Below are 64,264 nucleotides of genomic sequence, written 5' to 3' on the forward strand. Positions count from 1 at the left end.
TCTTAAACTCTGACCTCTCTACAGGCAAACCATACTCAAATCATCCTTTCTTTGTGGTATAATACTTCAAGAATAAAACTATATAACCAATATAGAAAAGGGAAAAAAAAAAAAAAAAAGGATACAACTCTTACTAAGAGTCTTCTCATTTCACATTTCATCCAGCACAAAATATTTTGTCAAGGTCAGAGAGAAACAATAGAATCCTACTCATCCAAAATACAGCTGCAGAAAGTTTTCAAAGTCTGTTGCTTTCACCATGTAATCCTTCCCTTTGCACATTCCTCGCACTCAGCTGCATCCCATTGACACCGATTACATTCACAGCTCAGCACACATTGCTACCTTGATTTTTCCCCATAAGACAAACCTGAGAGAAATGAAGATTCTTTTAACAACAGAAACACATCTTGACATGCAGGTACAACTGTAGTAACAGTCCTTGTAATCTGGAAGGGGAAACTTAAAATATCAAAGAGCTAGTTTGTGAAATACATAGCAAAAAGAATGACTTTTTTTTTATTGGCTGCAATTAACAGGTAAAAGCTCATGTTTTTAGGCTGCAAATAGTATCTAAATTTAACAATTGTAAGATACTCTAAAATACACATTAATTGACAGCTTCTGCAATAGAAAATTTATACCCTGAATACCTAAAGACATACTATAATTTGTTGCACAAATAGGTAACAGACACAGATGTAAATTTCCTAAGCAAATAAGGAACTGCATTAATTTCAAGTTACGCAAATATTTTAGGCTATTGAAATCAAGACCTTATCTTCCTAGGGTAATACATCAAAGGTAAGGATAGCTTGGAACAGAAACTGGGGAGAGGTGGCAGCCAATTCAACAACCTAACCTCAAGACAATTCTTCTTCCAGTTATAAGAGTGCAACATGAAGGCAATCCTTGTCCATTAAATATCACAGCTTTCCTATGTGTTTTAACCTGGTCAGGTAACCAGTAAATGTATCAGCTCAGTCTGCAGACTGTTTTGGACTCTTATGTGTATTTATTTAGGAAGGCCTATTCTTTACTGAAGGAATAATATGAATTTTAGAAATCACACATTCTTTCTGGATTCCGAGAAGCTCCTGTGCATGATTTTCTACACCTAGTTGTTTGCTCTCACATGCAAGTTCACCATCAAGTTAAAGGAGTTTTACTACCATATTTTTCAGGACAGCATTTACAAGATCTGCAACACTGACTTATAGATTCCCAATTCTGATTTGGCTTTCAGGCAAAAAAGAAATTATGAAATTAAGTGCTAAATATGCAACAGCCAATGAAGATAAACCCTTTGATATCAGTAGCAATAGGTACAGCTAACAGATTAGCATCCCATTAGCACATGTAATCAAAATATGATCTACACAAAATTTGAAATACCATTCAGTCCTGCAATCTTACGGCAATTCCTCTCTAGGTCCAAGATGAACACTGAAGTAAGAATATAAAAAGCCTGTTTACTCCTAAAAATCACATGAATTTCTGTGAGCAGAAGCGTTACCATAGCAGAGTTCAGAACTGACATTTCGATTGACTTTTAGCCTTAATTTGATTTATATTTGATAATGGCATTTAAGTACATGTACATAAAAATTTAAAGATATAATCTATTCAAGTTTCTTTCCTCCCACCTCAAACTACATTGCCAGACATATATACTGCAGAGAAGTTACACGTAGCGGGAAATTGCAGACTTTGATGGCTAAAGGTAATATGGATGTTCATATAAAAGGTAAGATTAAAGGTAAACTAATTTTATCAACTCTCTAGCATTATAGCTGCTGCACCTGTTGAAGTGCAGAAAGCAATAATCTAAATATTTGTCATGAGAACTGCTCAAATTAGCAAACTTTTACAGGTTCATGCTTACTGGGCCTCTTTCCACTCCGGCCCCAGAAAACAGTGATTGATATATCCAGTTTCTGTGTGCACACAGTACTGGTTGCACATACCTGCATATTCATATTCCACCCTGCCCCCCACTTGATGCCCACAAACCCCTTAGAAAAGAATTTATTAAAGGAAAAAAAATTAACTAAATATAATTATTTTCTTGTGCATTTAACTAGACAGAGAACCCACATAATTTCAAATCAATGCATAACTGTAAATTTAAGGTCAGTACTAATACTCCCTGTTTTCCTCAAAGAGTAATTAAAATTTACACAAGAGAAAACTTGTTCACAATGAGAACAATCAGCCATTGGATTAATCTCCCCAGGGAAGTTGTGGACTCCTCAGTATCGGACAGTTTTAAATTTAGCTGAACAAGGTGCCAGGTCATCTTGTCTAGACAGTGCTCTTGCCAAGAAAGGTTGGACCAGATGATCCTTGGGGTCCCCTTCTGACCTGCTATTCTAAATTTGACTATATAAATATAAACCTCTACATATAAGAGGTTTTCAGCAATCAGACAAAATGTATCTAATAGAATCACAATAACAACTCATTCGTTAAAGTATTCCCGTCACAATGGATTTGCAGCACGTTCCTTGTACTGGTTCCTAACAATGCTCATTAAACTCCCTCTTAAAATATTAATACTGGAAAAGAATCATTGTAATATTTTATAAAGATTTGCAAAACATCTGATCAGCCCTTAAAGAAAACTCACACAAGAAATTCCCTCTGAAAAGCACTAAGTGCATACATTCCTTCTGTTTCAAGGAAGCAACATAAAAACCTTGTGCTGTTTATTCAAATGAAGTCACACATTATGGGCTTAATTCTCCCTCCCCCTGCCCAAACAATTGATGTTTTATCATCTCTGCAATGTCTGATCTCTCTCCAAGTCAGACAGGAGATCAGAAGATTTAACCTGTGTTATCCTTGTAAAATTGCATATAAAATACAGTACAGAACAAGTATCTGTGAATCCCATTTAAGCTGTGCTTAACCAAGTACAAATATTTACTGTAAAGCGTAATAGACTATTAGGAAAATGAAGATCTCCATATCTCTTTGTTGTTCACATCTAGTGATAACAAAGATATCAAATTCTGGAAGTCTACCAAACAGTTACGTTTCATTATGAACACGTATGATTTAAGTACCGCCAATAAATTCTACATATTTAGTTATAGTTGACATTTACGATGTTACTTGAAGAATAATGAATGCCCCAACTTGAAATATGCGCATGGCTTTAAGAAGGGAGTTGAATGTCAAAGGAAGCTTTTAGTAACATGCATGTGAACAAATATCTTCTATCATCTAGAAAGGTTAATGAAATCACATTTTCTGAGATTTCTGTACTTCAGACTAATGTAACAGAAAAAGGGAGCATTTACTGTCCCAAAGGAAACAGAAAAAGTAAACTGTTATACAATATTCCCTACGTATCTTAACTGCAAGTACAATATTTTAATGTGTCTTTCATTGTATGCATTAGATAATCTACAACTCATTAAATGGGTTATTTCTGAGGCCTTTTACAGCATATTTGCATTTTAACCTTTTAATACTGCTGTATTAATTCTACTGTGTAAACACAGGGGGGAAAAAATGCTCCAAAACTTCTCCACCATTTCAGATTCACCTCGTATTTCCTTAGATCTAATTCACAATCAATCGTAAGAAGTGCAGTACAGAATACATGTCAAAGCAAAATTAGAAAATTTCATTTAGCACCCATGAATTTCAGCCACGACAGTAATAGAAGGGATTGTGCAGCAACAATCACTTCCCAGAAACTGCTCACTTGCACGTTTATTAAATACACTCCCCTTATTCTCCCTCCTACAACGGGCTGATAATCCACTTGCAGCAGCCTCGGGCCAGTTCCAACACAACTCGATGTTCCTGCAGTTGACGTGCAAGAGCCCAAATAAAAACAAACTCCCCCACACGCACGGGGGTTTACGCTACAAAAAAACAAGACTCATTGAAAAGTTTTCCGGGAGGTAGAAACCAACAGAGTTCCATTCAAGAAAAGTGAGCGTTTCGGGCATCCCTCCAGACCCTACTGAACAGCTCTCTCTTCTGTAAAAAGAGGTTTCTTAAATCGCATCAACGCAAAACTAACGTTAACTTAGGTGGGGGGAAGAAGAGAGGGTGAGAGGGAGACAGAGGAACAAGCGATAGAGGAACAAGCGAGAGGCAGAAGGACAGCTGCCACTCAAACAGCGCCAACATTTGATAAATAATATCCCTCAAAACCTGGTCTGTCTTTAGCACTTGGCAATCATTTTGTCCGAAGAAAGCGGGAAGGACCAGCAGTGCCGAGCAGTTAGAAAGCTGTGGTTTCTTTCTCTCGTAAAATCTGCCAGAAGCGGAGGAGGTGGGGGGCTTTGGAAAAGAAACCATCACAATAACAAGGTAACTGATAGCTGAAAATGTCTGGTTTGAGGTTTTGTTCTAATCAATAAGAACTACTGTTTAATATTTAGGATCACATAAAAATCGAGCGAGCCCTCTGTCCTACAGCAAATACATTATTATGATTTAGCTCCCACTCAGAAATAAAGGAGTATATTGATTGTGCAGAACCCAGCTGAGAAACCCGCTAAGGGACTAACGTTTCCCTCCATTCCTCCAGCAGGAGTTTGCCAGGAAGCAGACATCCAGCACAGACATACACAGCGGTTAGGAAAAGCGAGTGGCGCTCATTCCTCGGAAAGTTTCTCTCTCAAGTTTCGGAGAAACCTACCTGCTCTCTGGAAATGCAAGGCAACGAGGGTCTCCTAAACATTTTGCAGCTGCCGTAGTAGCTGGCCGAAGTTTCCCCTAAGGACACGCAACTAGATCTCCTCCTGGGTCTGATCACAGGCACTTTTTCCTCCACGCTGGGGAGCCGTGGGTGGCGATGATGCTGGTGGTGCGCTCCTCGGCTGTGAGCCGAGAAGATGCCGTGCTCCCCGCCACAGAGTGCCAGGAGGCAGCCTGCCACCCCGGCCGTGCCGGCCAGCAGCGGTCTGAGGGCTGGGGGGAGCGAGGGGAGGCTGGCGAGCGGCACCAGCCACACCAGGCTGGAGAAGACCAAGACGAGGAGGCTCCGGTGCAACTTCGGAGAGCTCTGCAGCAGGGTCAGCGCTGCTACGGAGCCCAGCACCGTCAGGAGCCTTCCTAGGAACATCTGCGGCTCCTCTTCGTGCCCCTCCTCGGGCAGCAGCCACTGCAGCGCCACGAAGTCCCCCGAGTAGCAGCACACGGGCAGCGCCAGCAGCCACCAGCGGGGAGTGCCGCCGCCGAGCTCCCCGCGCCGGCCGCCGACCAGGTAGCAGGTGAGGAAGAAGAAGGCACAGGCGATGCTGAAGAGGGGGCTGAGGCAGCGGGACAGGCACAGCAAGGCGTGCAGCGTCCGCGGGCTCTGCCAGCGGCTCCCGTCCTGCCGCTCCCGGGCGCTGCCCTGGCCGGGAAAGGCCAGGAGCGAGAGGACAGCGGCGGCCAGGACGCCCAGGGCGAGCCGAGCCCGGGAGGAGGAGGCGGTGGGGAAGAGCAGCAGGGAGAGGAGGCTCTTCGGGGGGTCCTGGCGCAGGGGGGTCGCGCAGCTCTTCACGTATCCGTTCCGCAGGCTCTCCGCGGGGGCCGCCCCGCCGCCGTCCGGCTGCGGGCAGGGCTGCGGGGCTCTGCCGGGGCCGTGGGGGGAGGCGGCCGCCGCGGCAGCTTCTCGCTCTTCCCTCATGGTGGTCGGGGACGCGGGAGGGGGGAGGTCGGGGGAGAGGCGCGGGTCGCGCTAGCTGTGTCCCGGCCGCGCCTCCCGCATCCCTTCTCAGGAGGAGGGCGCCGGACTGAGCCGCCGCTCGTCCCCCGCGGGCAGCGGCGTCCGCAGCATGGTGGGTGAGGACCGGGGAAAAAAAAGGAAAAAAAAAAAAAAAAAACCAAAAGAGAGAAAAGGTAAAAGTCTCGCTCTCCCGTCCGCGTTCCCCAAGCGGATCCGGCGGCCGGGACTCGCTGCCGCCTCCCAGCGCTCAGCGGCCGGCGGCGCAGCCCGGTGGGGGTGGGAGTGAGGCGGGAACAGCCCCCGCAACCCGCCCCCCTTTCTGCCCTCCCTCTCTCTCTCTCTCTCCCGCCTTCCTTCCCTCCCTTCCCCGGGCCCTGCGAACAGCACTTCCCGCGATCTCTTTTAAAGCATAAACATATATACATATCGATCTCTATCCCCTCGCCAGCTCGGGCGACGGCACACCGCCCTCGCCAGGCGCTCCCGCCTGGAAGCGGGAAGGGACGGCTAGGAAAGCGGTGGAGGGGCAGGAACGCTGAGCTGGCGCGACTTTGTGTTTTATCTTGTCCTTTTCCTTTGAGATGCCGCGGAAAAGTTGCTCGTACGGATTGTAAAGCACACGCAGAATATCGAAGTGTTTCCTCTGAGGACCATCCCTTTTTCTTTTTTTTTTTCTTTTTTTTTTTTTTTTTTTTTTTTTTTTTTTTTTTTTTTTTTTTTTTTTTTTTTTTTTTTTTTTTTTTTTTTTTTTTTTTTTTTTTTTTTTTTTTTTTTTTTTTTTTTTTTTTTAAGCATTCATGAAGTATGGATTAGAGTAATTATCTGCACTCTTTTTTTCAGTCTTTGTTAGCTATGTTGCAGATTAGACTGCGTTGCGCGACCAGGTTTATTTGCACAGCTAATCCCCTTGGAATGGATCAAAATAATCATTTTGGAACAGACTGCTTGGAAGCGTTTAGACTGCTGTAAGGGAAAATACTAACGGGATTTTTGAGTAACGCCTTTGCTCATTCATTCTGTTTATTTCTGAAAAACTATTTACCACTTTGGAAATTTATTATGACCGTGTATCTTTACCTTGTTACTTGAAATAAACGTCTTTTGAGCTATGTTTCCACATAATATTGTGCTTCTTTACTGGAACTGGTTCAGAAAACAGTTCAGGTAGGTCAGTGACTGCACTTTTTGTTTGTTCATTGAAACAAGGAACTTTTGATATGATTTGGTGTCATGCTTGTGATTCACTTCTTTTGGGCAGCCTCCGAGTAGCAGCTGGTTTGGGGAAGCTGTGGGGCGGCAGGAAGTGCTGCTGCAGGACACGGGCCTGAAAGTCGAGCATGATTATTGATAGAAAGTGCAATATGCAGTGGCAAATAAAGTAACTTTTGTACCCAAGAAGATGGAAATAAGTACTGATTTGTTTTTCAAAAGGCAAATCAAACTGGTGGAATTTCAGTACTGCAGTACACCTTCTTCTGTTAGAAATACTCCGAGATGTCCGAAAAAGAATACAATTTTGTTCCAGCTTGATACAATTGACACAGATTCCGTACCATCCCACTGATACTAAGAAGTTTTTGAAAAGGGCAAAATGTGAAGTACCTTTGGGAACTATATCCATACATTTACTTGTATTTGTATATTAATGATCTCAACTGGACCACAATCAAGTGTATGTGTAAATGCTTTCCAGGCTGAGGTGTATCTTCTATTATGCATATCCTTTATTTTTCAATTCCTTTGAATTTAGCTGTAAGTAAATGCATTCCAGAAATAATTAGCTGGTGTGGTCTTCACTGAAACGTATTTGAGGATATCTGTCTGCAGCAGTGGGCACTAGCAAGTGCCTAAGGAAGACTACAGAGATGGGATGTCATATGATCCCTCAATAGCACAAATGCAATCATCTGTGGCTTTAGCACTTTCTGAATCAGAAGCGGTGTCTTATTCTTAACAATTCTCGGCAGGTAGGTTTTCATTCCACAAATTTGCCTGGTCTTTTTTTTTTTTTCTCCCCCTAAATCCTCATAGGTTTTTAGCATCTGCAGAGTAGTGCAAGAAAAAAATCCTATTCTTAATTTATATTCTTTTCATTTTGATAGAAACAGTAACAGTTCAGCCACTTTCTCTCTTCAATTCATTATTTTCTGTCTTTTCTCAGTCTTGTATTTATTTCCTAAGCTGAAAAGTTTTGGTGTACTTGATTTTTTTCATATTAGTACTTTTTTTTTTTTTTTTTTTTTTTTTTTTTTTTTTTTTTTTTTTTTTTTTTTTTTTTTTTTTTTTTTTTTTTTTTTTTTTTTTTTTTTTTTTTTTTTTTTTTTTTTTTTTTTTTTTTTTTTTTTTTTTTTTTTTTTTTTTTTTTTTTTTTTTTTTTTTTTTTTTTTTTGAGTACTACTATATGCTTTTGGAGAAGAGGAAACCAGGAGTTACACCCAGTATTCAAGACATAAGCAGGGTCGAAATAATTATTTTTATGCCATTATCCAGTTCTTTGCTTATAATTCCTGTCACTCGTTTGTTTTGCTTTACTAGGGAAGTGAGAAAGCAGATAAACTAAGTATTGTAGAAAGTTGTTCTGTTGAACATTGAACATTGTTTTCAGAACATCAACTATTTAGATCCCAGGGTCTATTTTCTGATTGTTTATATCTACATCTATTATAAAATTTTATAGGTAAAATTAGGAATTTTTCTGTGTTTACATTACAGTTATCTACAGTAAATTTCACCTGCCTTTGAACTCAGGATTGTGAGGCTTTAAGTAGATTCCCTCAGCCATCTCTTGCTTTACTACCCTCAGTAACTTTGTATTAACAGCACACTTCACCACCTCACTATTTCTTTTCAGATCATCTGTCATGAATTAATTGTTTTTTATTTACTGGAATGTGTGTGCAAAAACACCCTGAAGAAACGTATACACCAAAAAACAAACAAAAGAAATATTATGCCTCGAGAAAACCCATACAAGTGTGGTCCACTTAGGGAAATCGAAAGTCTTAACCAAACTCGAGTGAATTTTTGGAGAAACACCAGCGTTGTGCCTTCTCTTTCTCGGTTTGTATTGTGGCAAACACTGTGGCTGCTCTGTACAAACACGTGCTGCAGCCAGCAGCTGGAGCTGCTGGGATCGTTCACGTTTATCGGTGTGCAGTGTGCTCTCCTTTAAATGCAGGCTGTGGTATCATCTGCTGAGGTGTTTCTATGTCTGCAGTGCTGAAGGCCTAGAGAAAACTGTGGTGGCTTGTAGGCAACCAGATGTAGTGGGAACGAGTGACTGAAGGATATACCAAGATGCAGTTACAAAGGGAATTATAAATGCTCAGGTGAAAGAGGCTTCTTGTGCGAGCGTATTCACGATGTCAGTAAGGTGTTTGTCATGTCTAAGGCTGGGAAAGAGAGATCCTAGTTGCCTTCCACATAGAGCAAACTTAAGTCGCAGCATTTTGATCATTGTTTGGCAGTAAGGACCAAGTTACTACAAATTATATCTTTAGTTTGTCAAAAACAGGCCGGCCCATGGCAAAGAAAACTGGAAAGGAGTAAGGAAAAGTAACTTCTTTCCTGTATGGTAAGGTGTTTCTAGTGGATGTAGTGCTTGTCAGTTTAAAAAGCATGGGTACTAGCACTGAAAAGATGGAGCTGCTGTGATAGCCCACAGTTAGATGAGTTTTCCCGCAGAAAAATATCGCTGCAGTGATCTTTGACAAACTATCAGTGAGTAGCAGAAATATTATATCAAGCTAATGAAACACTAACTCTCCTTAGAAACGACAAGGACACAAGGGTTTTCCATTGCCCATAGTTTTGTTTTTATGGAGAGAAACAGCAGCTTGTTAGCTACTGGTATTGTATCTAGGTGCTTCTACTATTATATTTTTTAAATATAAGGGATCAGCCTCCCTCTTGGAACAAGCTAGGTCTCTTCAGCACTGGACCAACACCTGCATCTCCAGTTAAGAACAAAATGATGTGGACCTCTACAGCTGAAATGTGTTTTGATCATACCCAGGCTTGCTTTAGAATTTAAAATTTACAACTTACAAACAGAATTTAATGATGTGGATGTGATCTCAGTAGTCAGGCCACATTTAATGTGCATATTCCTTCATGTAAAATTAATGGTCTGATGCTTCTTATTGGCTTTATGGGAAGTTTTAATGGAATTGCATAACTTTTTTAAACACATTTTTATGCAATATATGATGTCTAAAGTTTTAAAAATGTTTGAGAAGTTGTTCAGAAATTACACATTTAAATAAATTAAGATGTCTTTGGCTATTTTTTTCCCTGAATTTGGATGTTTATTTCCCAATAAAAATAAAGATGATGGCCTATCAAGTTCAACAAATAAGTGTCAAAGTTCTGGCTTTAAGATATTTGAGAATTGTGTAATTATATATGATACTTAATTTTTTACATGAGCTAATTTGGAGAATAGTGGTATAGTTTGGGGGAGGGGTGAAAATAAAAATTCAGTAATTCATCAAATGTTGTCAGATTTCATTTTTTCACAGCTAATTATTCAAGTACAATTTGTCATCCTATATTATAAGCAAAACTGAAGGTTAATAATAAAACAGAAGAGAAGAGACTTTCTTCTTATATAGCATCTCTATAAACAGTTTATTTTATGCTGAATCATGTTTTATCATAAAAGCTACACCTTCAGTGAAATAGCATTAAACTTCAGAATACATAGTAATATTTCAGTGGCAATTCAGTCCTTAACTTGCTAATTGAAATTTCTGTCTTGAATTGAAATAGAGGCATTTTATAGACTCTACTTATTAATAGAGCTAAAGATTAAAATCTAACTAGGTTAAATCTAACCATGGTTTGGTTTTTCAGAGGAGTCTTAATGCATGAGCATTAGATACTTAAATATATTCTGGAAAAAAAAAATAAAGACCAAAATTAATCCAAGTCAAGTCATTTACTGGGAAGGAGAGGGGAGAGAAAAATGAGCTGAATCATTTAGTCAGCTTCTCTCATTTCCAGGTCTTTCAGATACCCATTTTATTGACCCTAAATCATTAAGACAGGTCCTTGTTAATAAACATTCATTTAAATTCTGTTAAATTGCTAAAATTACATTATATTGTCAGCAGGCATAAAATAACCCAGTAAAGAAATTGTGCTGAGTTATACCTCTTCAGTGTCTGGCCTGTTTCAGCACATGTTTGAATATAATATCAACACTTGTGTTTAGCTGTATTATTCCATTCAGTTTTGTCTATGAAGCTCTTATAGGCCTTAATGCATTCAGAAATTCATCACACTTAATTATTTCTTAGGTTAAGTGTTGTAAAAGCTTGGACTCTGAAGAAAATAGTCACTAATTGTTCTGTTCATAGTTAAATAAAACTGAAAACTTTGACTTGAAGTATCAGGGTTCAGACATCTGAATAATAGCGGAAATATGTACAATATCTTATCTCCTGAATAAAAAAAGAAGTCTGGACTCTTAAGACTTCTTATCTTTGGTGATGTTTGGAGATGAATTTTGTTTTATCATTCAGAGTAATGATGGTCTAACAAGGCAGTCTATGTAAGCGAATGTCCAGACCAAAACATCTAATTTCCTCACTACAAAGAAGATAAAATGTAGCATAACCTTGTAACTGGTGACTTAGTAACTATTTCTGCTGGAGATTAAAGATGAGATTAAAAAAATGGCAAAATTATGCAATTAAGCTGATTAGCTCTTTAATGTGGAAGTGTTTCATCATTCTAACCACAGAAGGAATTTATCCGAGTGGAAAAGTAGACAGGAATAAATTTTGGTAGGAGCCAGAAATTGTCTGCATTTTATATGATAAATTTATTTGGTTTGTGTCTTTCCTCTAAACCTAAGCACAGCACCAGCATTTCTCAGGTAATTTTATTTTTATTACTTGTTAAGAACAAGTTGTTCATCATACATCACCTGAGCCATTTATGTTTTTCAGGAAGCCATGACATGCAGTGAAAGTGTTCCAGTTTCAAACAGCTTGCCTCAATAATCTTTCCTACTTAAGTCTATTTTGTAGCTAAAAGTTACTTTTTTTCCTCATATAGTGCAATGGTATTGTTTAGCATTTGTAATCAATACTGTGTACAATTGCACTAATTTATCAGCCTGTCTTTAGCATCTTAGCTTATTGCCATTCTTTCATGAAGTTGTGTCAGGGCAGGTTTAGGTTGGATATTAGACAAAGTCCTACACCCAGAGGGTGGTTGGGCACTGGAACAGGCTCCCCCGGGAAGCGGTCACAGCACCAAGCCTGACAGTTCAAGAAGCATTTGGACAAAGCTCTCAGGCACATGGTGTGACTCTTGGGGCTGTCCTCTGCAGGGCCAGGAGCTGGACTTTGATGATTTTTGTGGGTCCCTTCCAACTTAAGGTATTCTGTGATTCTGTGAATCACAGTTTCTTGAAAGCAGTATCCATTAAGACAAACCAAAGCCTGAATTTGAAATGTTTTTGTAATTCTGATGGGTTTGCTGCTTTTGTCTCCTCTGTATGGTAAAATGACACAGCAGAATTATTTACAAACACTGAGGGATAGTTTTTAGTTGTCAAAGACAAACAAATGTAGGTAAAGCAGACAGCAGTGTCACAAGATCAAGTAACTTGATCATTTACCTCAGCTATTTCTGTGCTTAAAACTAGCACTTGTTACCCTGAGGCATGATGTTACAGTAAGAGGAGGAACAGTTGGATGTGAAAATGTGTTTAAATATTTCCAAGATGTGTATTTTCGCCAGGTGATATTCTTAATGTGTAAAAATAAATAGGATATTTTAGGAAATACTGCTAACCTTTTTGGGGTTGCCCAAGCAGCAAAGACTAGTCCATCAAAGAAAGCCCCTGTGCACTATTGTTAACAACATATCTGAATTGACTACCTAAGCAAAAATGAGGGTACACCATGGAAATTTTACAAATTCTGAATCTATATAATGCAAGTGTATTAACTTCAGTTGATTAGATTTTATGTGCTTATTTATAGCTAAAATGCACCCAGCATGGGGGTGTGCAAAGTAATGATGTAGAAACAATCAGCCACGCGCACCTGTTGGATCTTTCTTGCAATGAAAGAATAATAACTGACCCACAAAAGCAACACATTTAGAAGGGTCCTTCCATTTCTTTGGAGTTATTGTGTTTCAATTAAAACAAAAGTCTTAGAGGAAAGGACCTTGAAAGGGAGCAAACTGGACACAGCAACAGGCTTTAACAAAGCTGACATTATGATATCGTTGCATTTCTGTTCAGTTAGTAATAACTAGCTGGCAATGACTGATGCTTAATATAACAAACTCAAACGCTGTATCAGCAGAGAATTGTGTTTCAGTCATTAACTGAGTTACTATTTATCATGTATTTACAATGCCATTTATACCATTCTGTAAAGTTTCCTGTTGTGATTGTTTAAATTATGGGTGAACTAATTGCCCTCTATGACTACTTGAAAGGAGGTTGTACCAGGTTTGGGTTGGCCTATTCTCCCAGGCTACAGGATGAGAGGACGTAGCCTCAAGTTGTGCTAGGGGAGGTGCAGGTGGGACATCAGGAGGAATTTCTTCACAGAAAAGGTGATTATCCATGAGAAGAGGCTGCCCAAGGAGGTGATGGAGTCACCATCCCTACAAGTGTTCAAGAAATGAGTGGACGTGGCACTTAGTGCCATGGTCTAGTTGACAAGGTGGTGATCAGTCAAAGGTTAGACTCGGTGATCTCAGAGGTCTTTTCCAACCTAAATGATTCTGTGCTTGTGTAAGAATTTACGAAAGCTTTGGAAAAATCTCAAGGTTTTTTGTGATCTGAAATCTGTCTAGTTCAAACTTGATGGAATTTTGATTACATTTGGAAAAAAACTTATATCATTTGCAAGTTATATGAAACACAGGTATCTTATTTTCTTGTAACTTTTAGCATGACACTGACCATGAACTGACTTACAGAGGTTTTTATTTAGTTAACATTCAAATATTTTTTCCAGAGCAATAGATATTGCATAATAAATTTCACTGATACAGTATTCACTAGCACTGACCTACAACAAACTGCAGTGCTACGTTTACTTGATTATTTTTTATTACTGTATTAAAAACATCATCTTTAGTAGAACTGGCATGTTTATTAAATGTAAATATTATATTATGCCAATATATTGCTAGAGAAAAAGCAGAGTGAACAAACAGTACAATTAGTAAATGAAGTGAACATGTACCTGTATTACCCTTTATTATTGTTTGCTTACTTACTGATTTGTAGAAGCTGATGGTTTGTAATCCATTTGTCTGTGACTGCTGCTAGTTAATGGTAATGGTTTGAAAGTTTGTGACTCGTGGTCACTTTAGTTTTTAGTACTTAATTATTGTAAGGCTTATTGTAATGTAGTACTTTCCTAAATGCTGGTCTCCTAGATGCATGCAGCCTTTGGGATTTAAAACGCCACACGCTGTTTTCATTAACTGATGTAATAAAGTTACAAAAAAGCTACGTACCAGGAGGTTATCCAGATACCAAAGAAGCTGAGTGACACACTTTAGCTGAAGTTACTTACATCAAGTACTCAAACTGCTGCTGTTAATTCTGAGGCACTTCTATATTAAAAAGTGAACATCAGATATCCGTTGGTATTGTTAAAGCTGGATTTATACAAGACTTTATGACCTTCAGTTTTGGCCTTGATTTCTTACTGTGAAATTATTTAAATAGCTCTGATCATTAAAATATTACAAACTTGGCATGTTTGCTTCCTTTAACGATGAAAGTAAAGAATATATCTGTTAGACATAAATTTAGTTTTGCTTTTATTTATTGTTGTCTCCCCTTCTCATGAGTGATGAGTTTTTCGTGCAAGTTCTGAAAGGACTGGAGGGAAGGAGGAAAACAGCATTCCAGTTTTAAGGAAAAGTTTACTTAAATTGTCACTGTGTTCTGATATATTAGGGGAAAAAAAGATAATTTTCCAGACTCAATTTATATACTTTGTACTTTAGGAACTGTTAAAATGTACATGGGGCAGTTGTGGAATGTATCCTATCTAGTTACCTGCCCAGCCAGGTCTCCTACATCGATAGGTTTGTATCAAATCTAATGGTGAAATGAACATATTTCTAAACAGAAAAACGTTGAATTGCTGTAAAATATATTATTCTGGAATGTAAATTAAAATAACTAAATAACGTTCAGGTTTTGAGTTGAGAGGCCTGATTCTGCTCACTGCCTGGCAAAGTAAAAAGGCCTTAGAGAGGATAGGTAGGAGTGTTGCTTCAGTACATATATTTTTTTAATATCAAGACTTTAGACAACAATGATCTATAAACATGCTTGTGAGACTTCTAGCTAAAAGTCTTTGGTGTTATAGTAGATACAGGAATATATTAAATTGGGACATAAGTGAAATGAGTATATAATAGATTATGTTACATATGTAAGGTAACAAGATTGCCAGAGCAGTACACACATGTACATTTTTTTTTCTGTTTGCATTAACCTGAAATACAGATAACTTATTTTTATAAATGGACATGATGTTTTAGAAGATGTTTGTGAAGTCAGGTCAAGCTTCCCAAGTTACTTGAAAAGTGTATTAAGTGTATTAAGTGTATTAAGTGACAAAATGACCTTAACTTTTGTGAACCATAACCAATAGAATGGGGGACTTTCCATGTATTGTTAATTGCTTAATCACCTAACATGGTACACAAATGAAAGTGTGAAATTTTTAGATATGGAATGCAAACAATATGTTCCAAGAATTGAAAGCTGTTTCTTCTGATGAGAAATCTGTTTTTCTTCATTTCCTACATTTTTTTTTCCTTTTTCACCTTGTTTTTCCGTATAGACAGACTATGGGAACTCTAAGAACTCACTTCTTAGAAAGCTTCCTTGATGACTGATAGTAATCCAAGCATGCTTTTTTTGAATTAGACAAGGATTCTGTATTCTCTTTTCAGCTGATCTGTTTCCTTTGTCCCTGAGAGCGTTATCTGTACCTGGTGCTATAAACCAGATAATCTCATTGATGGCAACAGAGGGTGCACAAGTATCAGCCCCCTGCATATTGACAATAGGACAATAAGCACAGACCTCTTTCTGCTCAATTGTTCTTAAATGTTGACTGAATCAAAAAGATTCCTCATTTCATACAGCACCTGTGGGTTGTGGAATGCTGACTCCCAACCTTGAAACTTTTTCAGGTTTTTACAGCTAAAAGGGTTTTAGCCACTGATGGCATTTTTAGCCTACTTTGTTTAGGTTCTCCTTTGGGGTTTTGAGAGTTGTATTGATCTTGGCAATTGTTCCATAACCTCAGACAATCATTCCCATTGCACTGATAGCCAGTATTCCTGAGCAACTTCCTCTTTACACCCAGTGAGATCATTAGCACCAGCTTCAGAAGCATTTGTTAATTAGGCTTTTGGGTTCTTAAGGACCAAGTATCACCAAAACAGCTTGCTATCCCACCAACACACTAGAAAATTACTTTTGAGCATTCTGTTTTAATCAAAATGGGAAAGAGCAGTACTCCAGACAAGGACAAAACCCCGTACCTGGGACCCCCTGATTCCCGAACAAGACCTTAGTAGTGGATCAGCTCCGTGACCATCGTGGCAGTTGGGAAGTTTGTCAGACCTGCAGCATCATTCCACTTGTTTTCCAGAGCCATAACACAAGCTACTGCCATATTACCATGCACTTTAGGAAATGATCTCCCTGCAGTCAACATCTTCACCTCTGCTCGCTACACTGTAAGTACTTTCCAAGGCTACTTTTTTAAGAACTCATGACTTACTTGTGCTCCATAAAAGACCAGACTTTTCAGCCTCATTTCAGTTCCACATTAGGAACTACCTTGTGTGCTTCTCAAACTGTATCCAGAAGGTCTTTGACCATCTGGTGACCTTTATCAGATTACTGCCTAAAGATTTTTGCCAGAAGTTTGACACTCCAATTATTGAGGGTCATATATCATCTAGAACAATCCTGCAAGCCTCACTTGACACAGGAGGGACAGCAGTCTGTGGTTTCACCTCCTTCTTATTTCTCGGGCAATTTTCTTGGCTTCTGTGTTTCTGGGGAGAATAAAACAATTGTAAAGAAAGAGATTCCTTAGCATCCTTTCCAAAGAAGCATTATGGTCCACAAAGGGGTGTGAGCTGGGACATCATACCAGAAGCAGAAGTGGTCAGAAACAACTTACACTTCTACTAGTTGTTTAGTGAAGTTTTGCCCTTTTTTTGAAGTATAGACTTTTTCATGGATGAGTTAGAGCAACATTATTATTAGACTGTTCTTCTATCTACCCATTCTCCCAGGTCTTTGTAACAGACATTTGCTTTCTTGGCTAGAAGTTGTGCCTGGGTGACTTGAGATCGGAAGAAGGTATGCTGTCCTCTCTAGAAGTAAATATATCAGGTATCAGACACTTCTGAAATCTGCCTGGGTTCTTGAATGAGCTGGAAAACAGATGAGGTCATTCAAACACCCATATCACACACAGGAAGTCCACGTCGATGTACTTGAGACTTTTCTACAGGAATGTGGTTAACCAGGTCCTATTCTTCCCTATTCTTATGAGAATAGGAAATGTTATTCTTTTTACTACTGAGTGGCTTCCAGACTCCTTTGTAATCATGCATTCTCCTTTGTAATCATGCATTCATGTCCCTTTTTTTTTTTTTTTCAACTGCCCAGAGAGCTTTTTTCCCCCTTCAGAGAAATAACTTAATTAATAGAAGAACAAATAGTAGACCTAATTTTCCATGTGACACACAGCAAAGCCTGTTTCCTTTTCCTTGTCCTCATTGTCTGGACTTCTGCTCTGTTTCCTGGATGGCACTGGGTTCCTCTCACAGTTCAACCTATTTGATTGCTTTTTCAGCACTGCACTTTCAGGCTCGTACCTTCTTTAGGTTTTTTTGATACTACAGTAAATGTATCTTGAGGCATTTGGTAATATTTTTTCTCCTTTATCTACTAGTTAACAAGTAGGTTTTGAATATTACAGTTGTTTCCTCTGTTTCTGAACACTTTCGAGTGGTCAGAAATGGCACTTGAGCTTTGAAGTGCTTGTGATTGTTCATCACAGATCCTTCATAACTTAGGCTAATGCTGGAAAGAGTAAGCATTAAGGCAGAAGGAGTATGGAAGAACACATGCAAAGCTAGATATACATTAAAACTGAATTAAAACTAAAAATTTCATTCTATGAAATTCACATTTGCTTCACTTTGCAGGAGTGATTGTATAATGAGTTCATCCATGGCTAGAAACCAGAGAAAGTTGGACAACTTGATACCAATGCTCAAAAGTCTCTTAAAGGAGAGGTGAACCCCTCCCCGACAGTGAATGGCTGCTGTCATTTTACTTGTAAACTATTGTTGCAAAATGCTGTGTTATTAAAAAACTTAGTAAAAATACAAAAGTGCATAATGATGTTGTTACACTGCCAGTTCCCGTTATAGTTTTAAATTTCTTTCCTTCTTTGTAGCTAATCACATTTGGGCCAAAACCCAGAAGACCATTCACAAATATTTTGCTGGAGGGTGGTACTCAGTATCTAGAGTAATCCTTAAAATTCACAAGGCAAATTCTATGGTATGAAATTTGGAGATATATTCACATAACCACCAGCTTTCAATAAAAGCAGAAATCAAATATAATTTATACACCTTTTAAATTGATTTAAATTTGACAATACCAACTACATGTTCAAGATCTAAGTAAAACTGGGGCTATGCTGAAATCAGTCAAAAAAAAAATATTGATAATGTTGTAAAGATTTTTACTCAGAAACTGGATTTTAAAACTCAGGTTGAATATATTCTGAAGAAATATTTAATGGATCTGATTTGCATTAGAAGTATATATTGATGTCACTTTAGTAAAAGCTACACTATGAAAGGGAAAGCTGTATACTCAGGTGAGGCTTCGTAATTATTGATAGGGAAGCAGCAAGCAGCATCAGGGAATACTTCACATTACATTGTAGAAGTGATTTTTTGGATAAGATCCTAAACAAATTAACTTACTGTTTTGCTTTAGTGGTAAGAAGAGTGTTGTATAAAGCTAATAGTGAGAGTACAGAATTTGATAAAAGGAACATTCTCTTTGAGAGTAGCTTATTTTGTAACTTTCAACCATGTGATTTTACACAATATTAAAAGAAATACAAATCCATCCATATTCACTGCTCACTGGGAGACAAGAAGGTAGTCAGAGCTTTCTGGTAATTATATCTTCTGATTTCACAGTGTGTTCTTTTGTTTTATTTTTATTCCTTTTAAATTCCCCTATTCAAAGTATGAAATCTTCCATTTGGTAACAACTTTTGTCTGAAGAATTATTATTCCCATTCATTTAATGATGTGACAAACACATCTTTAAAATATTTTGGTACCGCAGAATCTCTTGCGAGCGAGACATCTGTATCTATTTGATACATACTTCTTAAAATCAAACCCAGCTGTGCAGATGTGTGACTGTACATTGATATGCTAACAACTAATGCAGAGGTTTTTAGATGCTCACTGGCTGTATTCAAGGCAGGGTTATATCGAGGTGGCCTGGAATTCATTTAGAGCCCTTCAGGCCCATCTTTTCCTAGACTGGGCGTAGGAGCCAAGGGTTGCGCCAAATGCTCTGGGTTTAGAATTATCCTCGGATCGGTGGAATTCGTTCATAATTTGAGCATGTATGATGCAGTGTCTGAGCTCCGTGATCTGTCAGAACGGTCGCAGACAATGGACGCCGCAGCGCCAGAAGCTCGCTCACAGTTGTCAGGACGGGCTTAGATTTCTGCTTGCACTGTTGTTAGTTTAGGAATACATGCAATAAATATGGCAGTGCCAAATAAAATTTGTACTATGAAAACAAGGATGTGCATGACAGCAAAGCTGTTAAAATCCATGTAGCAAAATTAGAAGCTTGGCAAACAGGGGAGAAAAAAAACTGACTGATGACAGCAAGACTTTTTAAGACTAAAGCTTACTCAAACATCTATTTTTCCTGCTTATTAATTCTGTATTGTAGTCTTTTCAAATCAAAAACTGAATCCATGTTAAGAATAGGCTGAGTCACTTTTCAAAAAGTGTGGTCTACAAATACCAGAACTGTTGCCTAAACAGTAAGTATTACAGTAAGTTTAACTCTCCTATAGAACTTGAAAATGCCCGTAAAGAGAAGTGTGACATAAATCATTAATGTTTCATCATGAATAGTAAGTCATTTCCAGGGCCTTTTCTTTTTTTTTTTTTTTTTTTTTTTTTTTTTTTTTTTTTTTTTTTTTTTTTTTTTTTTTTTTTTTTTTTTTTTTTTTTTTTGCCTTTTAGTTTAATCTCTTCTGGCAAATTTGTTTCTGTATATGAATGTATTTCCATTTTTCAAGCAGAAACTTTTGGCAAAAACATTGTGAACATTTTACTGTGTAATCTACATGTGAGTAGTCATTGTAAAATATTTATGGAACATAAATACATAACTAAGAAGGTAATACTCTGTCTAGCCATTAATTTAATATGACAATAATATCTGTCATAAGGAAATGGGATCCATTAGTGGTCTCATGGCTTACAAAGGCTTTATTTCTGTGCCACTCTGTTATTTCCTATCTGTGCTGACAATTACACTTAATGCCTTCATAGATAGAAATTTTGAAAAATTTCATGTCCAACATAGCTGATACAGCATTTATTCATGAATCTGTGCATCATTCATGGTTATCTGTCTCAAAATGTTACATATCCACTGCTGAAGGTTTGATGACACTTTGGTTCTAATTCAGTTATACTCAGTCAAAAATAATTACAACAATATGAACCAACAGAACAATTAGTATATTTGAAGGAGCTTATGCCGCTATATGTACACTAAAATGGATCTATTGTCCTCAGAAGGAGGACATTATAACTGCCATTCTTTTCATTGAAATAAAAAGCTTAACAGATTTCCTATAACTGCAATAATATATTTCATAATTCTCCATAAATTATAATAGTTCTCCAGTTATATTTTGATGCCCCAGACAATACTGTGTACACTGTTTAAATCATAACTTCTAGGCTAGCAAGCAATTTACAGCTCAAAATACATTTTTCTTGTACAATAAAATTATATTTTACAGAAATCCTTCCTCACTCAGAGTGAAGAAATAAATTTCAGGCCCAAGAAATAACTAGCAATAATATCGAAGTAAATTTATCTATAAATATATTTTTGTTTTATTCAGACAAGAACTTGAAAATAAAAACTATTTCCATGACCAGGATAAACTACAACAGCTCTACTGTGTTGAACTTTGTTCCCCTTGTTTGTTCCAGGGCTGGACAGAAAGAGCCAGGCTTTTTTCTGCAGTTCTCTTTCCACAGGGATTATTTTAGCCTGCTTTCAGCATTGCCTGGTCTTTGCCAGCCAGCTCTGATGATCAAGCAAGGTTAGTTGCCCTGTAGGCCTGTCCTGAAAAGGTCAAATGATGTCAGTTCACAAAAGCTATGGATTAAAAACTAAAATTTAGGAATAGACTTTAAAATGTACTTAGTTAACATTTTTCCAGGCAAAATATTCCAGTGGTTTAAAGTGATCAATAGTTTAAAAATGGTAAGAAATGCCTTTGACAGCCTGAATACAAGGCTGTCATGGAGAAAGAAATGTCTGTACCTCCACTGAGGTTCCAGCAAAAGAATAGGAAAGAAATCTGGCATAATTTATAGAGAGAGGTTTTTTTTTCCTATTTACAGTACCAAATACAAAATTATAGATTTTTTTTACTTTGTGAGAACTTCTGAGATTGTCTTTAAATGATTCTAAAGACAAGTACGTACATTTACAGCAGCTGTCAAAGTTTTATTCTTAGCCTTAACGTAGTTGATGAGAATGTCATCAAATATGACCAATGTCATACACCAAGGCTTACAATTAAGTAGTCTTTTCACCATATATCTATTAACGAAGTACACTTATTACCTGCATTAAATCCAAATATGGACTGTTCACACCGACGAGGGAGGAAGACAATTCTCAGAATAACTTAGCTAAGTGTTCAGTCCTGAATGCATTATGACAGCAGTGCTATTTGTGGGCAACCACTTGTCCATCTGACAGGAGTGGCTCTGTGGTCACTCCAGGGTCTATCCTTTCCCTTCTCCAGGGGGATGCAGACACTGCCCTCATTTAGCCTGTCTCTTACTCTGGCACAACAGTTTTCTTCCTCAGTCCTTTGCAATCTGCTGTGCCCACGCAGCACAACGTGCAGCCCCTGGGAGTGCTACCAATGACCTCAACGTGGCCAGTCCTTTACCAAAAGCTCCACACAGCTACGGGAGCGTAGCACACTGCTGTTAATGCAGGCTGATGGTGAGTGGCATCCCAAAGGGGGACTTGATGGAATGTTGTTTCCTCTAGTGAATCAGCAGGAGAGGAGGCATAATGGCCTTGCCTTTCAGTTGCTGTGCATCAATCTCTGCAGAGCAATGCCTGTCATCACTCAGATGTCAGATGCTGTTTATAACTTTGCTGGAAACGTAACATGGAACAAAATAGTATCATTAGTTTCTCTTGAGACTGTATATGCATGTTTTAGGTTAACTGCTTTCACCACTGCACTCAGTTCAAACGTTTTAGCAGTATTAGTGCCTTGGAAAGTTGTTTTATCTGTGAATTTGGATGGTTGCTCTCTCAGTATGTGAACAAAAGACCATGATGTGCTCAGGTGCAAAGGTTTCCACAGCACAGGTATGATATCTCTCAGAAGTACCCCCTTGTCTTTGCTTGAACCTGCTGTTTTAAGGACACCAGTGCTGCAGGACAGAGAGGCATCACATCCACTCAGACCCTCCGTGCCAGTTGTGATTTCTTGAGTGTTTGTTGCCTTTCCTTGTTTATTTATTTATTTAGACTGAAGACTTCTACTCTTTGCTGTCATTCTTCATATAAAGCTATTCCAAAATTTGAATCCTTCCTTCTGCTTTTCCCAGTGCCTTCAGTGCTGCCACATTGTTTCAAGGTGGGAAAGGAGTCACAGCCAATGTTCAAGTCTGAGCGGTGTCACATGCAGCAGGGATTTATACAGTGTCACTTTTTGTTCTCCTTCCCAATCATTCCTAACATTTAAATTGGTTATTACTGAACACTGAAGATGTTTTCCTACATCTGTCAATTGTGTATTCATTGCTCTGAAGTGATCCTGTTTATCAGGTTGCCAGCTGTGAAACTAAAAGTGATAAAATACTATTTTCTCCTAATAGAGATGTTTTATAAGTAGGTTTTTTTTTAAAATGTGAGGGTAGTTTTAGTTTTACTTTTCAGTCTGTAGACTTTTACACTGTGATTTCTTGTTGAAATACGTTGATTGCCACTCACCATTAACTTTTTTTCTCTACAATAAATTTGTATTTTTTTAAATCTTCTTTTTCTATTAATTCAAATCCTCTGTAGAACATATTAAGATTGGTGTTAGGACTGTTACCAAAGAAAATATCTGATGCACTTTTCTGTAGCTTTTAGTATTATAAAATTAATACCTGTGATATGGATAATTGGGATATCTTTGGAGTTGTTTAGAAATGGATCCGATAACAGCAGTGACAAAATCATTGCGAAGTTGTGACCCACATTGCCTCATTAATATGTCTCATGACATTGCTTGGAGAAAAGGGTATTTTAAGCATCTTGGTTACTCAGCACCACTTTTTCTGCCGTGTCTACCAACTGCATCACTATAGCCTTTTGTCATGTGGATTTTTTATCTCCTATGAAGCTGTCCAAAACCGTCAGATCATTTCATGCTGGCCACTGTACCAACATTAAATATAGCAAGGGTGACATTTTCCCGGGTACAGAGGTCAACATAATGCTTATGCATCGTTTAAATTTTACTGAGATTCTCATTTAAAGGTCTTTATTCGAATTTTCTAACAATTTTGGGGGACTGACAAACCACTAACATCACTAACTTCAGTAACTGCCACATTAGGGCAAAATATATGCAAAATGCTTCCTTTCTGGTTTGACGCTTTGTTATCTGAAAAAGAGCTACTTGATTTTGCCTTGTTGATTTTGCCTTTCTTTTTGTGTTTAAATATTGGTTCAAATGCATCGATGGGGAATAGGCTGGGTGCTCTTTAGCACCAGCCAACAGGGACGTGATCAGAACTACATTTGAAACCCTCTCTGGCTTTAGCCCTGCCTTTAGAGGTCTCATACTGAGACTAAAGGGCAAGCAGGAGCATCCAGAAGGAAGTGAATGACTTCCTTCCACGGTAAGCATTTCCCCCTTCTAGAGATTATTCCTGCCTCTGACATCCTCTTGTGCTGCTGCCTTGGGAATACAGAACAGTTGTGCTGCCTGCAGCACCGGAGAGCAGCTGGGACTGCGTCCCACGCCACCCTTCCTGCTGCCACGTGACCTGAATACGTTTGCTTTAGAATAAATTTTTAATAGATGGACATCTGGTTAGTTCAGGTTTGAACATTTTTTGCTTTTGTTTTTGTTTTTGTTTTTTTTTTTTTTGGTTTTTGTTTTTTGGGGGTTTTTTCCCCTATGCATGTAAATGAAGGGAAAAAGATTACTCTGGAAAATACTTCAGTTTTCATTTAATAAAGCTACACAATAGTTCTTCCAAAAGTTCCTCAGTTATGCAGCTATTACCAATATTCTCTGTGAAATTTTTACAAATCCTGCCCTTTTATCACTAAAATCATGGCTCCTAACGTTACTTGCCGTATAAATACAGCACAATAGAGAGACTTGGCGTGGTTTAGTGCTCTATCAAAACTAACACGGTTTTGCCAAAATGAGAGGAAATGTCTGTCTATTGTTCTGTGACTGTGGGCGGAGTAAAGGGATCTTTAGGGAGTCCCTTATTGCTGTAGGAAGTTGTTGCAGAAAGGCATTGAGCACAGACTGCAGGAATATTTACTGAGGGCTCGGGGAAACTTGAAAGCTCTTCAGCTCATTTAAAATGTTTATATATCCTGTTTCAGCGCCCACCAAACAATGCTGAAGAGAGGAAGATATTTCAGATCAAATGATCTTTTATTATTAATCAGAAAGCTTAAAATTAATAAGATAGATAATTTAGGTCAGTGTGTTTGATTTGTTGTGTGTGTGTGTTTTGTTTTTTTTTTTTAATTTTTATTTCCTAAACAACACCGTAGCCCTTTCCAAGGGGGAAAAAAAAAAAGAAAAAAAAAAAAGAAAAAAAAGACAAAATTCTCCATTGGCAGGAGAATTGTGCCTGCAGTAATCAAAAGGTTATATATACTAGTTATATATATATATAGTATATATATATGTGTATATATATATCTATGTATATATAAAACTAATGTGTTAGTAGTTATATATAACTGGTATATACATATAAAACTAGTATATTAATAGTTTTATATACATACTAGTTATATTATACACTATTTATATATATATACACTATATATATGTATATATATAAAACTAGTATAGCACTAGCTATATAAATATAAAATTAGTATAGAATTAATTTTATATATATGTATATATATAGTAGTTATGCCAGTTATATGCTAGTTTGACTTTACTATGACTGCAGCAGCTGAACACTTGTTTCAAAGAAATAAAACCACACGAGTACAACATTAAATTGATTCTCTTTTATCTTAATGCTTGGCTCGCTCGATCCCACGGAGGAGTTCCCGCGGCAACTTTTAAACTCGCTTTTCAGCTACAACTATACAAAAACACTTCGCGTCTCCCAGAGCAAGAGCTCCGGCACACAAATAACTTTCGCCGAGCACTTTTAGCACCTTCACCCTCGACGGCAAAAGGGCCCGTTTGGAAATAATAATAATTGAGAAGCGCTCGGCAGCGCTTCCGCGCCGCACCGGCTGCGCATGCGCCGGCCATCGATGGCTCGGCGGAGCGGCTGGCGCTGCCTGCGCGCTCCCGCCCCGCTGCGCCGCCGCTTCAGGAGCCGCCGGAGCCGGGAGGAGAGGGACGATGGTGAGGGGCGGCCCGGCGGGAGAGCGGAATACCGGGATAAACGGGGTGGGGAGAGGGGGGCAGGGGACCCCCCGGCCGGGCTGCGGAGCCGGCGGGGGGAGGCGGGACGGAGGGCGGTCGGGAGGAGCAGTGAGTAAGCAGTTCCCGGGCCACGCGGGGCCGCGGGCGCGGCCGGGCCTGGAAAGGAGGGTGGGTGCGGAGCGGGGCCCGCCGCGGGCCTGCTGCGGGGGGTGCGTGCGGATACCTCTGCAGGGGGCTGGAGCTCCTCGCCCGGCGGGAGCTGGGCCTGTTCAGCCTGGAGGAGGCTGGGAGGGGATGTCAGCAACACACGAACATTTCAAAGGGTACCAGGGAGATGGTGCCCCACTCTTCAGTGGAGCCCAGAGACAGGACGAGGGGCGCTAACCATAAACTAAAACACAGGAAGCTCCACCTCAACACAAGGAAGAAGTTCTCTGCGCTGAGCGTGGCAGAGCACCGGGACAGGCTGCCCAGGGAGGTCATGGAGTCTCCCTCTCCGGAGACGCTCAGAACCCACCGGGACACGTTCCTGTGTCACCTATTCTAGGTGACCCTGCATTGGCCCAGGGGGTTGGGCTGGATGATCTCCAGAGGTCTCTTCCAACCCTAACATTGTGACAAAAGGAATTGAAGAGAAGAAAGAATTTTTTCACCGAAAGGGTGATGAGATGTTGGAATGGGCTGCCCAGGGAGATGGTGGAGTCACTGATCCTGCACTTTGTTGGCATGGTGGTGTTTGGTCACAGATTGGACTCAGTGATCTCAGAGGTCTTATCCAAACTAATTGATGCTGTGATTCTGTGAAAACAACCAGGACTCCCCTCTGGAACAGTCCTCCTGCCCACTAATTAGTGGCCCTAATGAGTTTTATTTTCTCCATTCCAGTTTCGCAACCAGTATGACAATGATGTCACCGTGTGGAGCCCGCAGGTAAGGCCTTTATGTGCTGTGTCACTGGGTTTTTAACTTGCTCTTTGGGGTTTTCTCCACCTCACAGCAGCAGTATCACGGTTATATAGATTGTTGTCAGGTGCCTGAAGTTCCTGCAGGCTGCTCCCCTCTCCCTTTCCAGGCTGTGTGGGTCTGGAAAACCACTGGCACATCTCAGTACTTGAGGTGTATGAACCTGAGTGGTGCTGAGGTGGGGTACAAAATAGATGCTGTCACCTTGGGAGTTGGACTAGATGATCCTTAAAAGGTCCCTTCCGACCCAAACCATCCTGTGGTTCTGTGGTGTGTTTACAGATCCATAATAAGAAGGTAGAAAAAGCACGAAACTGAGCTTAAATCTCCCCAGTGTTAGGCCGCTGCTACGTCATTCTCTCTTTTGCCCACTAGATAATATTGGAAAGGAACTATTTAGTTCGTAATTGGAATAATTTTTTTTTCCATTAATCACTTTATTCAAATTGTTCAGGGAAAAAATAAGATTATTAAAAGTTAGTATTTTGTGCTTGAGTGAGACTATGATACTTCAAGTGGGATATCACAGCACCTGTTTCTGTGCACAATTTTTACTGCCTTGTAAGCCCCTGTTTGAATGCCTGTACCCTCAGGGTAGTCTGCAGCATGGAATCTGGGGTACTGATCTTTGGGGTGCAACTCAACAGATCTTCATTTTCTGCATTGAAGTGGTCACAGACATCCACACTGAATAAATTCCATGTATAAAGCTTATAACCTTGAGAGCTAGAACTTGAAAGTGGTTAAATGCCGTATCACCTTGTGCTGCAGTTTGTGCTTCAATTCTGAAGTCTGTGCAGATGTGTGTCCCTGGTTTCCCGTGTTGTGGAGTGTCAGGGAGGCTTTCTGCCGTCTCTCTGGTTAAGATTATATTGAGCTTTGCACTTGAATTTGAAATTTTCTTACCTCTGAGTCGGTTCCCCACTGTGTGTTGTTAACTAAAAACATACCCTGTGTGTTCCGAAACTTACACAGGTTGTTGTTGACTTGAAAATAAATGTTCTGGAATTCTAAAAGCAAGTGTCAGCTCAAATGTTTAGTGTTGTCACTTCTCTCAGTATGGACAGTTTCAGAAGTGATACTTGGGGAAAATCAGAACCTTGGAAAATGACTCATTTCCTTATTTAGCAAAACTAGAGTTTTTAAATGCAAATAACGAATTTTGTTCCTATAAAGCTAGTGTGTCATTATTTTTGGAGTTTGTATTGCTACTGAAAATCTTCATCATGTACTACTATTGTATCTGATACTTATTTTCCCTACATTGCAATGGAGAGTATTTCATGTTTTCAATCCTATATGGAGACAACCTTGAGTATTTGCCTGTTTTTTTAGTCAATACCATGATAGGTGTAGATGCCTTTGAACTGCTTTCATCCTTACCGATTGTGTTTCTCTGACAGGTTCTGTATCAGAAACTTCAGTTTTAATTTTTTTCATCTTATCTGTTACTTTAAAAGTTACTTTTAAAACTGTAACATTTTCTTGAGACGTTTAACAGACATGGCAAAATCATCCAGCTGTGGGCTGTGCTTGCAGGGCAGCTCTGCCCTGTCTGACGTGGCCTGGAGGGCAGAAAATGAGACACTTTGCCCTCAGTGGTGCCATTAAGTGGACATTGTCACATTTTCCTGAGAAGCTCTTGGGCACCTCTGCAGAACTGGTGGGGGCTTGATTTCCTTTGAGACCTCTACTCCTCTTTCAGACTTCACTGCAATTGGCCAATAACTTGTTCAGAAGTTATTGGGGAATGGATGGTGAGACACAACAATTGCGTAAGACCCTTTTCTTCAGGAAACTCGATTAAAAGTTAAGTGTCCAACCTCAGCTAGAAGTTCTGTCTTTGAATCACTTTGGGCCAAATACTGATTCCTCTGAAGACAGTGACAAAACTCTTGTGATTCTTATGTCAAGATTAATGTCAAGATTTTAGTGTGAAGATTATTCAGCCTTTCTTTTTAGTTTTCCCATTCCTTTGTGTGCAGTAGTGAGTGACTTAGAGGTGGCCTGGTTTTCATGAGTTATTAGTGGTGAGGCGTTGCAGAAGATAATTGCGGAGATCTGTTGGTTGTAGGTTTAAACTCTGATGCAGATTCCCCACCTGTTGGGGAGGGGAACCAAAGGTCTGAAAGTCCACACCCATTGAAAGCTGATTCAGAGGAATAATTCGAGACTGATCACCTTTGTTTTGTTTTTGTAGGGCCGAATTCACCAAATAGAATATGCCATGGAAGCCGTGAAACAAGGCTCAGCTACGGTGGGGCTGAAGTCCAAAACACACGCTGTTCTGGTTGCTCTCAAGGTAACTTCAAATCTGTGTTCCTGGGACAGTAATGTTCGTAGAAGAGTTTTGGGTTGGCAGATTAGCTTTTTGCAGTCAGACCTTCTATGTGTACTGTAAATACAGTCCCAGTTTCCTGATACCTGAGTACCAGTATAGAACTGAAATATCTTCAGTACCTATGCAAAGCAGATTGTCAATTGGTGAAGGAAATAAGTGCAAGATTTTTTCCCTTTAAAAGATAGTGTCCTCTTTTTCTTTTCGTTAGTTATTAAGTAGTAAGTCTCTTCATTTATTTTCCCAAAGCTTGAGTGAGTGTCTGTTCTTTCTCCCATTCTGACAGGTTCCTAGTAAAGTGAAAGTAGGTTTTTCTTGTCTTCTCTTGCAAGTTCTAAAATTTAATTTATTTATTTTTTATTGTTTCATGATCATATTCAGTTCTTGCTGCAAATGTTAGCAGATTTCTCCACAGTGCTTGGCAGACTGTTCAGTTTGCCACATAGCTTTCTCTTTTTATGCACAGAGAGCACAGTCTGAGCTGGCAGCTCATCAGAAAAAAATCCTGTACGTTGACAACCATATTGGTATCTCAATTGCTGGACTTACTGCCGATGCAAGACTCTTGTGGTGAGTATCCTGGTTGTTGACATAATAACACAGTTCTGCAATAGCGAGTGAAAGTTCATTCAGACTATTGCAAAGGAGATTTTCTGTTTGGCTAAGGATTAGTCTTGAGCTGCTGCTTTGTTGTACTATGCCAAAGACCTCAGCATGAAATTCTGGCAGATTTTTGACTGGTTGGCAGAAATCTCATTTCTTTGGCCCGAAATTTTGCTCCTTGGTTTTGTTACTAGTGAGACAGTCCTGTCTGGTTTCCTCAGCGTGATGGGGTTTCCAAGCAGTCTGAGAAGGTGCATCACTTCTTTCCCTCTGGCAGCTGCTTCTCTGTACACACACTTTATAAAGTTACTGAACACACAGAGTGCTGTATGTGTGGGCTTCAGAGGGGCTTGCTTTTACCTGCTGGCCACATAGTTTGAATAGGTGAGGTAAATGTACACGGAAGGAGGAGTGTTCCTCAGTTTGAGAGGATAAAGAAGGGATAGGAAGACTTTCTAAAATAAATATTACATAATAAATATTGTAATGTTACAAAGCAGTGTTACCATTTGACTGTGACTTTTTTCCAGATAATCCATCTGTTGCCTGCGTGAACTTCTACCTTCTTTGCATTTGTATGGCTGAAATACTTTTATACTGTTTCAAACCTGTGGTCAGCTTTCTAAATAACAATTATAGGTCATGGTGAAATGAAATTACGAAAAGCCTTTGACCCTTTTTCTCAACAAGCAGAGCTGAAACAAAAATGTTTACCTTAACAGACAAGTATTGAGACAGAACTTCATTGTGTCTTTGATCTATGCATTGGTTTAATTTTTTTGTATTTTTATTTTTTTGCTTTCCAGCAATTTCATGCGTCAGGAGTGTTTGGATTCTAGGTTTGTGTTTGATAGACCTCTTCCAGTTTCCCGTCTAGTGTCACTAATTGGAAGCAGTATCCTTTTTTTTACACTTGTAATACTTTTATAGCTTTTTACTTGTTCATAAAATGATTTTCATATGTCACAGCTTAAAACTCAAGTTGGAAAATTTGACTGGAACATTTTTCTTCATTCGCACTGCTCATGTATTCATTCAGAGAACACCCCGTAAGGATGCACTTTGGTGCATCTCTGGTTGGCTTAGGAGGATGTTTTGTGTAATTAACGTGTAAATTTTGAGATTGTTTCCTTAGCTTGCTTCAGAAACCCAGATCCCGACGCAACGTTACGGCAGGAGGCCATACGGTGTGGGACTGCTCATCGCAGGCTATGATGTGAGTAAGCTGCCCTGGTTCCTAGTGATCTGCAAGGAACTGTGATTAGTGGAACTTTGTACAAGGAGGTGTTAAAAGGGAAAGATGGAAGAGGCTAACTCATCAAAATTCTCTGAATAAGGAAATAGTTGTCTATATCTTAGCCTAAAACATGGCTTTTAGAAGTGTTAATTAATAGCTAATCCTTCCTACACTTATTAGGGATTTTAAGGTGCAATATGAGATACTGCAAAAATCAGATTTTTTTTTTCTGTAAATGTTTTGCAATTGATTTTGGATGTTTACAAACTCATTATTCTAAATGCTTTGTATTAAAAAATGGATGCGGAAATCATCACTGGCCTCTCTCTTACTTGTTTAGCAGCAACAGTTTGCACATGCATAATCTGCCCTCAAGATTCTTGCAATATTAAATGGCGTGGTTTAGTCTACAGCCAGATTTTACTTTTGTGCAGATATGTGTGTAAAAAACATGTTGCAAGCCATGAAATATTTATATATAAACCCAGCATAGAGGAGAAAAAGAAACTTTTTTTGTGCCAGCCATACTGTCCACATAAAAGCTGCATATTAATGAACAAAGTGTAGAGAAAGAGTTTATTTTGTTTTATTTTTTTAATTATTGGTGGGGAGTAATTTTGAAGGAATTATATAGGAACAGTGATATGATCAGCAACGTAAAATACATTTCTGTGCAGGCCGTGCGATGTACTGTGAAACAAAACTCTTTCAGAAAATCTCACATTCAAACAGCAGACTTGGTATGAATTTATACGTTTGGTTCACATTCTGTTGGGTTTTATTTCCTCTCTCCTTGTAGGATATGGGCCCGCACATCTTCCAGACTTGTCCCTCTGCAAACTATTTTGACTGCAAAGCAATGTCCATTGGTGCTCGTTCACAGTCGGCACGGACTTACTTGGAGAGGCACATGACTGAGTTCACTGACTGTAAGTAGTGGAACCCTCTCTAGCTAATGGCCTTCCATCAATTCTGCAGTTTACTTTCTGCTACTGTTCCATTCTTTTGCATTTAGTGAGATGAAGATAAATTTCTGGGGACAAGTCTGGCATAACTGTAAATTCTGCATGAGAATGTTACAGATTTTTATGTCTTAACATGTGGATGCTTTTATTGCATCTAATGGAAAGAGAAGCTCAGAAAAGCAGGGGGAAAAGTGAAAGGCCTCTGCCCTGTTTAACCCAGGGAAAGTGTGACTCTTCCCATAGCAGTGTATGTCAGTGCAAGTATTTAGGTGGTGCATTTAAAGTGTTGAATTTATTTTTTTATGCAATGGTGATGAGGAGCCTATTGAATAGCTGCTTGGGGGAAAAAAATCAAAGCTGGAATATCACTGCAGTGGAGGCACTGAAGGCAAGGCAGGTGTCAAAACCTGATGCTCTTGACCTCAAATACAGGGGAGGGATGGTTTCTCAAGGTATGCTATTATAACCAACTCTGTGCTCAGTACCTGAAGGGAGAGGAGCTCTGGAAGACAAGTTAGCCAAGCTGATTTTGTAGTTCTCAACTAGCAATAGGAAGAAGGTCAAATGAGTGTCCAGAGATAATACCATATAGTCCATAACTATCTTTCTGATTCCATTTTAAGGTAATCTAAATGAGTTAGTTAAACATGGACTGCGTGCCCTGAGAGAGACTCTTCCTGCTGAACAGGATCTGACCACCAAGGTAAGTACTAGGTTTTCTTAAGGAATTTTACTGCCATTGTTACTAGAAATTACTGTGACAGAATTCTTGTGAAGTTTGACAAAGCACTGAAACTTGGAAGCTGAACACTGGTAGATAATATCATCTCCATTTAATGTCACCAGTTTATCTACCATTTCCTAATTATCTGAGATTTAAGTTTCTGAACAAAAATGATGCTTTCACTAAATAAGATGTTGTTTCTCTGGTTGCTTCATTCTATTTTAAGCTTTGATCAGTGTTAAGGAACATTACATGCAACTAGAATCCCAGCTTTGCTTTGTGAACACAGTCAGTCATTCACGGGGAGGTGAGGGAAGGTAGTGCACCAACAGTTGATTCTGATTTCTGATCCAGTATCAGAAAGGTGTACAAACTTCTGACAGTGAATTGAATGAGACAGTTCTAAGGATATCCATTGGTTGGTGTTCTGCTTGTGGCTCTTTTCCACCACCTTGTTTTTTAGAACTCTTAAAATACTGAAAATGCAAAATGAGATGAAAATAAGGGATTTTGAGAAATTGTGTGTATTCAAAGGAAAACAAAATGAAAGAAATGGAAACCCTTGAATGAACCATGATAGCTTTTGTAAGTGAAAGGTTACAGAAAGGATTAATTGCAGAAAAATGCTTCTCCCTGCTTTCAAAACTTTGCTTGACAGAATGTTTCCATTGGAATTGTGGGCAAAGACATGGAGTTTACCATCTACGACGATGATGATGTAGCACCATTCCTAGAAGGTCTTGAGGAGAGACCACAGAGAAAGGTGTGTGGCTTAGATACAAATAAATAGGCTTCGTTGAAAGATGACATTTAGATATGATCTATTATGTTTAAAATAAATTTAACTCCCTACTACTGTAGTGGAGTTTTAGAAATGCAGTTTTTAAAATTACCATATGAACACTGAGTTTATGCCAACCTGTTCCAATGTCATCTTCTTTCCTCAACTTTGATTGAGTACAAGTTTTCCCTGTTTTGCAACAGAAGTGGCTACTTATGTTTCTCATGCCCTTCACACGATGCTTCCGTAGTCTCCTAATTACCAGCCCTGTCCTGCTCGTGCTTAATTTGGGTAACACTACTTTGTAAGCTGTTCGCTGACATGAGCAGCATTTGCCACTTGTGATGCTCAAATCAGGATAAAGCTGATTTGTCAAGTGTTGTCTTCTGCCTTCCTAAAATATTTATTTTTCCTCTCTTTAAGCCGGTTCCGCCTGTAGAAGAAACTGTGGAAAAGGCTGAGGAGCCAATGGAGCACTAGTTGGTGGATGAGTTCCTCTGTGTTAATGTATAATACTACAGGAACATTTATCCATTTACTGGTAACTTTATCCTCACCTATATATGTTTTCTGACGCTACATTCTGAGGATTGCTCTTAAAGACACCAACCCACCTATCCTTAAAAGGTAGACAGGAGGTCATACTTGGAGGTAACTGCTTGGACAAGAAAGGTGTAATCATTTTCTAAATAGGACATGATACTGTTTTTTAAAGAAAAGATACTGTCTTTAACTCATAAGGACAAGTGGAAATAAATCACTTTCTTGGACTCTGCTGTTGGTTTGTTTTTATTTTAATCTGAGCAAACAGCAATTCAAATACTTGTGTCATATCAAGGTGCCATCATGTGTCTGACCATTTGTCAGAGTGAGTGTTTACTTACTGTTCTGTGTTGCTCTTGGAAACTGTTGAACTGAGAGGACCTTAAAATGCCTACGAAACTGTGAAATAGTTGTGGAACAGACAGGAGACAGCATGTTTCCCTGTGTCAGCTTGTCTCAAACTGAACATGAAAAGACATTTGTGATTGTGAGTGTTAACCAGGAACATTGCAGGCTGAAGAAGTGTGAAGTTGCCAACCAGCCTTTGTTTGGGTTTTTTTGGGGGGATGGCTGACTTAGTCAAGCCCAGCTTGCTCGGAACTGTTTCTTTAGATCCATCAGCCAGCCAAGGGCAGCAAAGGGGGCTTTTAGCTCGCTAAGGGCTGAAATTCAAGTAAAAAAAAAGCTCAAGAAATTCCCATTTCAGGTCCCCTGGGCTGTGGAGTCTCTGCATTGCAGCTGAATGAAGGCATCTTGTTTAATTAATAAATATAAATTAATAAAAATTAATAAAGCATGGTGCTGTTTTGAACAGGCTTTAAATACTGTCTCGAATGCCTGTAAATAGTTCAGTTATGAAAACAGCAAAATCATAATGTTGGTGCTGTGTGTTTGTTTTTTAAGCAGTGGACAAAGCTGCTTTTTATTTTTTCTAAATTTATTTTTATTCTAGTTTTCCCCTATTATTTTTCCATTTCCCCCTGTTATTTTTCTATTTATTTCCCCCTTATTTATTTCCCCTCCCTCATTAATTTTTCTCCCCTTTACTCACTTTTTCCCACCCGTATGCATTTTCTCCTTCCTTTACTCATTTTTTCCCTCCTTATTCATTTTCCCCGCCTTAATTACTTTTTCACTAGTATTTATTTTATTCCCTTAATATTTACTTCTCCCCCCCTTGTGTTTTTTCTCCCCCTTATTTATTTCCCCTCTTACTTATTTCCCCTATCTGTTTTTCCAATTACTTTCACTAATCTACTTTCCTCAATTATTTGTTTCCCCAATTTATTTATTCCCCCTATACACTTCCCCAGTTTTTTATTTTTCGCAATTATTTGTTTTCCCAATAATTTATTTCCCCTATATGTTTCTCCAAATATTTATTTTCCCCAAATATTTATTTATCTCCCCCATATATTTCCCCAATTCTTTATTTTTCCCGATTCTTTGTTTTCCCTGATGTTTTATTTTCCCCAATTATTTATTTCCCCATGCACTTCCCCAATTATTTATTTCCCCCAGTTATCTATTTTCCCCATTGATTTGTTTTCCCAATTATTTCCCCTATATCCCCAATTATTTTTTTCCCCAGTTAATTTCCCCCATTTTGCCCGGTTATTTATTTCGCCCAATTATTTTTTTATTTCCCCTATTATTCCCCCCACCCATTCTTTATTTCCCCCGATTGTTTCCTGCAATTATTTATTGTCCCAATTATTTACTTATTTTCCACCTTATTTATTTTTTCCCCTTACCATTTCCCCCCCTCCCCCCCCCCCCCCCCTTATTATTTAAACGCTTTTCCCTTATTTGTTTAACCGCGCGGGGTTTTTAACCTTAATTTTGGACGTCCTGGGGGTCCCTCGCTCTGCGCGGGGGGGGAATCCAGCGGCCATGACGTCACGGGGAAGCCCCTCCTCACGCGGGCGGGGTGACCCCGCCCCTTTAGCGCGTTGCGCGGGGCGTGTCCCTGCGCGGCCGCCGTAGGCTCGATGTGGCGGGGCGGGCGCGGCTCCACGTCACCATCGGCGGAGCGGCCGCGCCGCGCTCGGCTCCGCTCCGGGCTCCGCTCCGGGCTCAGCTCCGGCACCGCGCTCGGTACGGGCCGCGGCACCCGCGCCAAGGCCGCCTGGGTACCGGGGGAGCGCCGGCCCCGCGGCTGCGGTGCGGGCCCCGAGGCCTGAGGGCCCCGCCGGCAGGGCCGCGGGGCGGGTGCGGTGGGGGGTCTGTGGCGCGGGGGGCTCGGGGTTTGCTCGGGAGAAGGGCGGGCGGTGACGTGGAAGGGAGTTCTGCCTCACAGGTAAAAACGCCCGGGTTTGAGCCGGGAGTGGGCAGCTGGAACGTGAAGGGAGAAATATCGCCAGGGCGACTGTCGGATCTGTAGGGATTTTTTAGTGAACTTTCTTTTTTTTTTTTTTTTTTTTTTCCGCTGTATATTACCGATGTGCATCAGTAAAACGGTGCCTCCGCAGGGTTTTGGTTCGCGAGGTGCCCCCGTTCCTGAGGCTCCCCGGGGATGTAGGTGGCGAGCAGGCGTGGCTGTTTCCCTGCGCTCGATAAACTGTAACTTTCTATTTCCTCTGTAAATTTCGATTTCCTCTCCTTGCCCAGAGAAGCTGTGGATGCCCCATCCCTGGAAGTGTTCACGGCCCGGCTGGATGGGGCTCTGAGCAACCTGGGATAGTCAGAGGTGTCCCTGCTTGTGGCAGGGGGATTGGAACGAGCTGACCTTTACGGTCCCCCCACAACCCAACCCGTTTTGTGATTCAGTACAGGGGGTCAGAAATTTTGTTGCTGGAGGAGTGGAGCAGCACTTATGTCTGAGTCTGTGGGGCCTCTCTCTCAGATCAGGCTCATTTCAGGTCTTGGTGCCTTGCAAGGAGGAAAACTCGATGCTGGTTCTCCCTGCCACGTCTCCCAGCTCTGCGTTTTAGGAGAGTTGTTTTCACTGCTGCTTCTCAGAGCCTAAAGTACGTCACTTATCACACTTCAGAGAGATGTTTGACTGTGGTTTTTGAAATTTCTGCAGTTGAGGTCTTTGTATGAGTAAAGATACCTGGTCTGCTTTCGCAAGGATGTACTTTGTGGTCTGGGTGAGTCCTTGTAGGTGAAGGTGCTGCAGGGCTTTGAGGCAGGACTTCTAGGTAAGAGCATGGAAGTTAGGAAAAAAGCTGTTGCTGAGGCAAGAAAACAGTTGTATTTCTACAAATGAGCAGTAGGCACAGAATCAATAAGGCTGGAAGAGACCTTCAAGATCGAGTCCAACCTTTGACTGATCACCACCTTGCCAACTAGACCATGGCACTGAGTGCCACATCCAGTTGTTTCTCGAATGAGTTGTTTATGAAGATACTTTAAAACAACATTCTTGAAGGATCTAATCCTTAAAATAAAAAATTAATAACAGAGAGAGGCAGGTTTCTTTTAAAAATTTGTATTGCAGTTGTTTTCTGGGGTAGTTGTTGTGGTACTGTTTGAGTTCCTTGTTCTGGTTTGTAGCAGCAGCCCAAGTTAGCACAGTTTCCTGCTCGCTGTTCAGTTTGAGGTTCCCCAGGTGCCCATTTGATGAGAAGAGGTACTTTGGACCTGGCACCAGCTTGTGTAGGGCCTCAAGTGCTCATTCAAACGCTGCAGCTCCATGTCCCAGCTTCCTTCTCCTCAGAGCTGTTTGTGGGGAGGTGCTTTTAGCCGGACTGGGAATGTTGGTCTGCTGGATTTTGTTTGTTCCTGCTTCAGTCTTAAGGGAGGAGTGGAGAATTTACAGGGTTTGCACCTCAGAAGTTGGCCTGCACAGATTAAAGAGGTGATGTGGGGTGTGAGCTGGTGTCCCCAGACAACGGCTTCTTAAACTGACCTGTTATTGAAAGCTTTGTGGCATGGGGGTTTGGCCCTGCCGTCAGGGAACCTCGAGGAAGAGCAATCTGCAGGGAAAGCACAGCCTTGAGCTGGAGTGTTGGGTGTTTCCATCTTTATGCAAATCACAGCCTTTGTTGGGGATCATTCTGTTCGCTTCTGTTGGCCCTCCTATTAGTAATAAAAATTGTGTAAAACAAATATGCCTTTACACATTATTTGAGTAATGTTTGGTATCATAATTTAGAGTAAAAAGGCATCTTCCTTGTTTTAACCGTTTGTTTAACTCAGTCGGAGACTTCCAGAAAATTAATAAAAGCTGATTTATTTTGACACAATTTCTGTACAAAATTGCTTATGTAATAAAAAGTAACAGTTTTCTATGCTGTGCCTGTCAGTGTGGTATCATAGCATTAAACAAGCAAGCTCAAACTTGACCATTATTTAGGTTGATGGATGTTTATTATATATTGACCATTATTTAGTTTGATCCTGGATGTCTATTATATAAGGAATAAACAAACATGAGAATAAGGATTGATAGAAGAAAAAGGTTGATTTGATCCTAGGTATCTAATATATATGGAAAAAACAAACATGAGGAGGAGGGTTGAGCTTAATTGGTGATTTTATTACCTGAACTGTCAGCCATACATCAGCTTCTTCACCTTAAAAATACTTTCCTCAATAATGTCTAGCAGAGACAGTAGAGTTGAGATGCTCTGATAATCCTTGGCAGGTAAAATGCAATCCTACTTCCTTCTCCACCATGATTTCTTTTCACCTATCCTTTCTGCTCTGTTGGATCTTGTGCTCCTCTTCAGAGCTTCCTCCATAGGCTGATTCATCTTGTTAATCAAGTCAAGAGAACTGTATGACTGTATCTTATTTTTTTTTATGTTTTAAAATCTTTTAGCTCGTGTCAGTTCACCTAGAGGGGCACAGGACTGCAGTGGAGGTAGTGAGGATACATAGCCAGGATCAGGGAATGAGTGAGGGAGAAGCTGCTGTGTCTGTTTGGCTGCAGTCAGGTGCCATACATTTCTGTTATCCCTGACTGGGCCTGAAGTATTGGGCAGATTTCTTTCTTCTTTATTGTCTTTGGAAAATTTTGTGCTCTTCATCTTTGTGGTGCTAACAGGAATATTTTAGTGTAACAGAAAAGTGAGATGGCTTTTGAATGTGGCTTCTCAAGAAACCCAGCAGTTCCCTCAAACCATTAAGTCAGTTGTGATGTTTGTTAATAAAATCTGTTAACTCTGGGATGGCTTTGTTTGCTTGTTTTTAGGTTGTCTGATATTTGTGTCAAAATAATTCTTCCTTTAAGAAAAGTCCCATAACCAAGAACCATGACTGCTGCAGAGAACGTGTGTTACACGTTAATCAACGTTCCCATGGATTCAGAACCACCTTCTGAAATCAGCTTAAAAAATGACCTAGGCAAGTATGGACAATGATTGAAGGATACTCCATCTCACCTGAATTATTCTCTCATTGTGCCTTTCCTAGAATATTGTTCACATTTTATAAACTCAAACAAGTCAATTTGCTGTTTATTTTCTGTTGCTTTTTGAAAGGTGTACATTCCTCTCTTTGCTCGACTTTGAGAAACTTCATGACATTATCTTACGTATTCTAGTTTTGTTGTGTGTGTCCTCCAGTCTGTGCAAAGTTTGAAATCTTTTTTATTTTTAAAGTAATACTGGTTTGGGCAAGGGCAGATTTAGGCACTGTATTAAGCAACAAGTTGTGTCCCCACTTGTTCAGTGCACTGCAGAATGTGCTGACAGAAACAGCAGTGGTAGTGTCTAGTATATTTATGTGTGACAACAGAGCACATTGTGGTGTCCTGGTATAAAAGGCTCCTTAAATTCAAGTATTAAAACAGCCTTGGAATTCAGACTGTTTCAATTCCAATATATTGATCCTAGAACAAAGTCTGAACTCCATGCTTAGTTTTAAATGTCTCTTGCTTCCTCTTTGTCCTACAGTAAGGGCATGAATTTTATTGGTGTGCTCTGCTGCACTCCTTCAGAGGGGTTTGTGTCTTCTGTCACTGAAGATCGGTGTTCTTGTTAAACTAACTGTGACATGTCAGCCTTCCTGACTTCATTTCCTCCTCCCCTAGAAAAAGGAGATGTCAAATTAAAGACGGAGGCCTTGAAGAAAGTAATCATTATGATTCTGAATGGTGAAAAACTGCCTGGGCTTCTGATGACCATCATACGTTTTGTGCTGCCTCTCCAAGATCATACCATCAAGAAACTGCTGCTTGTCTTTTGGGAGATCGTGCCAAAGACCACTCCAGATGGCAGGCTCTTGCAGGAGATGATCCTCGTGTGTGATGCATACAGAAAGGTAGCCCATTGTTTATTTCGTTGCTTGTCTGGATCTTTACAGAAAGTGGATCACTTTGTGTTATTTTATAAATGTAAAAGTGGTTTATGCTCAGCATTTCCTTCCTAAAAGTGATGTCTCAGTGCTTCAGGGCTGGATGGCTGTGGATAAGCAGCACAGCTACTGACAAGGAAATTTTGTGTTCTTTTACTGTTATAACTTAACAAAAATGTAGTTTCTCTGTCAGTGAATGTCAGAGGTGAGGGTAACGTAATTACTATCTTCATGGTGTCACAGGGCAAGCCATGGCTCATAAAAGGACACTATTTTTGTAATAACTTCAATGTGGTATGTGTGGGACACTCCTTCATAAAGATAGTAAAGGCCTTCAACTTTGGGAACGAGTTGGAAGCAGGTGAGGTAGTACACACTAAAGATTAGTATCCAGTGTGTGGGAAGGCCCACAGGCTGAGCTTTTACACCCATGGTGATTGGGGAAAACACATACAATGCAGGAAAGCATACTACAGGCTTGGTAAGTGTCACTGCACAGAAACACCTACTTTTAAATATTGGTACATATTTAAAACACTGTGGCATCAGTGTTTTAAGAAAGTATTTAGTGAGAAGACTGAGGTGCCACTGTGGATGTTGGGAACTTGTACCTTCGGAAAGCTGTGTGGGAGAAGGCTAGCAAGCTAGCAAGTGCATTCCTCTGGAGACTCTGGCATTTCAAGTATGTTTCTTGTTGGTTTTAGGATCTTCAGCACCCAAATGAGTTTATCCGAGGCTCTACTCTCCGCTTCCTTTGCAAGCTGAAGGAAGCAGAGCTGCTGGAGCCTCTGATGCCGGCCATCCGCGCCTGTCTGGAGCATCGGCACAGCTACGTGCGCAGGAACGCAGTCCTGGCCATTTACACCATCTACAGGTAAAGGCCAGAAACAACTAGGAACTGTGGATGCAGAAGACCAAGGCTAGCTATAGTGATCTGCGTGGTTTTTGAGATCTCAAACAGTTATTTAACAGTCACTGCTGTGGTGTCTGGGCTTCTTTTGGTTTGTTTGCTTTTTCTTCTCCACCTAATGGGCTTCTTTGGAGAAGCAAAAGGTACTGCTGCTGCTTTCTCAAGTATGACTGAGGTCCTTATATTGCAGGTTAATTTGTATGGGCAAATGCCTTTCTTAATGATCTAAACATTATTATTTGCAACCATTGTCTGCAACCATGAATATGGAAGAACCCTTGTAGGAACATGCATATGTAAATTATTTGAGGAGGACATTTTTGATGTGCTGCAGATACATAGTAAATATTATTGCAGTTTTTACCTGAACCGTGTGGCTGAGTGTTGCTATCAAGCTGTAACCATTGATCAGGTAATGTCTTAGCTGTCATGACAACAAACAATTTTTTAAAGTTCCTTTAGTCTGTTTGCTGTTTCAAATAGCTGCACAAAAGCCCTATATCATTGTTTTACTCTTTAGTTTTTGTCAATGCTTATCTTAAGGAAATGCACTTAAGCCTTGGGTTCTACTCCTTACTAGTAGCTCTTTTAATTAGGATATTTTAATTTTTATTTTTTTTTAAGAAACTTTGAACATCTTATACCTGATGCCCCTGAATTGATCCACGATTTCTTGGTGAATGAGAAGGATGCAAGCTGCAAAAGAAATGCATTTATGATGCTGATTCATGCAGATCAGGTAAGGATACTTGCCCTCAGACTCATTTGGTGTAATAACTTGAAAGTGTGCTGGGTAACTAGCCAGGAGTTTGTTGGTAGTATGAACTATTTGTATTCATAGAAAACCCTCATATTTGACAGTGTTAATGCTTTTGTGGGATATTTGGTACTGAAAAAGTTAAAATAGGTCTTCAGTGCTGTCTTCATTTTAAAGGAGAATTACTGTGTTTGGTGAAGGCATGTGCTGGTGCTGAAATCTGTACTTAGTTTTGGCAAGGGAGCATAACCAGGCTGAGAAGTGCTCTATTATCTACTGTTTTACAGCTTTTGTAGCTGCATGAGAAGGAAATGGCAGTTTCTGTTTAGCGTTTTGGATTATTTGCTCTACAGGCAATTGCCTCTTGTGCCTGATTACCATTAGTTTTGTCTCTCTTTTGCAGAAGAGATTAATTTGCCCTTCAGGTTTACAGTGTTTTCCTAAATTGTTTTAATTTCAGGTTGAAGGGTCGTATAAATGCTGGTTTGTATTTTGATTTTTAAAATGTGTTTTGATTTAAAATTCAACTGAGTGAGCAAACTCAGTCTCATTTAAAATAATTTGTCTCTTATTTGTTTGTAGGATCGAGCTTTGGATTATTTGAGTACCTGTATTGACCAAGTCCAGACATTTGGTGACATACTGCAGTTGGTTATTGTTGAACTAATTTACAAGGTAAAATGGAAATGTTGTAACACATTTAAAATAAATGCACATGTTAGATTATACTAGACTGCTTTTTAGAATTGATAGAACGCTGCTAGAAAAGGTATTATAGCTAACTTCTAGTTCATGTCAGGAATATGTCATTGTTTAATAGAGCTGAATAAGATTTGGCTCTTGAAATGATAAAGGCTCAAGTATGCACAGTGTAGAGCAATATGTCTCACCTGGTTTACTGTGATGGGGACTGTTGTTGTCAGAGTGGTTTCATGGGCATGAGCAGGGCATCTCTTACAGAAGATGGTAGAGGCTGTGCCCTTCCTTTTGATCGGATATCTTTTAAGACCTGCTGGCATTGCACTGAGTTGTCAAGAACAGCTTTTGAACAGCTTTTGTAATTAGATTTTACTGCTGTGAGTGCCCCAGAAGAGGTTGTCTGTCACCTTTTGCTCAGTTTTCTCCTTGTTGTAAGATAATGGAGCAGGTAAACTGTAGGATTGCTGTTTCCTTTGTTTTTTAATGTGCCAACTGTGCATCATTCTTCTTGTTGAGGTCTGTCATGCGAATCCATCGGAGAGAGCTCGGTTCATTCGCTGCATCTACAACTTGCTGCAGTCATCGAGCCCTGCAGTGAAGTATGAAGCTGCAGGTACTCTGGTTACACTCTCCAGTGCACCAACAGCAATCAAGGTATGGAAGTGATGTTTTCAGATGTTCACTAGCTTTTAGTGCACTGAAATGGGGGCTCTGTGCTGTGTGGAGCTTGAAAAAGCAAAGGCTTTAGTAACACTTCACACGCGAAAGTCTCTCTTAAAACTGGCCGCAGAAAAAGACTGAGAGTGCTTTGCAGAGCTGTCACTTTGGTAGGGGACAAGCACGAATACTGTGCAGACTTGTACAAGGGTTAGTACCGACCTGCAATCCTCTTGGCATAGTTAGCAAAGCAGACTAAAGCAGAAGATTTTCAGAGGTTGAGTTACTTTCTTTAGTCTTTATTCCTCTTTTCAGACCAGAGGGGAAGCATAAATCAGTGAAGATTTGTGTTGGTTTCTGATTTGACCTGGGGTTCCTAGATTCGTATTTGTACAGCTGATTATTTAGGAGTGCTCAGAAGTTTTGAACTTGTGCGGAAATTTCAAAAACAGAATATTCAGGTCTAGATTCAGAGTAAAAGCATTGTAAATAGTGGTTTCAAAAGGTCAGGGGGAGTGTGAATTCCAACATTCTTGCTTTGGCATACTGATTTTTGTTGAGTAGGCATACTGTACATAGAAGCTGTCATTAAAACCATATCTAGATAGGTTAACACTGCCAGCTGTTTTAAGCTGTCTTTCATTCCCTGTTGTGTACTTCACAGCTGGCCCAAAGTATGTCAGGTATTCTATCTTGTGTCTTCCTTTGAATTTGAAATCAAGTCTGTGTGTTGTATGCTGATGCAATTGTAAGCCTTCCAGTGATTTTTCTAATGTGGTGAAATTCATTTATAATGGACCAGAAAATTTTGAAGTCTGTTCTCAGATTCATTTCCGTACCTAATCAGAGTAAGTGCTTTAAAAGTAATATAAAAGGAGTATTTTCTGGAACTTCTCTCAGAAATTTACCAGTTTCTCCTCTTCATTAATTAAAAATGGTTTTTGATCCGTTTAATTTTAGGCAGCTGCCCAGTGCTACATAGATTTGATTATTAAAGAAAGTGATAATAATGTGAAACTGATTGTCTTGGATCGGTTGATTGAATTAAAGGAGCATCCCTCCCATGAACGAGTGTTACAGGTATGTGAGCTGTCTCTTTTCCTGCAAGCTTTAGGAGAGAAAAGCCTTCAGTAACAAAGCTTTCAGGGTTTGTGATGTACGGAGAAATGTACTTCTGTGAAGTTTACATTTTCTGTTGGAATGGTTTTGGTAAAAACATATTGGATGGACTTTAATGTTTATGATTTCATTCTTCTATCGTCAGCATTTGCTATTGATAATTCTTATGCAGTCTTGATCTTAAGGTTTAATGTTGTAGCTTGCATGGTAGGCTTCTCTGAAAATGTAGAATGTATAAAATGAACACTGTGAAGTTCGGAATGCCTGGGATATGTTGCTTGCTTATCAGCAGATTATATATTATGTATCCAAAAAGGCTTTGAAAATTATTGAGAACTAAAAATTAGAATTGCATGAAAAGGAAGTAATTTAAAACAGCAAATTACTTACAATTCTGTTATTGTTTCAGGATCTAGTTATGGACATCCTCAGAGTGCTGAGTACCCCAGATCTGGAAGTACGCAAGAAAACCCTCCAACTGGCTCTGGATCTTGTGTCTTCAAGAAATGTGGAGGAGGTGAAATATATGTACCTTTGATTCATTACACTTCTTTTTTTTTTTCTTTTGAGAAGTATGTCACTCTTTTCAATTTTATTTGATCTTTTCTGCAGCTTGTGATTGTTCTGAAGAAGGAAGTGATTAAAACTAATAATGTGACGGAGCACGAAGATACAGACAAGTACAGACAGCTGCTTGTTCGGACACTGCATTCCTGTAGCGTCCGGTTTCCAGACATGGCTGCAAACGTTATCCCAGTGGTATGCAAATGTTTAATTATATTGTCGTTAAGTAGGTTCTAGCTATACCCAAAACCCAGAGAAGAGCTGAAGTTGTGGTGGTCCTAATAGTGGCCTCACAGGAAGCTGTACTTTTTTTAATCCCTAAAGAAATACAGGACTTTTTATGCTGTAATTATTTGTCTTCTGAGACTTCATTTTTAAATGCTTTGGCAGAACATGAGCTGAAGAGGACCTTTACTTAAAATGTCTGTAATTAGAAAACCAATTTGGGATTATGATAATTGGTAATTGTTTGGAATCTAATTAAGGTTGTTTGACTTCAGTTTTGTTTTATGGAAGATACATATGCAGGGGGGGTTTTAATAAATGTAGAAGGAAAATATTATTGTACAAACTTACCTGTGCTGCTGTTTGTGCTCATGTTCACTCTTCTGTGCTAGCTGATGGAGTTCCTCAGTGATAATAATGAAGCAGCAGCCGCTGATGTCTTGGAGTTTGTGCGGGAAGCGATCCAGAGGTTTGATAACCTCAGACCTCTTATTGTTGAGAAGATGCTTGAAGTCTTTCACTCAATTAAATCTGTCAAGTGAGTCCAAAATACAATATCAAGCCGACATTGGAGCACCTTGTGGCTCACTCTCATTGCATGTGTATTGTCATTAAATATTTAAGAAAATTTTTGCAAACCCCACACAAAGAATAACTGAAGCTGAGATATTTTGGGATTAGATTTCTAGGTACAGCCTATTTGTATAAAAGAAATTAAGTGCTTTTTGCATTGAATGAAGAAAATAAACTCAAATTTCATTTCTATATGCAACTGGTAATTGTATTTCCACTTGCTAGAAGATAATGTTGTTGATGAAGGCCAATCATAAATTGATATATTTGTTAAAACAGAGTTAGTAGTTCATTCACTCTTGTAAGCAACTGGAAACACTTATGGTACATTTATTAGAAAACCCAATCTAACATAGACCAGGCTTTGCAACCTCCAAAGCTTCTTTAGCACTTTTCAGGGCTCTAAAAACTTTCTTTTCTGGTGGATCTGTAAAGCTTAAGTCATATGAGAACTTCTCTGTATGAAGATAGCACTCTGTCATTTTTGTAATACACAGAAAACTCTGAATCCTATCTCCATCATCATCTCATTAAGTGGGGAAAAAAAAAAAATCTCTGAAGTTTTGCTATTCTTTTCCTAATCTTCATCTTCGTGTTTTTCATTTTCTCCTGTAGAATGGAGAAATTAGTTTGTCTTAGTTAAGTGGAAAATTTGCGGCTGACTTTATTCATACATAGGCGAGTTATTTCATCATGATCACAATGAAATTTAATCTTGTGTATGTCAGGATTAACACAGGTGGAAATAAATTTGTACCAGAGGATATATGCAATTTGATGTACTTGTTCATGAGCTTACTAAAGCTGAAAGGATAATTGTTTCTGATCAAACCTGCTTTTTGTCACTTGTGTCCTTTTGCATTTGTCAAGACTGACCTTTACCACCCAAACATTAATCATTTCTCTGGATGCTGGTTTGAATATATGATGAAAATGGGATTTAAACTGCTGTTCTTGTCTTAGGATTTATCGAGGAGCATTATGGATCCTTGGAGAATATTGCAGCACAAAGGAAGACATACAAAGTGTGATGACAGAAGTGCGCAGATCACTTGGAGAGGTGTGTGCGCTTTGTTTTTTTCTGTTTACTGGCTCTTTGTGGTTTTGCTTGATGTTATGCAGTGGGTTTTCTAGGAAAAGGTACTTTTAACAGTGTTTTGAGGACTTGTGATGTGTTAATGGCATTGCACAGGAAATCTTAAGTAAAAAGTGAGGGTTTTGCATTCATTATCAATTTTTTTCAAGTCTCATACTTGAGCTGAGAATAAGGGATTTCTTTTAAGAGGGGAGATGAGAAATTCCTTATTTCACAAAAATTAAGGCAGCTTTAAGGTATAATTTAATTATACTCAGCAGCAAAGAAAGAGTGCTTTAAGTGGGCTGTTCTGAGAGGAATTTAAGACAATCTGTGCAATTTGAGCTTTATTGCATGAGTAGGAAGCGCCTGTATGTATTTCAACATCTGCTTATCTCCTCAAATTCTCACATAACCGTTGCATTGTAGCTGACTTTTTCCTTATAAGAACTTCAATAATGCAGATAATATTTATTAAAACCTTCTGCAGAACAAAAATAAATCTTTTATTTTAGTTGTAACAGTCATTTCCTGCTCATTTCTAGATCCCAATAGTAGAATCTGAAATCAAGAAAGAAGCTGGTGAGCTAAAGCCTGAAGAAGAGGTGTCTGTGGGTCCAGCCCAAAAGCTGGTGACAGAGATGGGCACTTACGCAACACAGAGCGCTCTCAGTAGTTCCCGACCTGCCAAAAAGGAAGAAGACAGGTATTTAAGACTTCATACTAGGCCAGGAGTGACTTGGTTGGTTTTGTTTGGTTGGTTTTTTTTCAATTTGAGTGCTATTTTCTCTCATACAGAGTTCAGTGGTGGAGGGAATTTCCTGTTTTAAGGCATTATCCCAGGTAGATGGTATCTGATAGGATGTTGCCAGATGGCTTAGGATTTGTAGTCAAAACTTATTGTATCAAAAAGGACTTTATTAATTATGATATCCTAAATGTGGGTTTTTTATGTGTAAAGTTCTCTCACAATTTTAGTTAGATACAAAGATGTTGCCTTTAGATTGAAACATTTTCTTCCTTTGATATCACCTTGCAGTACTTAATACTTGCTATGTTTTATTTTGTTGGTAGGTAGAACAATTGTTATATTTCCTTAGTTACTACAAATGGGCTACTTCATCCTGACTAGTCATTATCATCTGAAAGCTACAATAAAATTATTATACATTACACCTCTCACTCCTTAGCATGGAAATGACTATGTGACTTGTGAATGTATCTGGAAAAAAAGACTTTGAGAGGGGAAAAAAAACAGCCTTTTGAGATATTTCAAGCTTGTTTTGCTTGTACAGTGTAAATGTTAAGGTATCAAGAGAAGTAGACTGAAGGGTATCCTCCCAAACTAGTTTTCTGATGGTGATTTGTCTTTGCAGACCTCCATTACGAGGATTCCTGCTCGATGGGGATTTCTTTGTTGCAGCTTCCCTTGCTACAACTTTAACCAAGATCGCTTTACGATATGCGTCACTGGTTCAGGAAAAGAAGAAACAAAATGTAAGTCATCTCTTGTGTTTTCACTGTATGTGCAGGGAAGAGCTGGTTGTTGCCTCTTAAGCGGATGCAAAATGGGTTGAGTAAGTCCAAAGGGAAGTGCCAGTTATGTGATTGGATAATAATGATAATTATGGTTACAAACAGGACCTGCTGTTCTCCAGCCACTCTGTCTAGATAGTCTCTAAATCATGCTGCTTGGTTTCTAGATAACAAGTACTAAAAAGTAAGTAATTCTGCTCAGAGTTTTTCTGATTTGATTAATGTGAACCTTTTTGTGCATAAGTCAGAAATAAACATGTCTGTAAAGCTATGGAAAATGCAATAACCTTCTTCCATTCTCTCTGCTTTGTCCTCCTTTTCAGTCCTTTAATGCTGAAGCCATGCTGCTGATGGCCACTATCCTCCATTTGGGAAAGTCTTCTCTTCCCAAGAAGCCAATTACAGATGATGATGTGGATCGTATTTCCTTGTGTCTGAAAGTTCTATCAGAATGTTCTCCTCTCATGAATGACATTTTCAACAAAGAATGCAGACAGTCCCTCTCTCATATGCTGTCAGCCAAGCTAGAAGAGGAGAAACTTTCCCAGAAGGTGAGCTAATAAAAGTGTGTAACTAAAAACACTTGCAGTTTTTGATGGATGTTCACATCCAAGCTGGTCCCAGAGATGTCACCATTTGAGTCTGTGTAAGTCAGCCATTGTTCAACTGTGTTGCTGTGCTAAGGAGTGGAATGTGCTGTGAATTCTTGCATTATTCTCTTCCTGCAGAAAGAATCAGAGAAGAGGAACGTGACGGTTCAGCCAGATGATCCCATTTCCTTCATGCAGCTCACTGCTAAAAATGAAATGAGCTCAAAAGAAGACCAGTTTCAGCTTAGCCTTCTTGCAGCAATGGGAAACACACAGAGGAAAGAGGCTGCTGATCCTCTTGCTTCCAAACTTAATAAGGTAATGGGAAATTAGTGTTTTAATTATATACACGTTGTGCTGCTTATGGACAGGATCAGCTTTGGGCATCTTAGGCTTGAACTAAAAAAGAGACGATGCTGGCTGATTGGAAAGACACAGGTATTTCCTGGTAGCCCTTGTGCTTATAGTTTTTACCTTCTTCACATGGAGAGAAGAATAAGGAGGAAACTTGAAGAGTGCTGAGCTGGTGGAATGTGGAGAAGAAACTGAAATAGTTTGCTGGTTTGAGGAGCCCAGGAAGGTTCACAGGGAAGGGAGTAAAGACATCAGTAGAGATTAAGAACCCCTTTCTTTATTTGGTTGATATATCCCATTGCCAAGTGCAGTGCATCCTTATCTTTATACCTTTTTTTTTGCTCCTGATTACTGGGACCTGCAAAGAAGGTCCAAAGAGAAGGAATCTCTTCATTCATTTACCAGTTAAAACCCCAGGCTTTTAAAGACTGGTTGAATTGTTTTTAAATTTAAAGCTACCTTTTAGTTCTAAGTCAGCGTTTCTTTGTCCTGCTGCCCTTCTTAAGAATAGATGGCCTTACAGTTCATATTTTAGCAATCTGGCAATTCAGAATACATTTCATCTGGAAAGGTTTTACAGTTTTAGTCTGTATATAAAAGGACCTGTGAGGAAGGATGCAGTTAGTAATAATTTTTATTAAAAATACGGACAATCATGTGTATTTAGCTATAAATTAATGAAATCTGTTTAGTTTGGAAGATTTATGCAGGAACTCTAGATTTCCTAAACATCACAACTTCTTTAAATACTAGTTTGTGGGCAAAATTTGTGGTGGTTTCTTGAGGTGTTTTTCCTATTTTTCTTTTGCTTTTCTGTTTTTCTTACTACTAAGTAAATTCTGTGAAATTAAAAGCTCTTTGCACATCTATTTGCTTTGAAGGCTCATATTAAAGAGTAATGGATTTAATTGTATTTCATTCTTATTTTTTGGTGCTTGTTTGACGTGATTCTATGTTTAAAACTGTTTCACAAGAAGAAAATTACCTTAACCTCTGTCACAGGTTACTCAGCTGACAGGTTTCTCGGACCCTGTGTATGCAGAAGCGTATGTCCACGTCAACCAGTATGACATTGTGCTGGATGTGCTTGTGGTCAACCAGACCAGTGACACTCTGCAGAACTGCACCCTGGAACTGGCCACGCTGGGTAAGGAGCACTGGTGGAAACAAACCAACCATGAGGTGCTGGGCTTTGGCACCTGGTTGTAAAGGAGTTTCTGAGACTCTTCTAAATACTTACAAATTTATGCCAGTTTCCATTTTGGAAGGATGTTTTTGAATGCCTTTAAAATTTATTTATTTTTTTTAATATATGTTTGGTGCAAGACTTTTATGTACTGGCACTGACAATACCATCTGATGATACAAACTATAGTCAGATTTTTTTATCTTTTCATGGCTTTTTCACTAAAGAAATAGCGTTACATTTTTCCTTCATCCTTTTTTCCTGAAATATGGACACTTATACACTTATACTTTATATACTTATTCCCCATTGTGCTGTTATTGTAGACATCAGAAATAAATTTCCAATAAAGGACAAAATCCCAACTTTTATGGGGCACATGCCAGGCAGAGTAAGCCATCTGCCCTCGGTGGTTTTTACGCTCAGACTCAGGTACTTAAAAACTGCATTTACCCAGCTGAAACCATTCCCTGCACCAGCAGCTGTACCAGAGTCTTGCTTTAACAACACTGAAGCTTCATTAACTTCTTTTAGAGGAGCGACTGGAGCAGATAATCTAAGAACAGTGATCATTTTCTTATTAGTTGTTCTCTGCTTTGGCAGTGAGGAGTTGAAATATGTTAACAGTATACCAGGAGAACACACTACATACTTTTAATTATTTCAAATGTGACTGGGGGGGCATAATCTTTCTCCTAAAATTTTCTAAATCATTTAATCAGAGTAATGATGGAAATTAATAAAGTGAATATATTACTTAATAGGTTGTATTTTTCTATTTGTCAGCTCAGTTAAGTGGAATTCTGTATTTCTCAGGTGATGTCTTCAGATATGGTGCAAGAGCTGACTTGATGCATCACTCCTGTGTGTAGAGCTCATGCTGTTCATGCTGTGTTCTCAAGTGGCAGTTTAGTAGAACTAAGAAGTCTTTCACAATTGCTTGCTGAAGGATTAGTAAAAATGCAACCCTTAGTGCTTCCTTGGAGCACTTATATTCAGAGTCAAGGTGATACTTTGACCTGTTTATAAATAGCTTAGTGCATGTAATTCTGGACGTTGAACTTTGTTTTTGAGGCACTTGACTATAGGATTAGGTCTTACGAGGTTGTCAGTGATTAAAACATGAGGTAGAATTAACCATTTCCTTGTTAAGAAAATAATACTGTATTCAATCCAAAGCCCACTTAAGCCAGTATTTGCATTTGTTTTCAGTGGGGTTTGGTTGAACACTAATATTTTAACCAAAATTTTGTATGTAATGTGAATTAGTTTGCCTTACAGTTAGCAAACTGTAAAAAAAACCCATATCAACTCCAAATCAACCAATATCTTTATGGTGGTATTTAGTGCAGCTCTGTAGATACAAAAATTGATTGACAAGAAAACAAAGTGTTGTTCCAAAAGCTAAGCGCGCTGTGTGCTGCTGATGTTCCCTGATGCCCGTCTCCCAATTTCTTTCACACAGGTGACTTGAAACTTGTGGAAAAACCATCTCCTCTGACGTTGGCTCCACATGATTTTGCCAACATTAAAGCTAATGTCAAAGTCGCTTCGACAGAAAATGGAATCATTTTTGGTAATGTTGGTAAGTAAAAATTCAGTATGCAAAATTCACATTAATATGAAGGATTTGTGAACTACTTAATGAGCTCAAAAATAATTAAAGCTTTATATATTGAGAGAGGAAATTAAATGCTCTGCAATGCATGAATATTTTGTGATGGTTTAAAAATAATCCATATTGCTTTACTTAAAATCATAGTAGAACATGCTACCTCTAGAATGATTGTCAGCGTGGTACTTGAACCCAAACCTGTGAGTTTGGAACAAGCTGGGCAGCCCTGCCTGAAAGACCAACACAACTCAGAGTTCTGTGGCAACTGGGCAGAGCTCTTGAAGAGGACAGAGGTCAGCCATGAGACTGAGCAAGGGTTGAGTGTTGTTAACTGGCATGTGGTAACTCACCATCCTTATTAAGTGCAAATTCATTTTTCTAAACATTAAGGTGGTTTGTGTTTTATGTTGCAGTGTATGATGTCTCTGGAGCAGCCAGCGACAGAAACTGTGTGGTTCTCAGTGACATCCACATTGACATCATGGATTACATCCAGCCTGCTTCTTGCACGGATGCAGAGTTCAGACAGATGTGGGCAGAGTTTGAATGGGAAAACAAAGTTAGTTTTATTTTTTGTATGTTATTCAGGGTTTGTGTGTTGATGTGGTATAATTGTGTTTCTTGTTCTACACCAACTCATTAAATCAACATTATCTATTGTCATATAAACCTTATTCAACATCCACACTGGATGTTTGCCTCAAGTAGCTCTTTCTCTTGCTGCTATCTTATCAGTTTCACAAGCTTAGCAATGCAATAAGTAAGGTTTTTTTTCTGCAAAAGTGGTAGGTGCATTGAGCTTTATCTCTTGTATGGAAGGTGTCCAAACTGATTGGTGATTGCTGTGTATTTTGGCTCAAAGGTGAGATGGCAGCAAGTATACGTTTATGCTGAGGCTGCAGAATGACTCATATGGCTCAGCCTGTCCAGTTCTGAATTGCACTGTGTTTGGGGTCACAGGGGATCTTTTAAAGGTCATTTAGTGCAGCCCCCCTGCCATGGATAGGGACATCTTCCTTTCACTCTGTCACTTTGCAGTACAGCTGTAGCATAGAGTTATGGATGCTGGGCAAGACCAACAGGATGGTGGGTACACTTTATATTAACTCAGGCTGCCCAAACTGTTACCTACAGACCTGTGGAAAAAGGCTTTGAGGGAGATAGTCTCATACAAGAAAGCAATATAATTTAAGAATAGAGTAGAAACATTAAAACAGAATGGAAGATATTTTACATGAACTGTAGCCTTGTTTGGTATATATATTAACATATGTTCGCTTCAGATTAGATTTAAATGTCTTAAGGGGGAACTTGTGCCCAATAAATTTTTAGACATGGTATGTGAAACCTTAGAAATTTATAAGCTACTGTTCAGAGTTGTGTTAAAAAGCATTTTATACCAGACCAGACCAACAAAATTCAATATGAGGAAGCCAAGGCAGCTTTGTTGCTAGGAGGGAAAGATAAAAGTAATTTTTATCATTCGTTAAAAGCAACCTTTGGACTAGATGCCTCTTTTTTTGTGTTCTGGCAATGTGCACACTGTATTCAGACAAGAAGTCCTCTATGTGCTCTGGAGAGTCTACATGTTTGGCACAATATCATATTCACCCAATACATTTTGGAAACCATGATAATAGCACAAAATTCTCCATCTCTAACAATTGGATGGCAGGAGGGGAAGAACTTCTTATGGTACCACCACATAATGGGGAGTGCAGCCAGCTTACTGAGTGTGCAGTTTCCTCAAGGGGAAATGCAGTGGTAATCTCCTTTATAGAGCCCTAAAAGAGAGATAGTTTCAGAAATGCCTGAGGTGCTAATTAAAGTAATTGCTTTTTTTTTTTTTCCTTCTTGAAGGTAACAGTGAATACAAATATCATTGATCTAAATGAATATTTACAGCACATACTGAAGTCAACCAATATGAAATGCCTGACTCCAGAAAAGGTGAGCTATTTCTTGGAGACTTTTAGACACCCTTTTTGGTTTGTGTGCTTTACCTTTTAATTTGTTCAGCATTTGTTTTTAATATTATTAGAAATGCTTGTTACAATATAAAATAGTACATGTACTTAAAAGTTTTTAAATGAGTGGTCTGAAATTACTAAAAGCAAATTAAGTGACCAGAATTCTGTGTTGCTTAACCACTTTAGCTGGTTCTTCCCCAGTTAGAAAGTCAGAATGCCCATTTTAATTCATGGTAGACTTAATGGCAGCATCTGGTTTTTTAAAGGGTTTTTTTTAGTAGCTCCAAGTTTCTTCCTTCTCTGCCAAAATCTACCTCTCTTTTGCAACTTAAGCCTTTTTGTTGTAAAGCAAAATAAATATAGGCAACAGTTGCTATTAAGGTATGACATGTATAATAGCTATTGGCTAATACATGTATAGTAGCCAGATATGATCTATTGATACTATTTAGCTTCTTTATCACTTTGCTGTTGGTTAAATCTGACCATAAAATGCCATCTTACCTTGTTTTGATGAATAGTGTAGATTGCATGTTTTCCAATATTAATTCTAGAAAAGGCCACCACTCTTTCCCAGTGCACGATTCCCAGATTTCCCAAACCGTTGCGCGTGAAAAAAGAAATTTAAACATTACATACTGATGTTAGCCCAGCTAATCTAGGGTAAACTAAAACGTGTTTAAGGGATTTTGGTCTTTCTAAAGAGTTCAAATGTGCTTTCCACAGGCACTTTCTGGTTATTGTGGCTTTATGGCGGCCAACCTTTACGCCCGTTCCATCTTTGGAGAAGATGCCCTTGCGAACGTCAGCATTGAGAAGCCAATTCATCTCGGGCCAGAGGCTCCTGTCACTGGTCACATACGAATCCGGGCAAAGAGTCAGGTAACATGGCTTATGTCTCCTTGTCACTTTGATGAAAGTGTTCCAAGCACTCTAAAAAACCTGCAGATTGTTGTACATTAGTTTCTCATGCTAGATAAATGGGATTTTTTTGGGGGGGAAAGCTGAATATAGGAACTTTATACTTAGTTTTAAAACTCTCTTCTACAGATTTTGTGAGGAAAGAAAATCTTTGTAGTTAGGTGTGATCATACCCTAAAACCATGTTGTAGATCTTTTCTCCTAGTGTGTTACCATAAAGTAGGCCTCTGGGCCACGATTTCCTTATTTTATCTATTGCGCTGCAAATAGGATGTTAAATTTTATTTGCTTTTAAATAAAGAGCAAATATGCCCCAGGGTTCCATGACCTTTTTCCGACTAAATTGCACATTTTAGTGTCACACAACAAGGAACTTTTATGCATGTAATTGGTGTTCCCTGTTGTTTGTTTTTTTTATAACAGCAAAACAAAACCTGAAGTTTTTTAGTAGGAGTATTTTCTGTAGGTGTATCTATGAGTCTGTTTGGATTTTAGAACTTCTGCCTCCCTACTAAAAATAAAGTATGGGATTTGGAATAAATACAGCAAAAGAACGGTGTAAAATGGAAGTATTTTAAAGAGGGTGCAATAAAAGATTACCAGTGAGTTTTCACATTTAGAGAAATCATTTACTTTATGGGATGTCACTGTCAAGGTTTTGAACTGTTTTAAACTCATGTTTCTGATACACTTAAAGTGCCATTTTATATAAGACTGCATTCATTTACCTATACCAGCATGGTTTCACCTAAAAATCGTTCTGCTATTACATATGTGGATTTATTCATGCAGTTTTGTGATTAAATTATTTTCCATAGCTTGAGTGCATTGAGTGTTAGTACCAGCTCTGAGACTTTCAGCAGCTGAATTTCAGTAACTGGACTGGCAGTTGTAATTTCTCCCCTGGCAACCTGCTTTCAACTGGTGGGAGGTCAAAAAGCTTAAATTTTTAATTCTTTTTTTTTTTTTTTTCATACTGATAACACATGTAGCATTTGCCAACTCATTTAGGTTTTGTTGTTTCAGTAATACATGTAGATCTAGCCTTTACCTGGTGTTAAGGAAATGTGCACTATAACGTGTACAAATAAGAGACCAGCTTGGAATTTCCATGCCCCTGACTTCGCAGATTTATATATCTGGAACTTCCATTTTAATATAGATAAGATAAAGTCATTTTGAAGTGAAGTATCTGTGTCATGATTGTCTTCTTTCTTTTCCTTGCAGGGAATGGCCCTGAGTCTTGGAGATAAGATCAATCTGTCTCAGAAGAAAACAAGTTTATAAATTTTACCTAACGTCTTTTCAGGTCTTTTACAATTTAACCTTAGGTATGTGGCTTTTGGGATCCAGAACATCTTGTATTCTTCAGTGTTCTGTAATTGTAGAAGCCAAGCTTTTGAGCTAAAAGCATTCGAGCAGATAATTTATAGGTTCTCCATGATTGATATTGAGCAAAAGTTTAAATCTCCAGGTTTTTTTTTTTTTCTTTGTCCTGGAAGTCATGTTTTCTTTGTCTCTAATATATACTGATGCTCACAGTACAATAAACAAATTATCCCAGTTACTGTTTTGTCTGTAAATTATAAGCTCTGTATTATCTAATCAGTACTGAATATTTGGCCAAGCGTATTTTGCTAAGAAAGTGGGAGTCTGTGATAGCTTAGGTGTTTGCAGTAATGGCTAGGCCTGAATTGTGTGAATGTGTGATCGTGGCCCTTAAAATACTCTGGTATACCGAGGAGATTATATATTTGCCATTTAAATCAAAGGCTGTGTGTTCTAGAAGGTTGCTTTAATAATGTAATAGGTTGGCACAGACAAGCTTGTAGTATCAGAAAGGAGATTGTCAAAATGTAGCTCTTTCCAGCAAGTTGTAGACCCTTAACCTTTCTGAACTGCTTTTTCAACAGTGTTACCACGAGTTACATGACATTGCTGGTGGTGTTCTTATTTTTCAGTTAATATGGAAAAGACAGCCAAGTGCAGTGTTAAGGCTGTTGCAGCATAAGCAGGATTTCAGTGAATGCAGCCATTAGCCACATGTGTGAGCTCAGGAAGGAAGGATTCAGACTGATTATGGTCTTGCAGTGAATTGAAAAATTGCAGAAGAGGAGGAATTTTAAGTGAAGGTCAGGTCACGATGTGGAAGTCAGTTAACACCATTTGCCTCTAAATGATATGCAAATTAGCAGTAGATTAAAACATATATCCATTAGATTGAAAATATTGTTAGCTGAATCTCTTAAGCATCAATTCTGAATTTGTTAAATTGCTGCAAGCAATTAACTTCTACAGAAGAATCTCCAGAGCCAGCAGTATTCTTCCAGTTGGCACAAAGTCTGCTGCTGAAGTTCAGCAGCTGTGACCTGCTCCATTAGGACAGAAGAGAATCGAATTAGTATCCTAAAACATTTAAGGCCTTGATGATGAAAATACCTATTTTTTTTTTTAACACTGAATAAGCACAGGAAGGAGCACAAGTGTTAATTCTGAAATGAAAGAGTCTGGGCTGCTGTATTTTATGTGGCTAAAGGATTGCCCTACAAGTGCAATGCAAAATCTGAGGCATTTGTGTAAAAATTTATTTACCTGTTCCTCCCATGACTACTTTTTGCTGGCTACCTTAGATTTGTTCTTATAAGCATTAGGTTCACTTTTCATTCCAATTCTGTTCTTAAGCTTAGGTGTTAGAAAAATGCAATTTACCCACAGTAAAAAATGGGGCAGATCTTGTCAAAAACTAAAACTTCATACTGATGCAGTTGTACAAATCTGAATATTTAGTACATAAAAATCATAAAAGTAACAAAAGTCTGCTGGCAGTAGTTATTTTTGAAGCAATTTGCCATCAAAGCCATGCTTTATCTAACAGTACTGAAGTCTGTGTTGCTGTACTCCAGTGTGCACACCTCTGTTACAGACAAGCCCGTACACCTGCTAAGGCCATTGTTGTTTGTTAATTATTCCAGATTTGAAATATGTGACTTCCAAAGCTATGGTGTGTTTAACTCACTGTTTTCTCATAGGCACATAGACCTCACACTACATAAAATAAGAAAAAAGAAAGGGTTTATAAGAAGCAAGGCTGTTGCCATGAGTTTTTGTGAGCAGAGAAAATAATTGAAAGTAGCTTCTGAAGGCTCTGATTACCTATTGCACTTCTGAGAGCATCGGGTGTGGCAATGAAATGCACAGGTTGCAGTAATACGTGTTTTGTTTATAAACAAAAGATACTGTTGACACTAAGTATCATGACAATGCAATTTTAAAAGCCTTTACCTGCTGTTGTGGGGGTATCCAGCTCTTGTACTTCAGCAGATTTTAGAGACAGTAAATCAGTGAGATAGTGGAACATGGTTTTGCTGAATGACCTATTTGTTTTGCATGTTTTGAAATCCCATATTGGCTCTGCCATTATTTAGGTTTTTAACGAAAGCTCCAGCTCATGCACAACACAATACCAGTATGAGCTGAAGCTCTGTGTAAGCAGATCTTGGTAATGTAGTTATGTCTCTGCATGATCCCACAGCAGTTGTATTCCCTTCTGGGAAGTTATGCCAGATTCACAAGGATGTAGTAGAGATAACCAGATTGTGATCTTAACTGCTTCGTACTTCATAATTTGGGGGTGGAGGGTAGTGATGGGAGAAAATATTAGAGGTATGTTGGGTGTGAGCTCCTGTGAAATTCCATGGATATTAGTATGCTTCTTGGGGGGGTGCACGTGAGGGATCTCATTTTGCAATCAATTTAAGCCAAACCAAGAGAAAAGAAAATCCTGTAAAGACTCCAGTGAGTGGTTTCATCTCTCCATGAAGATGCTGTTACACATCAAAGCAAAAGATATTTTTGGAGAAGGAGAATGACTTACAGTATTTGTTGTCCAAGCCTTGTTTCAGTCACAGTCTGCTGTCCCTGTTGGAGAGTAGAGAAACATCCTGGCATAGGCAGACATCCCAATTTCAAGTGGCTCTTAGTCAGCTGGGAGGGGCACATAATTTTGTTTAGGTTATCTTTTGCTATCTGGATTTTGTGGAAGGACATGAAAACACCTGTTTGGCAGAAGCTGCCATGACTTTGAGATTCATTTTCTACCTGCCATGTGTTTCAGTAGGTCTCCTGCAGTATTGGTTTTATACAGACATTTTCATTGAGGGTCTACATTTTTTCAGTAGCCTGAACAGTAAAAAAAGTTAGATATGTGTTTCATGTCTATACTTCAGAGATGAAATTCCCTTCTTTTGTATATCTTTCCTATTATACTTTGGCTAAGCTTTTGCTCAGTAGCAAACTGATTCTGGTTCTGTGCATACAAAGGAAGATCTTGCAGAGACTATCCTACTTGAGGATCCACTTGCAGCTTCTTCATTGCAGTAAAAGCTGTGGCTCTGCTGAATTGTTCAGAACTTTGTACAAGGAGGTTACTATAACCTGTGTTCTGCACAGCAGTGTGTATTACATACACTGTGCTTGGGTTAAAGTAGTGTTATTCCACAGCTCTGATTTCAGAAACTTCGATAAGAACAGAAATAAATTACCAGGAGGAGTAAACTGAGCAAGAAAGCTTGCTGCTTTTCCATTAAAAGTCTCATAAAGTCATTGCAGGATGCAGTGCTGGCATAGCAGGAAGCCATTTTTCTCCTATGCCCCTGCTCCTGATGTCCCTGCTGCTGTGAGTCAGGGCCAGGTTTCTTTCTTTATTCAGGGCTTCATGAAAATTTATGTTTGTCTTATTTAGTGATAACATGAGAAGCAGGAATGTCTATCTGACGACAGGCAAATCTCAATTATCTGGGAGAGGAAGGACTCATCCTAAGAAAGCATGATTAGGAAGACTGGATTTACAGACATTTTATAGGTAATGTTAAAAAAAAAATAAAAAATCAGTCCATAGAGAAACCTAATTTGTACACTGATCTTTAGTAAGATTTGTAAGTGGTTCTGTAGAGGCAGCTTTTTCCACCTCTGAGAAACGTGAAGCCTTGTGTGAGGAATGTTTGCTCTGTATCGTGCACTTTTCAGCACAGAACTGCAGCTGGAGTGTCGAGGGAAGACCCAGTCCATTAATCCTGTTAGTTAGCTGCACCCCATCACAAAGTTAAGGTATTTTTTAAATTCTTTAGGGTTTTCATGTGTTGCTACACCAGGGGGTGCTATCTTGCAACCAATAAATTTTGGTGGGGTGTTTTTTCGGTTTTCATTTAAGTGTTAAGGAGGGAAGTAAAGGATCTGCTAAAGGGATCTGCTGCAAGTTTCATCATATAAGCAACAGAGTCGTTTTGGCCCTTTCTTGGGGTCACTTTCAGTTGTTTTTTGTGTATTTTTAGGTTGCCTAGCTAAGTGTAAGCAGTGCACGGCGATTCACAGCTCAGATTACTAATGCAGTACATCTGTTTGAACACTGCCTTCTCTCTGGAGATTTTACTGTTCTGAGGCACAGGGAGATAGATTGGGCTGTAAACAGCTGGTCTAGGGAGGATCTCCTGCTTGAAAGACAGGATAACAAGTTCATTAAGAAAGGGATATAGGTGTAATATAAGAAATTCTAGCTGTAACTTTATCTGTACATATGTAATACTAATCTAGGCCATTTTCTGTTTGAGTAAAGCTGTAAATATCCCTTGTATTTCACTAGATATTTTTGCTGATTTGTGTGTGTGTGTATCCTGTAGCTTGTGATTTTTAATGTTTTCTGAACTCTGTGTATCATTTTTTTATTTCATCAGTGCAGTATATTTCATCAGAGTAATCCACAGTTGTCAAGAATAGAATGGATTTTCTACCAAAATGTGTCTTCTTTTGTTTTGAAAGATTGACATAATTCTTATAGCTATAGATTGTAGACATTTAATAATTTGGTTATAAAATATAAATATTTTATATATATATGTATAATGTAGACATTTTATAATTGAGTTATTGGAGACAGTAAAAACCAGTTAGCTTAGATAGGTATAAAATCTGCAGTTTCTGTAGCTTGCAAGTGCCTATTTTGCTCTCAATTTCACTGGAATTTCATTTAGAGGAAGCAGAACATACTAAGCCTATTGTTATCCAGGCCCCAACACAAAAGTAGTGTTAGTGGGTCTCACTGTTCCTACATCTTATTCACAGTGTTTTTCAGGTTTGATGTTTATCCTCTAATACCTGATCAAAGGTCTAGTCTTCTACAAGAAGTGGTCCCACGAGCACCTTTTCATTAAAAATGCAGTCTCTTCTTTTTCTAAAGTTTTACAATACCAGAAAGAGTTGTAAGAATTTTATCATGCTTCTAATTTCAGTTACTTCCAAAATTTGGAGATGACAACTAACATCCGTATTTGGAAAGGTTAGAAAACCATTTTCTTATACAGAAATGACCATTTGAATTTCAAAATGCAGTAACAAGTTTTTAACCTGATCTTTCTGAATAATTTCTGTCACTCATATTCAGGTACAAGAATAAAGAATTACTTTGACTGTGTTGTTCTTAAACTATGTGTAAATATTTTATTATTTTGTAGAAATCTCAGATGGGATTCCCCATGTCCTTTCATTTTTTTCCTTCCTTGATTTTAAAAATTTGTCACTGACAATGGTAGATCTCTGCATGATCTGTTGAAAACTACCATGATGTCTTGCATAGGTGTCTCTGCTTTTAATTGTTTTTCAAATGAAATTCTGTGACTTTTCCAATCTGCACTGAATTCATTGGTGGAAATGGGCCAGTTTCCTCTCTGAGCTATGACTGAAACACATGGAAGGGTCGTTTATGTGCAGAAGCATACACCATTCAGCAGAAATTCTTTTTTCGGGCCAGGAATGGTGGATGAATGGTATAGGGCTGCATAAGCCCCTTCAAACTCTGGAGAGTAGCACTGTCACTTCAGAGGTGTCCCAGCTTGTTGCAGGGTTCTCCCATTTTTACCTGTAAAACTGAAGGATGGGGGACCTGTGGGCACTGTGGAACCCCACCAGGTTCATCTGTTTCAATGCATGGTTTTAGGTGTGAATCTGATTTGTACTTACAACAGTCTTGTAGTATGCACTTGACCTCAATGCAGTTTTCTCCTATTGGAACTGGGCTGGAATTGTGAACCAGGACAGTCTTGGTGCCTCACTTGCAATGTGGCTGCCAGGACCTCCAGCAGTTAAGTCTGTGTGTGTGATGTGCACGTGGGACCAGGACCTGGCGACAGCTTTGTTCCTGGTTAAAACTGAGCCTGGACAAATGGTACCAGAAAGGCAACAGGTCAGACCCAGTCAAAGCTGATCTCCAAGTTTGTGTCTGAGCTTCGCTTCACGCGTTTACTAATCTCTGTCTTTCCTACCTCAAGCAGTGGCTGCAGGCAGAGAAGTAGCTGGCATTTTCCCATGCACGGAGATCTTTCAGGCTGTTCCTGTGCCTGTCAGTAAGATGCTACTCTATGTCGTGAGGCATCTTGTCAAGAGACCAAATGTACAATTCCTGGTACCAGATGGGAGTTACGCTCTGGGCTTCAATCTATTAGAGCTTAAGCAACATCTCTGCTTGTTTACAAGATTGTAATATCTGAAAACTCTGACTTGAACTGCTCCATTTAATTTATTGTGTGTTATGCACAGATCTGATACCAACCTGGAAGGCAAGTGTCCCAGTTTATTTTTTTAGTACAGCTGAGGTTGTCACTACACAGAAAGTGATGGTGTTCACTGGCTCCTTGCAATTAGATCCATATGTATTATTTTCCTGAGGAGAAAGAGTGAATTCTTATTCTGCAGTAGCTATGGTTCTTTGAAATGTACAGTCCTTGGAGATCCTCCAAAGTTCTGGGCTTGAAGGTTGCTGTGTTTGTATGATATCTTCTGGTTCAGGCCTTAGGATGTTTTTCCCACAATTCTACCTTTAAAGGAGACTAAATACACTAACAGAATTTTAGAGGGATTGATATGAAATGGGGTAGTAGGCTTGGGTATGTGTAAATATTAGGCTACAGGGTGTGGGAAGGTACAGCTACATTAAAATCTATGTTCACCACACAACTACTCAAACCTACAAAAATTAAAAAATCCCAGAAAACTCTGAGACATCATCATTTTCAAGGACCCTGTATCCCTTCATCCATACTTGAGCTTGACGGAGAAGAAGAGAAGGCAGCTTGAATCTAACTGGTGACACACACAGCAAAGCAGATACTGCTGTCTGCATGGTCCCACACCTGTGCCCAGGGAGAGTCCTGCTGACTGCATCCACTTCTATTCCTATAAATCCAGTCTTCCCCAGTTTACTAGGCTACATTCAGGCAAGTCTTTACCTGCTCAGATAGCACCTACCTGCCAGTAAAAACTCCGCTGCAGGAGCATTCTGCTTTTTTGGTTCGTCCACCATAGACTTGGTAGAGGTTGTCTCAGAAGAGCAGTTTCATCCTAGATATGGTAGCTGGCTCCCTGTGCCATCCTATACTGCCCCATGAAACAAATGTCTGTCTCTTGCCTGAATTTCTGGCATGTAGAAACCAACAAGGTGATTGACAACACTGACATTTTCTTTCTTATGGTTTACTTACATAATATAAATGTTTCTGTAATAGAAAACGGATATCCCCTTTACTCAGATTATGAGGAATTGCCTTGGATTCCTATATGAGATTATTTTTTTAATGTCATATAAAACTTCCTTTTACAAAGGTGCAAGAAAATAACCTAGTAAGACCTTAAAGTTTTTGACCTGTCGATACTTTAGTTCTTGTGTTTTAAAGCAGGTAAGACTAGGTTAGTGCATCTTTAGCATGAGATACAATTATTCCAGGGTTTGTGTGCCTACTCCATAAGTAAGAACAGGTGTTTTTTCCTACGCCTGTTCTCACTTACACTTTCAGACATGCAAGTTCAGCAGTGCTACTCTATGCAGCCTTAATAAAAGTGAACGTTGCCTTAGAAACAGTGTCACTTTGGGAGAGGTATGGAACGCCGAAGAAACCTGTTCTTGCAGCATGCAGATGCTGAAAGCAGATGAAGACATTTATCAGTTAATCAGTCAAGCTTAATATTTGTGGAAAATACAGATCATGTGAGACTATGGAATGCATTTGTTAATTAAGTGAAAAACCAGGAATTGTGTGCGTTCCAACCAATTCCTCATGTGTTACTGTAGAGCATGAAGATACAAGCCCTAACAAATACATACTTTTGTTTCTGGAAGCAAAGTAGTCCCTAACTTCCCAAGTTATATATATATGTTACAGCACATAAATAACAAAGATGCAAATCTTGTTCAACCTGCTCTTTTTTTTTACCAAAGTATTTTTGCATTACCAGTTTTCTTGGAAATTAGTGGAGTTTTTAATTGAGGCAACAATGTTTGCTAAAGCTTGTAAATAATAATTTTTGTAGCAGTATTTAATGGAAGCTACATGGGAGTGGGTCTTGAATGAAACAGATTTCTGCAATTTTTTTTTTTTTTTTTTTTTTTTTTTTT

The 64,264-nt window shown here is 39.1% G+C and overlaps 3 protein-coding genes across 3 annotated transcripts in view; 2 read left to right on the forward strand and 1 right to left on the reverse strand.

Annotated features, from left to right (window-relative positions):
- PDE3B (phosphodiesterase 3B) overlaps window positions 1-5,653 on the reverse strand; it is a 93,778-nt gene extending 88,125 nt beyond the window's left edge. The window contains exon 1 of the mRNA XM_027889878.1: window positions 4,664-5,653. Within this exon, the coding sequence (XP_027745679.1) occupies window positions 4,664-5,638 (975 nt within the window). The 5' untranslated portion in view covers window positions 5,639-5,653. The remainder of the gene's footprint in view (window positions 1-4,663) is intronic.
- A 19,908-nt stretch (window positions 5,654-25,561) lies between these two features.
- On the forward strand, window positions 25,562-34,064 carry PSMA1 (proteasome subunit alpha 1). The gene is made up of 10 exons (XM_027889872.1): window positions 25,562-25,656; window positions 26,563-26,607; window positions 28,841-28,942; window positions 29,445-29,548; window positions 30,388-30,476; window positions 30,727-30,797; window positions 31,618-31,747; window positions 32,407-32,486; window positions 33,166-33,270; window positions 33,712-34,064. Exons 1-10 carry the CDS (start codon window positions 25,654-25,656, stop codon window positions 33,766-33,768), a joined length of 786 nt encoding a protein of 261 aa, XP_027745673.1. The 5' UTR covers window positions 25,562-25,653; the 3' UTR covers window positions 33,769-34,064.
- Window positions 34,065-35,810: 1,746 nt separating this feature from the next.
- On the forward strand, window positions 35,811-56,392 carry COPB1 (coatomer protein complex subunit beta 1). Its single transcript, XM_027889871.1, has 22 exons — window positions 35,811-35,928; window positions 38,972-39,123; window positions 39,812-40,041; window positions 40,779-40,948; window positions 41,609-41,723; window positions 42,324-42,416; window positions 42,957-43,094; window positions 44,058-44,177; window positions 44,626-44,733; window positions 44,829-44,975; window positions 45,398-45,543; window positions 46,542-46,638; window positions 47,199-47,359; window positions 48,030-48,150; window positions 48,513-48,740; window positions 48,918-49,097; window positions 50,136-50,280; window positions 51,785-51,904; window positions 52,348-52,493; window positions 53,795-53,884; window positions 54,631-54,786; window positions 56,053-56,392. The coding sequence occupies exons 2-22, from the start codon at window positions 39,033-39,035 to the stop codon at window positions 56,110-56,112; spliced, it is 2,862 nt and encodes a 953-aa protein (XP_027745672.1). The 5' UTR covers window positions 35,811-35,928; window positions 38,972-39,032; the 3' UTR covers window positions 56,113-56,392.
- Window positions 56,393-64,264: the final 7,872 nt, after the last annotated feature.

This window comes from Empidonax traillii, unplaced genomic scaffold (genome assembly GCF_003031625.1).
Source record: "Empidonax traillii isolate 1590-97213 ecotype Southwest subspecies unplaced genomic scaffold, ASM303162v1 scaffold274:size1118153, whole genome shotgun sequence".
Classification (NCBI taxonomy): domain Eukaryota; kingdom Metazoa; phylum Chordata; class Aves; order Passeriformes; family Tyrannidae; genus Empidonax; species Empidonax traillii.

Bases quoted from the DNA above. Each gene is read 5' to 3' on its own strand.
- PSMA1 (XM_027889872.1), top strand. The intron at 28,943-29,444 runs GTAACTTCAAAT...TTTTATGCACAG, and splicing joins CTGTTCTGGTTGCTCTCAAG to AGAGCACAGTCTGAGCTGGC. The intron at 33,271-33,711 runs GTGTGTGGCTTA...CCTCTCTTTAAG, and splicing joins AGGAGAGACCACAGAGAAAG to CCGGTTCCGCCTGTAGAAGA.
- COPB1 (XM_027889871.1), top strand. From the start codon at position 39,033: ATGACTGCTGCAGAGAACGTGTGTTACACGTTAATCAACGTTCCCATG. The intron at 40,042-40,778 runs GTAGCCCATTGT...TGTTGGTTTTAG, and splicing joins TGTGTGATGCATACAGAAAG to GATCTTCAGCACCCAAATGA. The intron at 54,787-56,052 runs GTAACATGGCTT...TTTTCCTTGCAG, and splicing joins GAATCCGGGCAAAGAGTCAG to GGAATGGCCCTGAGTCTTGG.